The 72,089-nt window shown below is 36.9% G+C and overlaps 3 protein-coding genes across 10 annotated transcripts in view; 2 read left to right on the forward strand and 1 right to left on the reverse strand.

Moving 5' to 3' along the window:
- Nucleotides 1-18,613, forward strand: part of LOC125653320 (ER degradation-enhancing alpha-mannosidase-like protein 1) — a 40,501-nt gene extending 21,888 nt beyond the window's left edge. Inside the window, exons 5-12 of the mRNA XM_048882743.2 lie at nt 635-818; nt 920-1,011; nt 1,349-1,431; nt 1,710-1,830; nt 2,043-2,287; nt 2,826-2,922; nt 11,759-11,947; nt 14,199-18,613. Coding sequence (XP_048738700.1) covers nt 635-818; nt 920-1,011; nt 1,349-1,431; nt 1,710-1,830; nt 2,043-2,287; nt 2,826-2,922; nt 11,759-11,947; nt 14,199-14,291 — 1,104 coding nt within the window. The 3' untranslated portion in view covers nt 14,292-18,613. The remainder of the gene's footprint in view (nt 1-634; nt 819-919; nt 1,012-1,348; nt 1,432-1,709; nt 1,831-2,042; nt 2,288-2,825; nt 2,923-11,758; nt 11,948-14,198) is intronic.
- Nucleotides 18,614-25,816: 7,203 nt separating this feature from the next.
- Nucleotides 25,817-54,454, forward strand: LOC125655890 (uncharacterized). The gene is made up of 28 exons (XM_048886422.2): nt 25,817-25,951; nt 32,525-32,561; nt 35,643-35,725; nt 36,324-36,712; nt 39,047-39,325; nt 39,424-39,639; nt 39,726-40,026; nt 40,124-40,314; nt 40,407-40,898; nt 41,248-41,507; nt 42,295-42,535; nt 42,684-42,954; nt 43,049-43,257; nt 43,334-43,608; nt 43,685-43,775; nt 44,394-44,549; nt 44,633-44,963; nt 45,313-45,550; nt 46,033-46,201; nt 46,291-46,513; nt 46,619-46,735; nt 46,861-47,042; nt 50,172-50,346; nt 52,696-52,734; nt 52,904-52,973; nt 53,142-53,191; nt 53,295-53,546; nt 53,635-54,454. The coding sequence occupies exons 1-28, from the start codon at nt 25,882-25,884 to the stop codon at nt 53,706-53,708; spliced, it is 5,481 nt and encodes a 1,826-aa protein (XP_048742379.2). The 5' UTR covers nt 25,817-25,881; the 3' UTR covers nt 53,709-54,454.
- Nucleotides 54,455-64,175: 9,721 nt separating this feature from the next.
- Nucleotides 64,176-72,089, reverse strand: part of LOC125654125 (plexin A3-like) — a 34,079-nt gene continuing 26,165 nt past the window's right edge. For 7 of the 8 annotated variants that reach the window (XM_048883915.2, XM_048883916.2, XM_048883914.2 and 4 more), the window contains 8 exons: nt 72,042-72,089; nt 71,526-71,690; nt 71,344-71,427; nt 71,072-71,256; nt 70,785-70,894; nt 70,461-70,623; nt 68,031-68,167; nt 64,176-67,827 (listed from right to left, as the gene is read on the reverse strand). The exon at nt 72,042-72,089 is cut by the window's right edge and continues 235 nt beyond it. In XM_048883915.2, coding sequence (XP_048739872.2) covers nt 67,587-67,827; nt 68,031-68,167; nt 70,461-70,623; nt 70,785-70,894; nt 71,072-71,256; nt 71,344-71,427; nt 71,526-71,690; nt 72,042-72,089 — 1,133 coding nt within the window. In that variant the 3' untranslated portion in view covers nt 64,176-67,586. The remainder of the gene's footprint in view (nt 67,828-68,030; nt 68,168-70,460; nt 70,624-70,784; nt 70,895-71,071; nt 71,257-71,343; nt 71,428-71,525; nt 71,691-72,041) is intronic. The other variant, XM_056144806.1, reaches the window with a different exon arrangement.

Below are 72,089 nucleotides of genomic sequence, written 5' to 3' on the forward strand. Positions count from 1 at the left end.
GTGCTTTTATGAATTGGGATCTCGGTTTCTAAGATTTCATTGTAAAGTCAAAAGATCCACTACTTTCACTTCTACTGCCAAGTACTTGGCGTAGGATAGTCAATACCTTTTTTAACACCTTGGGTCTGGTAATGCCAGGATTTGAACACAGGACCTTTTAACACGAAGTGAGCACACTATACTTACTGAATTACTGTGAGTGGAGAAATCATATAGAAAAAGAATTTTTGGATCATCTTTTGAAATATTCCAATGACAAGAAAGTATGACAGAGGAAAGGTGGTATGTAAATATAAGACCTAGTACAGAACCATGAGACAACCCAATAGTAATAACATACTCATGAAGGTGAGTTTCTTTCCATCTTCCTGTTGTGCAAGAAAGACTCAACTGATTAAAAAGGAATTTGACATTATATGAATACTTCAACTTATGCAAGAAAACATATTTCAAGAGTAACACAACACACATAATCCATGATCACACACACACACCCAACAAAGTTTAGAGGCATATACATTTACTGCAATCACAATTTCCAGCTTCGATCTTGAATCACTATGCCTATTAAGTTCACAAACTGTAAGAAATTTTGATGGACAAAATGAAAATTTGCTATATGTACAATTTATAGGTAAAACTAGATGAAGGTGTGCCTGAGAACTGTTTAAATGAAACCTGTACTTCTGGGGCTGGATCACTGGTGCTAGAATTCGGTGTTCTATCTCGTCTGACTGGGGATCCAATTTATGAGTCCTATGCAAGAAGAGCTGTCAAGCGGCTGTGGGAGTATCGCTCCAACATTACAGGCTTATTAGGTCTGTGCACTACTGTCATAAATACAGTGTTATTTTAACATCAATAAAATACCTTTACTGATTTGGAAATGTGCACTATATAGCTTCTCTTTTTTCATTAGGAAATGTGATAAATATCCAGACTGGGCAGTGGATGGGGCAAATGAGTGGTCTAGGGGCAGGACTGGACTCTTTCTACGAATATTTACTGAAGGTCAGTTCTTAATGGACCATCACATGTATAAACATCACTATTCTTATTAATTATGGAAGGTTTGAAGTTTCTTGCATGTTATACACATTGATGTTAGCAGTATTGAAATGATGTACACTGCACCACATGACTGTTGTTCATGAGGAAATGGCCAATATTACAATTACAATATTACAAAGATATCAAAGGCAAAACCATTGGAAATACAAATATATTTACCTCCTAACAGTGAGGGTCAGGTGTCTTTTTACATTGTTACCAAACAAGGTAATAATGATACATGAAGTGCCACAGATCATATGTTATGTGATTTCAAGTATCAACTGTTTATTTACAGACATATATTCTCTTTGGTGAAAATGAAGATTACAAAATGTTTAAAGAAATATATGACTCCGTCAAATTTCATATGAGAAGAGGGTAAGTTTGATGTGGAATGGTGTATTTAACATTTACAATCCAAGACAAAAGTAACAATTAAGACTCAGTACTTGAAGTTGGTATAGTGATGCATGACAATTAATACGAGACATTTTCTGCATTAGTTCCAATTCCTATTGATAGAATCTCTGTCTTCTATGTGTAAAATCTCTGTCTTCTACGTGTAAAATCTCTGTCTTCTACAATGTAAAATCTCTGTCTTCTACAATGTAAAATCTCTGTCTTCTATGTGTATAATCTCTGTCTTTTACATGTAGGAGGCTAAAGTGTAACAAAGGTGATGGAAACCCTCCAATATTTGTCAATGTAAATATGAAAACTGGTGACACAATAAATCAGTGGATTGATTCACTGCAGGCAGCATGGACTGGAGTGCAGGTCTGTACACATAGTATACACCATGTACATATATTTCAAAGTAAAATCTCTAAGATTTTGTACATTGTTGTTTCAATTATTTGCAGTATTTCTTGAAGAAATAAATGACTATGTAAATAGCTAGTTGATCAGTATTAAGTACTAGTCATTTAAACTGATTTTCACAGTTTCACTGTTTTCACTGGTATGATTAAAGACTTTACATTGAACAGGTGTTAAATGGTGACATTGATGAGGCCATATGTTCTCATGCTCTCTACTATTCTATATGGAAGAAGTATGGTGTTCTGCCGGAGAGATATAATTGGTATCTTCGAGTTCCAGAAGTGACCTTTTACCCTCTCCGACCTGAGCTGATAGAGTCTACATACTTTTTGTATCAAGCGACGAAAAACCCATTCTACCTCCACGTAGGACGAGATATTCTGAACAACTTAAACAACTATACTCGAGCGGAGTATGTTTCATCGTGTCAGTTTTAATTGTAGAATTGATAGTACTGTATCATGATTCAGTGAATGCCCAAAGGCATGTGATATTTCTGATCAAATTGGCATTTATCATCAATACATTCTAGACTAAGTGTCTTGAATGAACACTGTTTGTGAGAGCCTTAGGCTTAAGTTAGTTTTTATTTACTTATCCATTATTGTCAAGTTTTCAAAGTATGGACTCCAGAACCATGAGTTATTTCTGACACAAGCCACATACTGATATTGTCTGCATGTAATGGTAGTATTCAGACATGGCATGTAATGCCTGCATATTAAAGGTATTGAAGTTCAGTCATTGAAGAGTCACATCCTTATGGGGATTTTAAGACAGAATAGAATGGGGACTCTAAAATTCTTTTTATAATTGCTTGGCCAGAACCTTCAAAACTTTTGAGTGTTTGATTATGTAGTGTAGAAGTAAACTAAGCTTTTTGAAGCAAATGCTTTACCAACAGAATTCAACTACTAAAATATGATTTATCTTTTAGCTTTCTTTTGTAGATGTGGTTATGGAACAGTGCACAATGTAAATGATAAAACACTGGAGGACAGAATGGAGAGTTTCTTCCTTAGCGAGACTTGTAAATACCTGTATTTGGTAAGTGTCAGAATTTATTGATAGCAAGTGCAGTAAGCTCTTATGGTAAAACAAGTATAAAGGGAGAATTCAAAATCCAAAGTTTGGGTTACATTATTTACCCTTAATTTCTTTCGTTTTTACTTGGGGCTGTTCCAGAAATGATCAAATGGGGGGGTCGGGCGGCAAACGATATTTTTTTGTATGGGTGGTCGTATTTTTTCATATTTTAATTGGTCCGTGGTTGGACTGTTAAAAAAATATTTATTATGGGTAGTGGGTAGTTTCTATTGTTTTATTTTGTGCCACGTGGGTGTTGAGTTTTCAGAATATTTTTATTGTCGCTCTTGTCGTGTTGGTTACAAAACGTCGGAGGGAAAATTGAAAACGTGCTTTCGAAATCGGAAATCGGAAGTAACATAGAACTATTTGAGTTGTCGCTCTTTGCAGCGCATAACTTTCCATTACTGCACTCTTCAAATTAGAGGTGCGTTTAGTAGGGTCCCTTTGGACGTGATGGCGGCGAACTCTGTTCTGTAGATTATTACAGTTTACAGTGCATCGATTTTGGGAATATTTTGAAACCAATAGGTATTCCGTTTTCTAATAAAAATAGGCAAACCTTAGTTGATTTATACGAGGGTACCGATGCGTTATATTTATCAGTCGGTGTGATGGTGATATAGAGGCCTCCGGGCGCAGGCTCCATTAGAAGACGAACGATTCGTGGAAAAACATATCCATACCCATTTCATGATAAAAGCATCGTTTGGACTCCCAATCTTTCCAACATTCCCGCCATAGATGCCTTTGATTGTTGATGTGACATCGTTTCTTCAGAACTACTGTGATACAATGTCGCACAGGCATTACCGCGTCATTGACTAGAATGTTTGTCCCGAAAACCTCGCGAGATTTGTACCGTTTTCATTTTTATATTTTTGTGGTGGGTCTGGTTAGTTTTTTTTTTTTTATTAGATGGGTCATTGTAAAATGAGTTTATTAATTTGATGGGTCATGGGGTAATTTTTTTTTTTTTTTTATGGGTGCTTGGTGTATACAAAAGGTGCCTCCCGACCCCCCCATGTATTTATTTCTGGAATATAGCCCTTACCGTATAACAGATTATTTTTGCGTATCACAGATTTTGCGAAAATACCCCAAAACACTGTTATTTTTTATTTGCGTAGTTCTTTGTTTGTGATTCTCCAGGTTACAAATTAATTGACACTTGACAGGTTTCAATTTTGTACAGAACAAACGTTACTGTTATGCGTGTTGTCATTCAACAAGTTAAAAGGACACCAACGCATGTTTCTAAACTTTTTCATTTTTTCAGCAAAATTGATTCTTTTCATGCCTTAAACTACTTTAAATGTGTTTTTAATGAAACATTTTGTGTAGTTTTCCAGTTTGAAAGTGATGAAATATAAATCTTGCAATATGCATATTTACTTTCGCTATTTTATGTGCCATTATGTGTGACGTCATATGCACCCTCAGGTTTGAAAACATCTATTAGACATTTCATGAACAGATTAGACTTAATGGACAAAAAACCAATTATCACATTAATGGCTTGTAAATAACATTGCATTAAGGTTTTTGTGCCATGTAAGGATGTACTAGTTGTCGGAAGAAAGGATTTAGACTGAGTATTTTTCAAAGGAAGGTATGAGAAAAAAGACGTGGATAAGTTTTGTTGGAGCAAAAACTTTACTTTTAAAAAATCCACCCAGTCAGCTTTTCAAAAACCGCTTGGACATAGGCCCAGATAAACTGCGAGAAAATGGATATATTGAAGCTTAAGCACTGCTAGGCCTACAGCATATACATAATTCTGCGGGGCTAAACTTGGTATATAGTGTTTATGTGTAAAACACTTAAATAACATCTTATTTAGTGCTGTTGATACTATATTGACACGAAATACATCTTTAGGAAGAGCAGGTAGTCCTTCACCAAAATTGTAAATTTGATGATCCCAGGAGTAGGGGTTTTGGTATCAGGGGGAGGGGGGGGGGGGGGGGGGGGGGGGGCAAAATGGTCAGTTATTAGATGTGTGAGCAATAGACATTTTTAGCTCTTCTGAGCCAAAGGCTCAAAGAGCTAATGCTATGGCCATTTGTGTGGTGTGCGTAAACTTTTTAGAAAAAGGGCTATAACTGAAGATTTGTTACAGGGTATCATTGGCCCAAGGACTTTCATACATACTAAATAGAGGGATGTGACCCTTTAACAAGGGGAGATAATCAGGAAAATACAAACAAAAGTAGTGGTTGCTAAAAAATCTTCTTCTCAAGAACCACTGGGCAGATTATCACCAAACTTACACATAAGGATGAGGATATGTTGTAGATTAAAAATTGTTCAAGGCACTACCCTGGGGCAAAGGGCGTGGTCTCAAGGTCACTTCAAAGTTGACCTAAATTTATATTTCCTTAAATCTTTGATATTTTAGTCATTATAAGGACTAGGATCATCAAATTTTGACAGTTGATGCATCTTAGGACCTTTTGTCAAGTTGTCTCAAAAGTAGGTCACGGTGACCTACTTTTTGAATTTTGCAGGTATTTATTTTAAAATTAATTTTGATGCATATCTTGGACACTTTGAAGCCTATGATCATCAAAACTTGTCAGTTGGTGGATCATGGGACCTTGAAATTCATCAACTGAAAAATAGGTCACCGTGACCTACTTTCTGAATTTTATGGCTTATCATTTATAGATATATTTTAAGTTGTTATTTCAAATACTGAGAGGTTTAGAATCATCAAATCTTGTAAGTTGATGCATCTTGAGGCCTTGAAACATATTTATAAAAAAAGTAGGTCACAGTGACCTACTTTTTGAATTTTGCAGATATTCAAATTTCACATTTTCAATTTTAGATGCATATTTTGGACACTGTAAAACCTAGGATCATCAAACTTTGTCAGTTGATGCGTCTTCAGTCTTCAGTTTGTGTCGACCAAAAAGTAGGTCACCCTGACCTACTTTTGGTATTTGACAGCTAAATTACTATATTTCAAACACTATTTGACCTGCAATCATCAAACTTTGTCAGTTGATGCATCTTGAGTCTTCGGAGTGTATCGACCAAAAAGTAGGTCACTGTGACCTACTTTTGGCATTTGACAGTTATATTTATATATTTCAGTCACTAATTGACCTACAATCATCAAACTTTGACAGTTGATGCATCTTGAGTCTACGGAGTGTGTCGACCAAAAAGTAGGTCACCTTGACCTACTTTTGGAATTTGACAGCTATATTTATATATTTCAGATACTATTTGACCTACAGTCATCAAACTTTGTCAGTTGTTGGGTCTTGCATGTTTGAAGGGTGTTGACGAAAAAGTAGGTCACCTTTACCTACTTTTGGAATTTGACGGCTATATTTATATATTTCAGATACTATTTGACCTACAGTTATCAAACTTTGTCAGTTGATGGGTCTTGCATGTTCAGAGTTCGCTGACCAAAAAGTAGGTCACCATGACCTACGATTGGAATTTGACAGCTAAATTTCAATATTCAGATACTAATTGGCTTAAAATCATCAAACTTTGTCAGTTGATATTTCTTGGGTTCTCAAAATGTGTAAACCAAAAAGTAGGTCACATTGACCTACTTTTTTAGCTCACCTGAATCGAAGGTTCAAGTGAGCTATTCTGATCACATTTTGTCCGGCGTCCGTCCGTCTGTCCGTCTGTCTGTAAACTTTTCACATTTTCGACTTCTTCTCCAGAACCACTGGGCCAATTTCAACCTAACTTGGCCAAAAGCATCCTTGTGTGAAGGGCTTTCAAGTTTGTTCAAATGAAGGGCCATGTCCCTTTCAAAGGGGAGATAATCACAAAAATGCAAAAATAGGGTGGGGTCATTTAAAAATCTTCTTCTCAAGAACCACTGGGTCAGAAGAGCTGAAATTTACCTGAAAGCTTCCTGACATATTGCAGATTCAAGTTTGTTCAAATCATGGCCCCCGGTGGTAGGATGGGGCCCCAAGGGGGGATCAAAGTTTTACATACAAATATATAGGAAAAATCTTTAAAAATCTTCTTCTCAAGAACCACTGAGCCAGAAAAGCTGATTTTTACATGAAAACTTTCTGACATAGTGAAGATTCAAGTTTGTTCAAATCATGGCCCCCGGGGATAAGATGGGGCCCCAAGGGGTGGATCAAAGTTTTACACACAAATATATAGGGAAAAACTTTAAAAATCTTCTTCTCAAGAACCACTAAGCCAGAAAAGCTGAGATATACATGAAAGCTTCCTGACATAATGCAGATTCAAGTTTGTTCAAATCATGGGCTCTGGGGGTTGGATGGGGCCACAATAGGGGATCAAAGTTTTACATACAAATATATAGGAAAAATCTTTAAAAATCTTCTTCTCAAGAACCACTGAGTCAGAAAAGCTGATTTTTACATGAAAACTTTCTGACATAGTGCAGATTCAAGTTTGTTCAAATCATGGCCCCCGGGGATAGGATGGGGCCCCAAGGGGGGATCAAAGTTTTACACACAAATATATAGGGAAAAACTTTTTCTCAATATCCACTGAGTCAGAAAAGCTGATATTTACATGAAAACTTTCTGACATAGTGCAGATTCAAGTTTGTTCAAATCATGGCCCCCGGGGGTAAGATGGGGCCCCAAGGGGGGATCAAAGTTTTACACACAAATATATAGGGAAAAACTTTAAAAATCTTCTTCTCAAGAACCACTAAGCCAGAAAAGCTGAGATTTACATGAAAGCTTCCTGACATAATGCAGATTCAAGTTTGTTCAAATCATGGGCCCCGGGGGTTGGATGGGGCCACAATAGGAGATCAAAGTTTTACACACAAATATATAGGGAAAAACTTTAAAAATCTTCTTCTCAAGAACCACTGAGCCAGAAAAGCTGAGATTTACATGAAAGCTTCCTGACATAATGCAGATTCAAGTTTGTTCAAATCATGGGCTCCGGGGGTTGGATGGGGCCACAATAGGGGATCAAAGTTTTACATACAAATATATAGGAAAAATCTTTAAAAATCTTCTTCTCAAGAACCACTGAGTCAGAAAAGCTGATTTTTACATGAAAACTTTCTGACATAGTGAAGATTCAAGTTTGTTCAAATCATGGCCCCCGGGGATAGGATGGGGTCCCAAGGGGGGATCAAAGTTTTGCACACAAATATATAGGGGAAAACTTTAAAAATCTTCTTCTCAAGAACCACTAAGCCAGAAAAGCTGAGATTTACATGAAAGCTTCCTGACATAATGCAGATTTAAGTTTGTTCTAATCATGGCCCCCAGGGGTTGGATGGGGCCACAATAGGGGATCAAAGTTTTACATACAAATATATAGGAAAAATCTTTAAAAATCTTCTTCTCAAGAACCACTGAGCCAAAAAAGCTGATTTTTACATGAAAACTTTCTGACATAGTGCAGATTCAAGTTTGTTCAAATCATGGCCCCCGGGGATAGGATGGGACCCCAAGGGGGGATCAAAGTTATACACACAAATATGTAGGGAAAAACTTTAAAAATCTTCTTCTCAAGAACCACTAAGCCAGAAAAGCTGAGATTTACATGAAAGCTTCCTGACATAATGCAGATTCAAGTTTGTTCAAATCATGGGCCCCGGGGGTTGGATGGGGCCACAATAGGGGATCAAAGTTTTACATACAAATATATAGGAAACATCTTCTTCTCAAGAACCACTGAGTCAGAAAAGCTGATTTTTACATGAAAACTTTCTGACATAGTGAAGATTCAAGTTTGTTCAAATCATGGCCCCCGGGGATAGGATGGGGCCCCAAGGGGGGATCAAAGTTTTACACACAAATATATAGGGAAAAACTTTAAAAATCTTCTTCTCAAGAACCACTGAGTCAGAAAAGCTGATTTTTACATGAAAGCTTCCTGACATAGTGCAGATTCAAGTTTGTTCAAATCATGGCCCCCGGGGGTTGGATGGGGCCACAATAGGGGATCAAAGTTTTACATACAAATATATAGGAAAAATCTTTAAAAATCTTCTTCTCAAGAACCACTGAGCCAGAAAAGCTGATTTTTACATGAAAACTTTTTGACATAGTGCAGATTCAAGTTTGTTCAAATCATGGCCCCTGGGGGTAGGATGAGGCCACAAGGGGGATCAAAGTTTTACATACAAATATATAGTTAAAATCTTTTTCTCAATATCCACTGAGTCAGAAAAGCTGATATTTACATGAAAGCTTCCTGACATAATACAGATTCAAGTTTGTTCAAATCATGGGCCCCGGGGGTTGGATGGGGCCACAATAGGAGATCAAAGTTTTACATACAAATATATAGGAAAAATCTTTAAAATCTTCTTCTCAAGAACCACTGAGTCAGAAAAGCTGATTTTTACATGAAAACTTTCTGACATAGTGCAGATTCAAGTTTGTTCAAATCATGGCCCCCGGGGATAGGATGGGGCCCCAAGGGGGGATCAAAGTTTTGCACACAAATATATAGGGAAAAACTTTAAAAATCTTCTTCTCAAGAACCACTGAGTCAGAAAAGCTGATTTTTACATGAAAACTTTCTGACATAGTGAAGATTCAAGTTTGTTCAAATCATGGCCCCCGGGGATAGGATGGGGCCCCAAGGGGGGATCAAAGTTTTACACACAAATATATAGGGAAAAACTTTAAAAATCTTCTTCTCAAGAACCACTAAGCCAGAAAAGCTGAGATTTACCTGAAAGCTTCCTGACATAATGCAGATTCAAGTTTGTTCAAATCATGGCCCCCGGGGGTTGGATGGGGCCACAATAGGGGATCAAAGTTTTACATACAAATATATAGGAAAAATCTTTAAAAATCTTCTTCTCAAGAACCACTGAGCCAGAAAAGCTGATTTTTACATGAAAACTTTTTGACATAGTGCAGATTCAAGTTTGTTCAAATCATGGCCCCTGGGGGTAGGATGAGGCCACAAGGGGAATCAAAGTTTTACATACAAATATATAGTTAAAATCTTTTTCTCAATATCTACTGAGTCAGAAAAGCTGATATTTACAAGAAAACTTTCTGACATAGTGAAGATTCAAGTTTGTTCAAATCATGGCCCCCGGAGGGTAGGATGGGGCCACAAGTGGGGGGGGGTCAAAGTTTTACATACAAATATAGGAAAAAGCTTTAAAAATCTTCTTCTCAAGAACCATTGGGCCAAAGAAGTTGACATTTACATGAAAGCTTTCTGACATAGTGTAGATTCAAGTTTGCAAAGGGTAGTTTGGGCCATAATAGGGACTAAGGTTTTACATGCAAATATATATGGAAAGTCTTCAGATATGGGCCAAAGTGACTCAGGTGAGCGATGTGGCCCATGGGCCTCTTGTTTGAATTCTTAGGATTTAACTAAAGATTTAGAATACTAAGAGGCTAAGAATAGAAATGGTGGGGTTGTACAATTTATCAGAAGAGCGATTCTAGGCCCTTGGGCCTCTTGTTAACTTCTTCTTGATAACTATCATTCCATATCTTTTCAAATTTAGTATTATATAAAACATAATTGGAACAAGGGGAACATAAATTGTAAATTTCAGGATTCCTGCACCCCTGGGGCCTTGGGGGCAGGGCAAAATCTGCCCAAAATTGACCAATTTTCAAAGATCTTCCCAAGAACCGCACATGTGTAAGAAAATCTAGATGCATGGTGATGGAGAGCAAGAAGGCCTCTACCAAAATTGTAAATTTCATGATCCCCAGGGTAGGGGTTCTGACCCCAGGGCGAGGCCAAACTTGGTAAATAATGTTTATGTGTAAAACACTTAAATAACATCTTCTTTAGTGTGGTTGATACTATATTGACAGTAAATATATATTTAGAAAGAGCAAGTAGTCCTTTACCAAAATTGTAAATTTGATGATCCCAGGGTTAGGGGTTTTGGTATCAGAGTAGGACCAAAATGGTCAATTATTAAATGTGTGAACATTAGGCATTTTTAACTTCTTCTGATAACTATCATTCCATTATTTTTTTTTCATATTTGGTATGAAGCATATTTGGAACAAGGGGGACATAGACTGTAAATTTCATGATCCCCGGGGTAGGGGTTCTGACCCCAGGGTGGGGCCAAACTTGGTATATAGTGCTAAATGGATAGAGGAGGTAGTCTTTTACCAAAATTATAAATTTGATTTTCTCCAGAGTGAGGGTTCTGACCCCAGGGTGGGGCCAAACTTAGTATATAGTATGTATGTGTTAGTTTGCTGATACTGTATAAAATCTAAATACATACTTAGAAATAGCAGAAAAGGATGTACAAACATAATGGTGAATTTCATAACCCAGGGTTATGACTTTAGGATGAGTCCAAATTAGTCATATCTTTTGATATTTTAATGTTAATACACCTATTATTTGAAGCCTTTCATCAGTGTATGCACTTTTGAGGGCAGTGAAGTTTTAAGAACACATCTTGTTTATACTGTTGCTGAACAACAGAATTTAGCTTAGATATTCAGAACAGGAAATTTTTTCTAGATTTCATAGCCCATGGAAGTAGTGATACTTTTTCATTAGTATTCAGGTGACCGATAAGGTCTGTGGGCCTCTTGTTCACTTTATTTCAAAATTTACTGTTTTAGATTTGTTTGAAAAATAACAATGTAACGGAAGAAATAGTATCAGCACTGAAGTGTGATATTTTCAACTTAAACACATTCCACTTTAACTTATCAGAGTTATAGTATATTGTATATGGTTGTATATTTGACAACCAATTTACATGAATCATTATGTTGATACACAGAGGACATGGAATTCATTATTACAATGACTTTGTTATGACAATGATTTTCTTATTTCTTTATTCCAGTTGTTTGACAAGGAGAACCACCTAAACAAAGCCCAGTCAAGATATCTCTTTAGTACAGAGGGCCACGTTTTCCCGATTGATGGACGTTTCAGGAGGAAGCCATGGGAAACGGATGTAGTCAAGAAGCCCTCAGCCTCTAAAACTGTTTTGAGTGTTGTTAATGTCAAGAAAAATTCAACATTCTCCAATGTATGTTTTAAGTGGCTCAGACACTATCATCTATCATTCCACAGTCAGTTTATTCATGTAGTTTAGCATACACAAAGTAAAGAAGTGCTCATTCTGCTTTTTTCACTAAAAGATAGGAGATAAGTAGCTACATGTGATATTTATGTCTGCCCTCTTTCAGGGGGAGACATTGTTTTTGTACTTTTTGTCCATCTGTCTGTCACAAAATCTTGTGAATGCTTCTCCTCATGTATGGCTTAGCAGATAGACTTGAAACTTTGTACAATGCTTCATTCCCATTTGTAGATGTGCATATTATTGGGACAGGAGGATCCAATTATTTTCCTAAAAGTTATAGTGGATCTGAGGGGTGGAGGATGTTAAAATAGCTTATGAACACTTCTCCTCCTATATGACTTGTCCGATAGACTTGAAATTTTGTACAGTACTTCAATGCCATTTGCAGATGTGCATATTGTAGGTACAGGAGGATCTAATTGTTATCCTTAAAGTTATAGAGATCTGAGGGGTGGAGGGTGTAAAATAATTTGTGAACACTTCTCCTATGTGGCTTATCTGAGTTCATAATATCTATGTTTCTGCTTTCTCCTCCATACCATGCAGTACATTATGGAGAGGAGGTTTCATTTGGAGCACTTCCAATTTGAGGAACTGGGGAGACATTTGTTTTTCATAAAAACAATCTCTAGTTCAAATTATAACCGTTCAGGCCAGGTCCATATGGATCTTATTGAGAAAATGCAATAAATTTTTAAAACATTCTTTTTTACTCCTGAAAATGTAGCTATTAAACTGGGTACAAAGTTACAATGAGCATTGATACCTTTGCCAAAATAATGAAATTCAAGGTCCTTTGCTCAGTGGTTCAGACCTCGAACTAGGATAAGGTCATCGAGTAAATGTGCATTAAATTCAAAAACAGGTAAAATAGATAGCTATCTGGGTGCAGTTATAATTAGCACAGAGGTGTCTTTCGAAAGTGTTAAACTTATAATCTAAAGTTCAGGGGTTCACATGTGCTGAAAATTTATTACCCTTGAACATGCAGGAAACGAATCATGTGCATAGCCCCAGTAAAGAAAGAGTGAGCTATGCATTATATGGGAATTACCATGTCTGTTTCATCTCCTGTGCTTTCATCCTGTCTCAGCCACTACTTTATGATAAAAGCCATTAAAAAACTCATAGTTTGGCACAGAATTTAGTTGTTAGCAAATTGCATATTATTACATTAAACAGTTTTTCGGTCAGGTCACTTGTAGCAAGTTTGGAACATTCCTTTGGGCATTAATGTTATACCATATAGCGGATTATTTCCGCGGGGAGATAAATTTGGCTTATTTTAGCGGTTAGATTGCTTACCGCCAAAATTTCACTTGCCAAATATGCACCCAATTGCGACTTCAGTATTTGCAAAAGAGATAACTTTTCCTTGTCCGCTAAAATGTATTCCACTAAAATTATTAGCATACCTTTAAGCTAGCAAATTGCCAAATTTTAGACCTGTGGAAAAAACCCGCTAACGGTATATGGTATAGGAGAGATATTATATGTTTGTATTCGGCAGAAAGTTTGCCCATGAACAAACAATGTGTTGTGACCCCAAATCAATTTGGTCAAGGCAAGGTCACTAATGAAAAAGTATAAATATTTTCTCAAGCCTTGATTATTTTGATGTTCAAACTTTAGAAGAAACAAACATCACTTTTTATCACAAAAAGACTGTTCTCAGTGTTAGAAAGATGCAGTTATTGTTTTAAAAACAATGTAATTGAAGCTGGACTAGCATGGCATGTGCCATCATTGATCACAATACTCAAATCTATATCACCATAAGCACTGAAACTCAAATGAAAACAAGTTGAATTCAACTATTTATTAAATCAAGCTTATTATTACACTGGTTGTGGATAAGAATGACCCCAAAAGTTTTGTAGGAATCTGGGAAGACAACTAGTATACCAATGAACGGTGGGCAAAACTAGTGGCCCCGCTTTGATGCGAGTGCCAGGAAGGCCCCAAGCTTAACATGGAGACACCCCATGTCTTATTTTTCAAACCATGCATGGCGGCCAGGTACACAAGACCCAGTTTTTTCACCTGTCTCTAGCTTGCTACCTGTATAAATCACTGTTCCACTTTAATTCCAACAGGCTTGTAGCTTCTCCTTTTTATAGAGGTAGAGGGGGTCCTAACTCTTGCAAATGTTTACTGTTTTCTGTTATACATTTAAGTGGTTTTCAAATTTCAGTGTGAAACAGTGTCCGATGAACAGAAATTCTTTATGCCAATGAAGAGTCCTTATTACCAACAGATGAAGAGTGCAGTGGGAATTGGTGATTGATGGACAGTCAACTTTCACATGAGGAGGAGTGGGCAGGGTGCTACTTTTCTTCCATTTTTATTTTTGTTTTTGTATTTATCTGTACATTTGCCAAACAAGGTTTATACCCATGCACTCACACTTCCTAAAGAGAAATCCTGGTAACAAGACCTGATGTTTCATATGGTGATAGTCCTCTGTAGGTCACCTGAGTAGTTGTCTTTAATCCGTGTGTGTGTTCATTATTATGTGGATGTGTATTGTCACAAAATTCAGAACTGCTGGATCAGTACGAAAATACACTTGGGTTCAGGGTTGTTTCTGACTTAAGATGAATGATAATGTGTCAGTGTGGTCTCATCAAAGAACTATGAAAGACCCATCTTTGCCTCAGATCGGTCTTTGAAGAAAACTATCAAATTTTACATGGAAATGTATAATAGCACAATTGTGCTCTAAATGCCAAGAATGGTAACAATTTATCAAACTGAGATGGTGACATCCACATGTAATGTAAGTTAGAGTTTTTCTACTTATAACCCTTGATCAAGACCAGAACAGGATGGATCAATTGAAGTTCAACTACCTGTATGTTTTACATGAATGCTGTATTATAGAAGAAAAGTGTAGAACCTCAAAACTAAAATTTGTCAAACATGCTATTATAATTTGCAGTATGAATTTAATTTTGCTATTTGTACCTGTTATCGTTGGTGATTCTTTTAATTCCCATAGAAAGTATTTACCAAGAATTATAAATCCTCTATTATAAAACAAAAATACAGATATTGATTTTGGAAGTAAAGCCCTTACTATACAAGTCTATTCTTTTAGCAAAGTTAAATAAAATCCTCAAACTATGGCCACTGTGGATCTAGGAATAATTTCAGTAATTAAGGTCAAAGCTAGGCCTACTCTACTCAGGTGACCATTACAGCCCATTAACATTTTGTTGATTCACTTCTGATATCTTCACAAATCATGTTGAATGTGCTGGTACATGTGTGAGAGATTATTTTTGTGTGATTGTATATTTATAATGAATGTATGTGCCATTCTCCCCATAGGTAACTTTTTAAAAGAATTGGTGTATTATGGTACATGTACCAAATATATTTGTATTCGCTCAACGTGTCATAGACTCAGGTGATTTTTTTGGATCAAAATTTGTCTGTATGTGTCTGTATATGCCTGTCTGTTTTTATATTTTTCACATTATTTACTTCTCCATTACCACTGAGCCATTGTCAATGAAACTGGCCTAAAAGTATCCTTGAATTAAAAGGGATTCAAGTTTGTTTCTTTTAAATGAAGGGCCATGTTCATTTCCAAGGAAGTATATTTCAGATGGGGTGTTTAAAATATCTTTTTATGAAAAACCAAAATTTGTGTGAAAGCTTTTTTATATACTGAATATTAAACTATATTCAAACCTGGACATGACCTCTAGGGACAGAACAACTTTATTCAAACCTTGACATGACCTCTAGGGACAGAACAACTTTATTCAAACCTGGACATGACCTCTAGGGATGGAACAACTTTATTCAAACCTGGACATGACCTTTAGGGACGGAACAACTTTATTCAAACCTGGACATGACCCCTAGGGACGGAACACAGAACAACTGTATTCAAACCTGGACATGACCTCTAGGGACGGAACAACTTTATTCAAACCTGGACATGACCCCTAGGGATGGAACACAGAACAACTGTATTCAAACCTGGACATGACCTCTAAGGATGGAACAACTTTATTCAAACCTGAACATGACCCCTAGGGACAGAACACAGAACAACTGTATTCAAACCTGGACATGACCCCTAGGGACGGAACAACTTTATTCAAACCTGGACATGACCCCTAGGGACGGAACACAGAACAACTGTATTCAAACCTGGACATGACCTCTAGGGATGGAACACAGAACAACTTTATTCAAACCTGGACATGACCTCTAGGGATGGAACACGGAACAACTGTATTCAAATCTTGACATGACCTCTAGGGACGGAACAACTTTATTCAAACCTGGACATGACCTCTAGGGACGGAGCAACTTTATTCAAACCTGGACATGACCTCTAGGGATGGAACAACTTTATTCAAACCTGGACATGACCTCTAGGGACGGAACAACTTTATTCAAACCTGGACATGACCCCTAGGGACAAAACAACTTTATTCAAACCTGGACATGACCTCTAGGGATGGAACACAGAACAAATTTATTCAAACCTGGACATGACCTCTAGGAACAACAAGGCTTTGTCAGGGACCTCAACATTGGAATATATAGGAAAATGATTGAATATTGTCTTCTTCTATAGAACTACATGTACAAGAGTAAAATCAGACAAATTGATATGCAAGCATCTTCAAGTAGTATGAATTCAGGTGGGTTTTTTTCACTCCATGACTGCCTGGGTCATGGGCTAAGTTTCACCAGGGGATTAAATTTTTATGTAAAATATTTGGAAAAACCCTTTTCTTAAATCTTTATTTTAAGAACCCCAAGAGTAGAGTTGTTAGTCAGTTTGTACAATCAAAATGCAAATATCCTTTAGATTTAATCACACTATGGCAAGGATGGGGCTACATTGAGGGTTATAATATATACATGAGAAATTGGATTGGCTCAGTGGAATGATGTGGCCCATGAGTTTCTTGTTAGTAAAACGGCATTTGTCTTTTGATCAGGGTTTTTCTATTTTGAAGAACTGTTTTTATCAGAACAGTTGCTCGCTCATAAGGTTGTCAAATCTTTTACCTTTTGCAGTGAAGCTACATGTTCCAACAAGATTACAAAAGTCATTGTAGTGGCCCAGAGGGAGGGTTGTTTAGATAAAATCAGAACTTTTAATTGCCTGTCGAAGGGATTACTAAATAGACAGTATTATCCTTTGTATGTGTGGCACACTAAAATAAATTTTAGAACTGAACCTGGCAGTGCCACTTAAATATGACATTGTATATTTAACCTCTTTGTTTCCTGAAGTTAGTTAACTTTTTAAAAATTACTACGGTACTAGGTAGTCATTGTAACATGTCACAGTAATATTGATAAGAATATTGCCACTTTGGTGTATATCAGATCCACAGCATAGAGGACAGTGACTCAGATGACCAATGTGGCCTGTAGATCTCTGAACATATTGTTTCACATTCCAATACATATAATTACATGCTTACATTACATACAGTACATACAACAGATGTTTTAACGGTCAGTGTGACACAAGTATTCACAGGGGCATATGTATAAAGTGACAAGAAGGAAATTTATCATTCTGTGATAGTTTTGAATTATTTATTAGTTACTGTTTTAAAATGTGATACTGTGTGATATGGTTAAACAGTGTACATATTATCTTTCTTTTAATGCTAATAACATGAAGTATACTGATACCTTGTAAATGCGAACCTTACATGTGATATGTCATGGTATTCTGTTCATTCATTATTGTGGAAGTTGGAATACTTGCATGTATGATTATGGGGTCTTCCACTGAGTATATGCAAAAAGATAATTTATCTATCAATCAAAAGTACATCTAATTACGAAGACTGTTCAACAAAATGGTAGACATTACATCCAGTACATAAAAAGAAATAAACATGATTGGTCTCAGGTTGTGTCTCCCCCCCCCCCCCCCCCCCCCCCAGAAAAAAAACTATATATAGAAGTAAATCATTACAGGTATAGAAGTAAAGCATTATAGGTATAGAAGTAAATCGCCATTGAAATGATTAATCCGTATTTTGATGAAATTGCATTAAATCTTAGGGTATTATAAAATGCTAACATTATTGTGATATATGTGATTCTAGTAAAAATTGAAAGCAGCTGCAAAATTAATGATGACACAACGTGCAAGACAGTAGGTCTGTATTCAGTCTGAATTGATGTCCCCCAGAGACCTCTGTCAAAGTGGAGTGCAACTTCACTAACATGTAATGCATTGTCAAAATTAGCAGCAGTATATACAATGCATGTATTTCTTGGAGCCTTTAAACTGAGATGAGCATAAGATTGATCTTATTGAGCTGTTCTTGATTTTTTGACACATAAAAAATTTATGAATAAATTAGAATCAAGCTCTTATTAAAATTCATTACTGTGGTCACCAGTGGTTTTTAGCTTCCAGAGGAAAGGAATTGCAACTGTTGATAATTGTTATTTTACTTGCAATTTCCTGTGTTCATTAAAAAATATATATTTCTACAGTTTACCAGGATAATCTTTGTAAAAGCAGAATTGAAAATCTATATTTTATGGGATTGCATTTTCCTTCTCATTTTTACAGTTTAATTGTTGCCAATAAATATTACAACAGACTGTATTCCTCTTTGATATACAAGAAAGTGACTGGTATAAACAAAGACTGCTCTTTTGATGTGACTCACTGCACATACTGGCAATTACCCAAAGTTTCAATACACCAGAAATGATTACAACTCAAGTCTATGATAAACCCTTTGTAAGTCAATTCAATGCATATCGTTTGAATTAAAACAATTGCTGCATCTAGGTAGGAAAATTGGGATATACCGTGCAATCTCAATATATGTAACATCTTCACAAGCTTGTCTTTAAAAAAAAAAAGATTGGAGTGCTAACACCGCGTCTATTATCTACTAAGCAAGTAGAGGTTATAAGAAATGTTAAATTATGACATTTCTCTTATAGTAATTAAAGTTACGTAGAATTTATATATTCTTAAGATCTTTATTTTCTGCAAATAATATTTGGAATTTTTTTTTTTAAATTGTTTCAAAAAAAGATCTTATCTGAAAATATCCTCTTTAGCTCTCGCTCAACCCTATTCAAATATACAACAAGGATTTCAGAAAGAGATGGGATGTCTTGTTGTCTCAGAAACGCTATCACAATCTAGAACTTGGCAGTAACGTATACATAGGCTTTTTGGACACAAAGCATTCAATACTGTGTGCAGAAGAGGGTTAATGGTTAAGTTGCACAATTTGGGTATTGGAGACAAAATTTGTCACTAATGCTGAAAGTGTTCTAATTGTCAATCTGACTAAAATTACGCTGGTTTCTCGTCCGGCAAGGTGATGTTTTATCACCTTGTAGCTTGTTTTCATTAACAATCTGTTGGACGAACTTCAACTCCAAAATACTAATTACCCTGTGATGTCAACAATTACCATTCTCCAACTCTTGCAGATAACATTACTTGTATCGCTCTCTCCCCTTCGGCTCTCCAATCGATGATAAACACTGCTCACAGATTGCGCTTCCAATACAACACTTCTACCGTAAATCCAGTATTTTATCGTTCAATGCAAAAGGTCAAAGACTACCAGTACTAGCAAACGGACATATTTTTGGGGGAACTCCAAATTACAATATGGACAAGTTTACAACCACCTTGGAATTCTTACTAACAGTAATAACAAATCAAGTTCTCGAATCTCTGACGCCTGCTCAAAGGAATGGAAATCGTTTTACGCACAATCCGACATGGATATATCCCGAGTAAAACCTCTAATACAGAACAGTCGTTGTACCGCCATTCTTTACGGCTGTGAATTACAATAAAGATACAAGACGTCTCAACACACTTCAACACGGAATCATTAAACAAAATTTCAACCTCCCAAGACTCGCCAGATCAAGTATTTGTGAACAATTCTTAAATATCCTACCAAATCACTGCAGAAATTGGCACAAGGAAACTTCTTTTCAGTGCATGACAGACTGTCGAATGGATTCCACTACCTTCCTTAAAATTGGCTTCATTCCGGATGTCTTGTCTCTCCTGCAGACTTACCAACTTTCAGATTATCTCCATACATGGATTTCAACCGGATCATTCCCTCCGAAATCATCCTGAAAGTCTATAGTTCGCTCTTTCGTGTATAAAAATCAAACTACTCAAAGCAACAACTGAACCTATCTTGATCCAGATTTCTTCCACTTAAACACCATCTTCTGCTTCTCTAAATCAATCTGCATGTGGCATTCTGCAAGCTCCCTCGGTGATAATCAGAACCTTAAATTTACGTGCAAGCTTATTGCGTCTAAATCCCTAGAAACTCCAGTCATTTGCGTGCTGTATGGTCATGCTATCACTGACATTTTCTCCCACGCAACAATCCTCTCTCCGTTACTTACAAACCTACATAGTGGAATGGTGCATGGTGGTATTTCAAACTTACTTGGCGTGCACCTGGAAGCTGAACTTTGCGCCTTGCCAGAATACGATCCATTCCTTACTCTCCTTGGACGCCTCACACTGACAGTCCTATCACATTAGGAAATCATCGATTTCAGGAAACTAAATTAAATTCTATGGTCGTTTTAACGATTTAGTTTGCAAAGACAACCTATCATTGGGTCAAATGCTGTCTGACGGGTTTCTTACCGTTCGTGGCACACTGATTTTGACTACTGATAACTCCGTTTACCTGATCAAGATTGGGCCTCACGGCGGGTGTGACCGGTCGACAGGTGATGCTTACTCCTCCTAGTTGCCGGATCCCACCTCTGGTGTGTCCGGGGGTCCGTGTTTGCCCAACTATCTATTTTGTATTGCTTATGAGATTGATCACTGTTCGTTATTATGGGCTGGCTTGAGCACCTTTAACTCATGTGAGCATCTACTGCTACAACTCATGGGCCGCCTTTAAGGCTTATAATCGATCCTAATGTAGCGTCAATTGCATGCAACACTCCGGTCCCAGTTCCTCTACACTGGCAGGACGATGTGAAAGCTGGATTAGATTAAGACGTTTGTTTAGATGTCATTGAGCCTGTTCCATTTGGTGACCTCGTCACATGGTGCCACCACATGGTCATTTGTGCGAAAAAGAATAGAAAACCAAGGAGAACGGTATATTTTCAAGCTCTTAATGTTCACGCCATAAGAGAAACGCATCGCACTCAATCTCCGTTTCACCAAAGTGACCAAACATGGTCGGTTCCTCAAGACAAGAAAAAGACAGCACTTGAAGCTTGGACTGGTTATCACAGTATACCCATCCGTCCGGAAAACAGGCACCTTACCACTTTTATAACACTGTGGGCCGATTCAGGTAAAAGACAACTCCACAAGTATACATCTCATCAGGAGATGGTTACACCAAGCGTTTCAATGAAAGTGTTGCTGGTGTGCTCAATAAAACACAATACATCGATGACATGCTACTGTGGGCAGACACCATTTAGGAGGGCTTCTTTCAGGCTTGCGAGTGGTTATATCTGTGTGGGAAACGCGGAATAACATTAAACCCAAGATAAATTCACATTTCCCCAGATACTGTCGAGTTTGCTGGATTTGCGATAACAAAAGATAATGTGCGTCCATGTGAACGATACATACAGGCAATCTTAGACTTTCCTTCTCCAAAGAACATTACAGGCATTAGATCATGGTTTGGCCTCATTTACCAGGTTCCGTATGCTTTCAGTATGGCAGGTCGATTACAACCCTTCCGTCAGCTAATCAAACCTGGTACTCCATTTTTTAGGACTCGTAGGAAGCCGTTTCACTCATAGTGCCGAATCTAGATATTCCCTTGTTGAAGGCGACGCATTAGCTGTTGTCGATGCTCTTGACAAAGATAGATACTTTGTTCTTGGTTGCTGTCGACCTCAAACCGTTACTTAAAATATTTGGTGACCGATCTCTAGATCAACCGTCAAATGCACGACTACGAAACCTCAAGGAAAAGACATTGTATTATAGGTTCATATTCCAGGTGCAAAACATCGTCCTGCAGATGCGATTTCGCGCAAAACAACTGGAGATCAAGAACAATTAATACTCAAAGACGACATCGCAAATATCGACGAAAAAGACAATTATACAAAGGCCCGTCTTTCCAGAATATACGCCACAATTTCCTCTTCTCGATAATAATACACCGAGTCCTCTGAACACACATCTGACATTGAGACTCAGCTTGTTGCCGCATCAATAAACACACTCAGTCTTAAATATATCACATGGGATATGGTGGGCGTTGCTACGGTGACGATAAGATGGTGCAACTTGTGGAAACAATTGAAAATGGGATGTTGGAATTTCGCCATGAAATGTCCTCGTCTCTGCGTGAATACTTTCAATTCAAAGACGACCTTCACTCAGTAGATGGTGTCATGTATAAGAATCGGATTGTCATTCCCCCGACTCTTCGCAAAATTTATTGAGTGTCCTTCATTCTGTACGGCAAGGCATATCGTTAATGATGGCAAGAGCAGAATCGTCAGGAATAACACCAAACATCACTAACTTGAGATATACATGTAGCCAGTGCAACAGAATGGCCCCGTCGCAGCCGAGTGTTCCGTGAACACCACGAATATATGCGACATATCCTTTTCAGTGCGTATGTGCAGACTTTTTTCATTGCAAAGGCTTTAATTATTTGGTGATTGTAGATAGATATTCTAATTAGCCCATTATAGAGAGAGCCCACAATGGCGCACATAGTCTAATCGAATATCTTCGGAGAACTTTTATCACTTACGGAATACCGGAGGGGTTATCTTCTGACGGCGGCCCAGAATTCACTTCATCTGCAACAAGACAATTTCTCAAAGATTGAGGAATTTGTCGTCAGACTGTCGAACGATTGATCACAGACAACACGGGTCCGAACAGTGAACTCGAAACTTGTGCCCTTCAGAGAGCAATCTTACGATATCGCAATACACCAGACAGAACCACAAAATTGTCACCAGCAATGTGAGTGTTCGGACGCCCGATTCGTGACTTTATATCCATTATTCCTAGCTGCTGCAAACCACATGATATATGGCGCGATACTCTATCGAAAAGGAAGGAGTCTTTACGAAACGGACACATGAAAGTAAATTAAAAAATTATCCGAACATACGAAACGATTACCTCCACTCGTAATTGGTGATCGCTTACGCATTCAAAACCAGATTGGTCCAAATCCGCTAAAATGGGACAAAACAGTCCTTCAATTTGACTAATACCGGTATGTGATTTGCATAGATGGATCCGGCAGAGTTACACTTTGCAATAGGAAATACGAACCCTTGAATAGATATCCGGAGAGAATTTCTATTGAGAATGACCTGAAAGGAACATTACATCCCTTGTAATCCCTCGTGATGACAAGCTTTTTTACCAAATCAAACCTGATAAACGTTCACAATCGGAGATACTCCAATTCAGCCTAATGGGCATAGTAATCTTGAGGAATTCGGCACTTCAGGTGATGACGCGAATCGTGACACTTCAAAATTATCAAGTAAGTCTTTAGTCGAAGAGGGCACGGGAAATCTGTCAAGCAAGTTACTTTGACAGGTCAGTGTCAGACTGAATCACCTGAAGAAGTTCCGTCTACTCAAGATACCAAGATCAGGACCGAATACTAAGGAATCGCCAACACCTACCAGGACTTCCCTTCCCGATACCAAGGAATCGCCAACACCTACCAGGACTTCCCTTCCCGAATACCAAGGAATCGCCAACACCTACCAGGACTTCCCTTCCCGAATACCAAGGAATCGCCAACACCTACCAGGACTTCCCTTCCCGAATACCAAGGAATCGCCAACACGTACCAGGACTTCCCTTCCCGAATACCAAGGAATCGCCAACACCTACCAGGACTTCCCTTCGTCAAAGAAAAGAAGCAGTACGAACACTGAAATGTCAATTGTGTCTTACCTCCAAAAAAAATTTGAATGCAAACATATACTGAATATTTTATTTGTTTATGAAAAATATTTCAAAAGTTAGCTGGATTTGAAATTTAGATTTAAGTCTATTCTCAGTTTATGGTCTTGAGGCCAGCTTAGATGGGCTAAAATGATCTGATATCAAAGTCTATTTTTGGTTTAATGTAAAACTTCTACGGTACCAATTTTGATGCACCAGATGCGCATTTCGACAAATAATGTCTCTTCAGTGATGCTCAACCGAAATGTTTGAAATCCGAAATAACTATGAAGTTTTAGATCTAAATATAGCCAAAAAACAGCGTGCCAAACAAGTGGAGCCAAATTCGTCCAAGGATAAGAGCTATGCATGAGGGAGATAATCCTTAATTTTGAAATGAATTTCTAAATTTTATAACAGCAATTAAATATACATCCGTATTTTCAAGCTAGTAACGAAGTACTTAGCTACTGGGCTGTAGAGACCCTCGGGGATTTAAGAAAAGATATGTTGATTTCAGATTTTTGATCACAGAAAATACAACTCGCTTTAATTTTTGGTCCCCTCTTCTTGTGATTTATCGCCAATGGTTTTGCGTTTTATGTTATTTACATCAACAACAAAATTGAATGAATAAAAAACTAATAACAAATTTATTGAATATAAATAACAAGATATTGAATATAGATAACAAGATTATTGCATACATGTAATTGAATAAAAATCACAAGATATATGTATATGGGCCTATATAATATAAATCAAAAGATTATCAAATGTAAGAATATAAATCACAAGATAAAGAATATGAATCGGAACATGGGATATTACTACAAAATATAGTTCACAAGATAGAGAAAATAAATAACAATATTGGATGTCGTAAATCAGGATTATTGAATATTGCAACAAAATACACGACTGTAAACCTGAGTCGTTTTCTATCTTTTATGTAAATCGGTAAGAATCAGTCAAGGTCTTCACTTTTGAATTATATTTCAGCGGAATGTATATCGTTCAATTAAAAATTCCCCTTCGCCAATCCACTGAAAGATGGGGAATAGGTTATTTCATAAACGTTGTCCCCCTTTTTCTGAGTATACTTCAGCAACACCAACAGACGTTAATTTTCCGAATGTTTTGTGCCGTATTTATGTATGGAGTAGCATAAAAAACCACACGATGAAAATAATCTTATTGTTTTCATTCAGCAAACATAAAACATCGCCTGACCCTGCACAGGAGATAACTTTTTCAAACGTGCAATATTTTTTCTTTTTCCATTTTTATACATTGTAGCCTACATGTCATGAATTCGAAATGATTTTTTTTAAATCAATAATTTGATTTATTGATATAACAAAATCATCATAATAGAATTCTTGATATTAGAAAATGAAATGATTGAGATCAATGAATATGTGGAATATTTGATATCACGAATTCGAATTAAATCAAATATTTGATAAAATGGTGAGACAGCATCCCCAGGATTCGGAATACGCATGCGACAGTTTAATGCCTGGGACCCTGCTGTGATTGATAATTTTTTGGTTACAAAGGGTAAAGAAAGAAAACCATAAATATCAAGTCAAAATACTATCTAGGTATTTTATGTAAAGTATCAAATTTGAATGGATAAATGAATAACTTGGAGAAAGAATTGCCGTTTGTGGCAGTGATGCAGGGTTATCGACATTCAGAGCGATCAAACAACATACACAATTGGGCTTTCATTAGATTTATTGAATTTCAGATTTCTTTTTATTTCCGAACACTTGTGATTCCAAAGCTATTGTTTAGTCCTGGCAATCGATTCCTCATAATAGTATCCAGATATTGACATATTTTTATGTTTTCCAGGCACGTAAAATCTCCAATCGATTCCTAGAACGGGACAATCGATAGCGCCCTGTCATACCTGGAGTTTGTAGAATCAGCAATGGCGAGAAATTTACCTCCAATTTCACTATGCCTCTGTCTTATTTCATTCTGCATTCTTCTGTCAAGAGGTAGGTCTTTTAAACACCATTTAACGACGTGTTAAGCCAGTTTATCATTATTGTATGCATGTTGTTTTTAACCATTTACCTTGATTTTAAACAGGTATACCGCAGAGGTAAATTCTGTAACGAACTGCAATTTAGATTTCAAAATCAGATTTGATGATTTTTTTCCCAATATCTCTCTTCTGACTAGTGTTATGAAGATGTTCGTCATAAAATTACGATTTTCTGCCATTGTCAATGAGTGCATCATTTTATAACTGAAAAGGTAAATCAGAGGATGACAAACGACGTTCAGCACTTTCATATAAATTCCCTTTTAAGGAAACTGAATGAGAATTTTATGGTAGAGAGGTAAAAGTAGGTAACGGGAGTTGAAAATTAATCAGCTATGCGTGAACAAATCCTATTATCCCCTCACTAATAATCAACTCTTTTCATTGAAATAGATTTATATGTACGAATGTATGTATGTCTCTTTACATAAAATAGTGGGGGTAGGGTGGAACGTTCGATAAATTGGAACAAAATTTAAAACTCATAACTGGCCCATTTTACTGCTTTTCTTCTTCATAATTTCTTCAAGTTGATTCAAGGCTTAGGTTCAGAATAGTAACTCATGTTATACTACTACAACTAATTTTAATCATTGATACTAAGCTTGTTCATTCTTTGGATTTGATAAATTCGAAACAGGCAGATTTTTTTGTATGAATACCCTAGGATCCACTGTATCTGCTGTTTAGCTTTCTTTAATGTATGCATGTAGTACATGTAATGTATTCATGTAGTGCATTTTAAGAGCAGACCGAGGTTAAGGACATAAGCAAAAAGACAGTATTGCAGCGACATGAAGATAGGATTACTCGTCAATGATTCTAGGGGTACGCGTCTATACCTGAGAAGAAGCAGACGACAGAGACCTGTAATGGTGACTAACAGACGACAAAGATCAGTAATGGTGACTGACCTGTAATGGTGATTAAATGAGGGATTAATGCATTGCGTATAGAGAGACATACACTGTACTATATTTCTGTTTTTCATAGTTTGTAAGGAACATGGTACAATATGTGACATTAATTACACAAGAGTGGATTGAAGACCACTGACTGACAGACTACCGGTATGACACAAGATAGAGTTAACAAAGTATATTTCCGGTTAGTTTAAAAGCATCATATTTTTCAAAACCTTATCCGTCAGTGGATATCTTGGAAAAAATTTAATTTCAAGGTCTAGGAGCCAGAATGGGCTCACAATAGGGTATGACGATCGACATTCTCAGTGCCCCAGACTTGTGATTGTGACATTTTAGTGTCCCAGACTTGTGATTGTGACTTTAGTGTCCCAGACTTGTGATTGTGACTTTAGTACCCCAGACTTGTGATTGTGACTTTAGTGCCCCAGACTTGTGATTGTGACTTTAGTGTCCAGACTTGTGATTGTGACTTTAGTGTCCCAGACTTGTGATTGTGACTTTAGTGTCCAGACTTGTGATTGTGACTTTAGTACCCCAGACTTGTGATTGTGACTTTAGTGTCCCAGACTTGTGATTGTGACTTTAGTGTCCAGACTTGTGATTGTGACTTTAGTGTCCCAGACTTGTGATTGTGACTTTAGTGTCCCAGACTTATGATTGTGACTTTAGTGTCCCAGACTTGTGATTGTGACTTTAGTGTCCCAGACTTGTGATTGTGACTTTAGTGTCCCAGACTTGTGATTGTGACTTTAGTGTCCCAGACTTGTGATTGTTACACTTTAGTGCCACAAACTTATGATTTAGATACTCGTGTTGTTCCAGACTTATGATTTTGACAATCTTGGTGCCCAAGACCTTTATAGTGTTGAATGAATTAAATGTATACTATAGTTTTATTCATTTTGCACACTATGGCGCTGTCTGTGTGTTCATGTTATTGGTCTGGCACATAATTGATTATGTTTTGTTGATTTTACGTTCACTCAAAGAAACGTCACCAGCTGTAGGTGAAGTTCCCAAATATTGACCAATGCGTGGCGGTCAAGGCCGTTCTTCATGATTATATAAAGTCATTTTAAATGGAATATGATTTCATCATCATGCTCTCAAATGTTTTATGATCTTTTCCTTTCGGAAACAATAAAAAGGGGTTAAAAGATAAGAGGTTTTAGAGTCTGAATTTGGCTGTTTGTGAATTGATGCATGCTATCTCATAAAACATGCGTAGAAGTCTCAGGTTTTGTAAAAGTACATACGTTAGTCATACTAAGTTTTCTTTGTCTCGAAACTAACATTTTTAATGTATTTATAATACCTTGTGCAATGGAAACTTTTTGATTCCACCCCAGATGAAGGGAATAGGTGAAAATGTTTAGGCTTACTCTGGACTAATTTGACTCTCAGACATACTTGTATAATATATTGCGTGGGCTTTCTTCATACGTGGTTGGAAAGACAATGGCATTGGTAAGGTTGGAAAGACAATGGCGTCGATAAATTCATCGACTGTAGTAACAGAAGTAAATCACCTATTCCGGATTTCTGATGTCCATCGTCCATTTTTGTTTGCATAATGTCTGGCGACTTTTAACTTTTCACATTTTCGACTTCTTTTAGTCCATAATCACTGGGGCCACTTCCAAACAAACTTACCACAAGGTAGATTTGGGTAAACAGAATTCAAGTTAACTCCTTTCATAAGGGAGATAATTTAGGAATTAAAGCGGAGTATGGATTGGTCATTTAGAAATTTTCTCCTCGACAGTCTTATATAATGGCTTTCCTATATAAATAGAATTACAGTGTGCAAGGAAAGAAATGCTAATTTATGAATCCAAGAATCACGGTGATTTCACAATTTACTTTGGAACAACCTCATGACCAGAATCACGATGGGTTCACAATTTACCCTGGAACAACCTGAAAATCAGGATGAATTACAATTTATTTAGTAACTATAAACATTCTCTGAAGAACAATTTTCACACAACAATAATATGCAAGCACCTGTGAGTAATGCGTTAATCTATTTTCTTTTTCCTAATCATGGCCCCTGAATCGGAATGAGGTCACATTTGAGGATAAATGTCATTCTACTTATAGTAAAGGAATATGCATGCAACTCTTTGAAAATGAAGAACACAAAGCTGCAATTTGTATTTTGAAACATCCTCTTGTAGTGTGGATTCAAGTTTGTCAAATTATGGCCCAAGAGATCGCGATGGGACCACAAACGAGTTTAGAAATGTATATAAAAATTTATAAACCCTCAAAGATCAATAAGTATCTTCATATATTGTAAAACCTTGGCCCCTGGGGCTTGGATACAACAGGAACAAAAGTCTTGCATTACACAATATTTTCGTTTTAAGCTAAAATTGGACATATACATGTAGTATGTGTGCATCTTCGAGAAGGGTAGTTTGCAGATTCAATTTCTTTCAACCATGCCACCTTTCCCCAAGGCAAAGAGAGGGGTCCCTTTATAAATGTTTAAATTGGGGTTCTCTAGGAATCTTTTTTTAAGGATGTTTTCTACATCGTCATAATGGCTAATTTCCTTTTAAAACATGGATGAAAATATAAATATCAGCACTATTTGTCTATATTTTTCCGAGTAGCTAGGTAGGTTAGCACGTCGACTGATGAACTGTAGTAGCTCAGTAGGTTAGCACGTCGACTGATGAACTGTAGTAGCTGAGTAGGTTAGCACGTCGACTGATGAACTGTAGTAGCTCGGTAGGTTAGCACGTCGACTGATGAACTGTAGTAGCTGAGTAGGTTAGCACGTCGACTGATGAACTGTAGTAGCTGAGTAGGTGAGTACGTCGACTGATGAACTGTAGTAGCTGAGTAGGTTAGCACGTCGACTGATGAACTGTAGTAGCTCAGTAGGTTAGCACGTCGACTGATGAACTGTTGTAGCTGAGTAGGTTAGCACGTCGACTGATGAACTGTAGTAGCTCAGTAGGTGAGCACGTCGACTGATGAACTGTAGTAGCTCAGTAGGTGAGTACGTCGACTGATGAACTGTAGTAGCTGAGTAGGTTAGCACGTCGACTGATGAACTGTAGTAGCTAGGTAGGTTAGCACGTCGACTGATGAACTGTAGTAGCTGAGTAGGTTAGCACGTCGACTGATGAACTGTAGTAGCTGAGTAGGTTAGCACGTCGACTGATGAACTGTAGTAGCTAGGTAGGTTAGCACGTCGACTGATGAACTGTAGTAGCTCAGTAGGTTAGCACGTCGACGCATTCGAAACCATCAGGTTTACTATATAAAGTAAATTTGAAAGTTTTCAATTTCAAAATATTGCTGCACAGATCCTCCACTTTTCACCCATATCAGATTTCTCTGGTGTAGAGTACAAGCATTTTGGGTCTTTAACAACAGCCTGTATTTCGGACCATGGTGTGCATACAGTAAAAAGCTGGATATTTCCTTTTGAAATTTTAAGTATTCTTATCAATAGCAACGAAATAATTTAAAATTGTAAAAGTATTGTTGGGTCTTAACACTGTATTAGCAAGGAGAGGCGGATCTCACCTTCCAAATCAGCAAGGAGAGGCGGATCTCACCTTCCAAATCACCCTACTCTGAGGCGGATCTCACCTTCCAAATCAGCAAGGAGAGGCGGGTCTCACCTTCCAAATCACCCTACTCTGATTAGCAAGGAGAGGCGGGTCTCACCTTCCAAATCACCCTACTCTGATATGCAAATGTTTAGAATAAATGAATAATAAATATACGTCAGTAACAATAAATCGAAAGAATGAAATTGAGAAGAGCTTGCTCTGTGTAAATGTTAATGACAGCTTAGGGACGATTAGTGATGGTGGTAACGGTATACACGTATATTACCACGGGCACAAAGCATCGTATAGGGGGGGGGGGGGGGGGGGGAAGTTGACTTCACATCTGTCTAGAATTGTTGACAAGCAATTGACAATGTAAAAACCCAACTCTTTTTCCCAAATTTTAAAATCCTCCAGGTTGATTAAGAGGTTTACTAATTGCGTATGTGCTGACTTGTATTGTGTATCTTATATGTTCTCTACTCTGATGTAAATTAGTTTATGAGAATAAAGTGATTGTCATTGCCATAAAGCGAGACCCCCTTTCGGGTGCGTTCGTTTACATTCTTACCATTCAATACCACTATTAAAAAAGTTAGGGGCCGATCACACATTTGCATGTGAACTGACTTTAAATGTAAAATAACAGAACATGAACGTTGTCAAAAGGGGGTGGGGTGGGGCAGCCCTGACCCCCTGGTTTTACGTGCCTGTAAAACTAAGTTTTCGTCCTGAATGACATACATGTATATACATGTGCTTACTTTTAAGTTTCATTGCACACAAAACCCTCAAACCCTAACTCGTAATTTCGTTGCTGTATAGAATAATCCAAATACTGAAAGAAATGCAAGAATGCGTTATGCCTCTCTCTCTCCGTCCATCCATACACCCATCTATCTATCGATCGATCTCCAGTATCTATATCTATCTATCTATCTATCTATCTATATATTATCTATCTATCTATTTTATCTATCTATCTATCTATCTATCTATTTTATCTATCTATTTTATCTATCTATCTATCTATCTATTTTATCTATCTATCTATCTATCTATCTATCTATCTATTTTATCTATTTTATCTATCTATCTATCTATCTATCTATCTATCTATTTTATCTATCTACATGTATCTATCTATTCTTACACCGGAATAGTTTGCGAAATCGATTATTTTCATTTGTGACGGTATACCACGCACTGGATTTAAGGCCGCCTTTGAATTTATAAGCAGAAAGCAATGGGATATTGAAATCAATTCAGTGTTGAACACTTCGCATGCTTAGTATTCAATCAATTGATATGACGTCAGAGACATACCGGTATTTGAAACTGACATTTTTAACAAATTGCAATAGAATTATAATGTGAAGAACGCAAATACTTTGTTTTTCAACTCGATTATTTTATTCGCCCTGGTTGCCTGCTGAGTGCTATCAGAATATTGCTATTTATAAGCAGATCGATTTCCCAGTTTGTATCTCAACATATGAAACTTTTGGAAATTGCCGGAGAGACCAAAGGCAACTTGGGAATATTCCACCACGACATCAATTAATCAACAACAGTTTCGATATAGATAAGAATTAGATAACATTTTGTTATCTTAGATTGAAATTATTGATTAGTTTAAGAGTAAGAATATATATATAATCCAGGAATAGGTATAAAAACATATACACAAGTAGTAATAAAAATGTCACAAAGCCGACTAGTTTCTTCAATTCTCCAGGAGTATATACGGTATAAATATTGTTGTTTTTCAAATTCCACTGAAGAGCCGTGGAGCGAAAGTGATTTGGGATAAATGTGAAAACTTCGAGTTATTTTTTTTTCTACAGTATATATATATAGGTCATATTTCATAGAAATACAGAAAATGATTGAACTTTAGCTTGTCTAGTACGTGTAGATTCCTTTATTTTCCGTTGGTAACCCAACAGAATTCCCCAGTTATAGCTGTTTATTCAATTATATGTATTCTCAAAACTAAGTGTAAACTCTTCTTTGTTTTAGGTGCCAATGAGTATAAATTAGGTTCAACCAATGAGAGGTAAGAGATGTGTTTGTATGTATAAATAGAATATATAGAACTTATGTACATCATGTATAAATATCATATATAGACCCAATCGGAACTCCTCGAATGTCTCGCGCACTCGGATTGCGCGAGACATTCGAGGAGTTCCGATTGTATATAGATCTTATATGTACATCATGTATAAATATACATGTATATCTAGACCTTATGTACATCATATATAAATATCATATACAGACCTAATTATGTACATCATGTATAAATATCATATACAGACCTAATTATATATAATTCCAATGTTATTCAAATTACAGTTGTTTTGATTGGACAAAGATAAATCTAAACGAGAATTTACACATCAATAAATCCAAAAACGTTATGTATACATACGCGCTTGAAAACAAAAAACATAGTCCGGGGAAACTATTCAAATTATTGAAATTGATTATACAGGGAACGAATTGGAATTATAAGAATCAAACATTCGTTTTGAAGAATTTATCGATGTGTAAACTCTGGACATTTTACTCACAAACTTAGCATAAAAGTGCTTCGCACATTTATTCAGTTTGTGAGTAAAATGTCCAGAGTTTACACATCGATAAATTCTTCAAAAAGAATGTTTAATCCTATAACATCATTTATAAATATCATATACTGACCTAATTATGTGCATCATGTATACATATCATATACAGACCTAATTATGTGCATAATGTATAAATATCATATATAGACCTAATTATGTGTAGCATGTATAAATATCATATTTAGACCTAATTATGTGCATCATGTATACATATCATATATAGACCTAATTATGTGCATCATGTATAAATATCATATATAGACCTTATGTGCATCATGTATAAATATCATTTAATTAAAGACCCATGTACATCATGTATAAATATCATATTGATAATTATGTGCATCATGTATAAATATCATATATAGACCTAATTATGTGCATCATGTACATACATGCTTGTAGTTTTAGTATATAGACGTAGTAAATTGGCTATTGTTAAGACTTTCAGTCTGATTTAAAATTGACAAAGGGCTGAGCGTACAGAGTATTTAAAACTCTAGCAGCAGCTATATAGAAACCTTAAAAGCCAAAGTTTTACCATGAGAGTGGCCATGATCGATAAGTTTCTTATCGATCACAACTTGAAACGTTACTGAGAAATATCTAATCGTTCATAGCTATTTTTATTTTGTATCCTCATCTTCAAGAAATGGAAAGAATAGAAATTTTTAATCGTAAATAGTCTTCCACAAGTCAAAAAATCTCCAATCGTATACAATATCCACCGAGTCAAGAAATCTCTATTCGTATATAGTATCCACCGAGTCAAGAAATGTCCGATTTGCTGTAGTAGCTATAACGAAACAAGAAATCTCATATTGTACCTACAATGATATTCTACAAGGCACTACATATTCAGTCATCTCAAAAGACAATATTCGAAATACCTAACCGTCCATAATCTCCCACAAAACCAGGAATCAAGAAATATCCACCTATGCATATTCGCCGACAATTAAAAAAAATATAGTCTCCTAAAAGTCAAGAAATCTACATTTGTACAAGAAACAATCATCAAGTCAAGCAGTCTACGGTATTACAAGGGTCGCGGTAGCTCAGTGGTAGAGCGTTCGCTTCATAACCGGGAGGTCCCCGCTCGTGCCATGGCGGCCATAAACTTAAAACATAGGTATAGATAGTGATTGCTTTAGCTGCAATAATGTAGCTCCCTCTGATTTTTTATTCTGATGTTTAGGGGATAGGACTACAATTCCATAGGATCTTCGTAATGGTGCAAGATATTTTTATGAACAACCTGTAATAAGCTCCATGTATTTGTCTCCACTGTTGTTTACACCAAAAAGAATGCCAGCTTTCTGCTTGGGTATGTCTAATAAAGGTGTTTTTCATTAAATACCATGTACAACATGCAAAATTCTTCCTCTGCTCCGTCATGCTTGTTATCGCGAGATCTCATTGGTGGATCTACTGAAAAACCTACACATTCACAATCAGCGCAAAAATGTAGTTACTCGAATCATTCTAACAAAGAAAGGAAAATTATATATAGTGGCAGAAAAAAAATTACACTGTTAATTTCTTTTTTACCTTGATATCAAATTTAAACCTTTTCAATACCGACGAAATCGCTTCCTCCTCCGTACCCGTCCATTGATGTAAACACTACCTTACATAGGCATATGCAAATAACTTGACAATCAAACATGGCGCCCAAATATTGGAATACATCGAAATTGTTAAAAACGGTAGAATAGAGCCTCACAAATTGTAAGTTGCAGGTTGTAAATTTAGATATTGACTAAGAAACATAAAATATCATCTTATTTACGTAAAGAAACCCAGCAAATGTTTAGAATGATCGAAAATGTTGCGGGAGTGAATCACTCCCACCCGCATTTGCACCATTACGGAGATCCTAAGGAGTTGTAGCTCTCCCCTATAAAAGTCGAAGAGGACTACATTATTGCAGCTATGAGACAAGAAATCTACAATCGACACCAGAAATCTACAATATTACAAGAGGCAATCAAAACAAGAAAAACCGTAGACGAGAGAATCAAGACATGGAATCTCTAACCGACTCTTGGTGTTAAATTTTCAGCATAAACAATTTTATACATTGAAATTGGCCAATGCCAAACGAATAAACAGCGACCCCGAAGGACATATAGCTATTACAGCAGAATTATTTTTCTTTAAGATATACAATCAAACATTCCAATCCTGATTCGCTATGAAATGTTTAAGAGATCTCTCTCTTATTTGAGATTCGCTTTAATATAAGTGATAACTCTTTGAATAAAAGATATATCATATTTTCCGAATAAATAGAAAACCGGCTTTCCATTAATTGTGTAATTAGTATACGATATTCCGCTGCCCGTGAAAGTTGCCATATTTTCACATAAGTTATACAGTGAAAGGTCTGTGGAATTGGTCTAAATCTTCGTAATTAATTAATGAGTCGTCACATCGTTTAACTTTCTATGAACGACAGCTCTCGACATTACATTCCGTTACTGAGAAGCGATCTATTGCAGGTCCTGCGACCACGGAGAAACGACGGTAAAAGGCAGCTGTGTCTGCTCACCGTGCTGGACCGGCCAAAATTGCGATGTTCCACGTAAGTAACATAAGAAATGAATGGATTATTATTAATTTTGTTTCATCAAAAATATAATTTATGTGTCACCAAAACATAAAATATACATAAATCAAACTCCTTAGATATACACCTCCAAAACTAATGGAGCTCAGCCTTTGAGAATGGGAAAAAGACCTGTATGACATTGAATTATCGGGATGAGGGACCTGTGTGACATTGAATTATAGGGATGAGGGACCTGTGTGACATTGAATTATCGGGATGAGAGACCTGTGTGATATTGAATTATCGGGATGAGAGACCTGTGTGATATTGAATTATCGGGATGAGGGACCTGTGTGATATTGAATTATCGGGATGAGGGACCTGTGTGACATTGAATTATCGGGATGAGGGACCTGTGTGACATTGAATTATCGGGATGAGGGACCTGTGTGACATTGAATTATCGGGATGAGGGACCTGTGTGACATTGAATTATGGGGATGAGGGACCTGTGTGATATTGAATTATCGGGATGAGGGACCTGTGTGACATTGAATTATGGGGATGAGGGACCTGTATGACATTGAATTATCGGGATGGTCTTCATCTGATATGTTTTCTTTCTCTTTAGGAAATCGATATCCGCCTAAATTCAGTCAGGACGTGTATCGTGTCTCAGTCACGGGCCTCGCCAGTTTCCTCGCTTTCTTTGTCCCAGAAGTTACCGATGAAGACCAGGAAAAAATATGCAAAGACGCGGAAGAATGTCCTTGTGGAGAGGTTAAATTTTCAATACTCACTGGGAATGAAGATGGCCTGTTTACTATAGATCCTCAAACCGGTGCCCTATCGATTAGTCAAGGAGCTGTTCCACAGAAAAATCAATATGAAATCACAGTCAAAGCTGCAAATCAATTGAACAGCAACAGCATCAATCAACAAGGATCCACAGCTTTCGTCATTGTGAATTTTCCTGAATTCCAAAATCAAGTCGAAAGCCATCATCACATAGAGAAAAGGGTAAAAATTAAAACATTAAATGAATTCTTCCATCAGATGTCCTAAAGACAATTGTATGTTCCTTCAGCATCAGATGTCCTAAAGACAATTGTATGTTCCTTCAGCAATATAACCTTATCCGTGTTGTCATTATCTTTTGAATTGTTGTGTAGCAAAATTGTTTGTTATATCTATTAAGTTATTAAGGGATCATTAGAACAAAAAAGATTGTATTTGTGCTTCGGTTCTCAATCTTTGACATTTCTAACTAATCTGAGCTGCAAACTATATCATGATGATTGATAGATAGATTCCAAACCTTTCTGTTTCATTAAAATATCAAAGGTGAAGGTTCGTTTAAAACAAAACACAATGATTTATTAATCATTTTTCATCCCAAAAAATGTACATAAAACATTTTTTGAACATGTCGAATGTCATTGCATTTGTAGCATAAAAGAAAACAGTGGAACAATGGTATAATCACAGATAAAATTCATTTTGATTGCTCGTATGAGAATAGAAGCTGAATAATTAAGCCCATTTCTATGTAATCTCACAACACACAAAGAGTATCGGGGGAAAAGATTAAGTTACTGCATCTCCATTACCGTATTCATCGTACATATTTACTAATACCGGTATATGTAATGATCATAATGGACATGACAGTAGAAGCTGGGCAAACATGCAGTCTAAATAAACGTCTTTTGTAAACATCTACACCTACTGCTTCTATCGTCTATCTTTCATATTAACTTGTTAGTACATTTTTATCAAACTTACTATTTCTTGTGTGCCCTCGGTTCGGCACATGTAATTATTTGTTTAGTATCATCCTCCATGCCACAGATTTTGACAGAAAATGATTGCTGTATTCTCTTAGTTTATGCGAACTTTGTAAAGAGGATTAAGTTTTAGCTTTCACTAAATAGAAGAACATATTCTGACTGATTGCCTTTCATTTCCATGATTCTTCAAATACCACCACTCTAACCCAATATTTAAGCGTGAATGGATGATTTATGTAGAGTACTGTTGCAATTTTACATAGACTTGCTTTAGCAAAGCCCAAAATAGGTACACTTTCTAAAGTCATTTGGCCCAAAATATCGATGATTTCACATGGAGCTCAAACCCTGGCATTCAAATAAGGAATAGATTAGCAAACCCAAAATCCGCTCAGTTTGATCAGCAAAATGATTTGTGTCATATGACGAGAGCTAGAAGATGGCATAAAATTGCAAAAATGCCATTTTCAATGAAAATATCCACAAATTCAGGTGGTTTTCCTTTCAGAAAACATACATCGCATGCGTCGAGCAAATTCATATTCAAGTATGTTTTTCATCTTAAAATGATATACAATATATATATCATTTTCATTTGCTCGACAAATGCGCACATCTTTTCCTGCGCAATAATCTGTATGACATTTGACAGTTTTCAGGTTTATTTTGAAAAAGAGGCGATGATGTCATAATGTTATCCAATTAGGAATATCATTCTGATTTTGTTGACATAGTATACCTGGCATATATTTTACTTTCTTAAAACGCTGATTAAAGGTTAATTCCAGACACTTTTTATAGAGAGAAAGTTTTTGGGCCTTTTTATGTATACAATCGTACCTTGTTGCAGTTTGCCTAATATGTAAAAATACGAATTACACATATTATACAGATACAGATAGTTTATTGCCAAATAATGGGCCCCTAGGGGCATAGACATTTTAAATATTGCAATTAAGTACAATATGATTGAACAACAACTAAAGGTACCAAGGGACGATGCATAGGGAACATACTGTTATATAGATAAAAATATTATATATGCACGTACTAGTACTATAACTCATACATGATGCATACTGCATTTAACATATTTTTTTTATATAAATCACAGATATTGCAATTGACTCTAACTAAACGCAACTGTCCTGAGTAGAGAAATAGTATGAAATATTGTAGAATCATTTAAATTCGTGGGGGCCAATTTTCGTGGATTGCTGAATTTTTTCAGGTTTTGTGGGGACGTAATTTCGTGGATTTATATATTTGTAAGAAAGATAACTCTGGAATGTAATTATGATTCTTTATTCGTTGAGGATGTAAATTCGTGGGCAAGGGGTACCCACGAATTCCACGAAAATTGAGCCACCACGAATTCTAATGATTCCACAGTACTGGGTACATACTAGCATACATGAATACCCATTCCAGCTCGGGGTTGAACTTCAGCAGAAACAAACCTAGCAGTGCAACATATGTATCCTTCTTGAAAGTTTTGTTTGTTGGATGTGTCATGAAATTCAGATTCTTTCAACAATTCAAACTGTACTTTTATTATTTGAAGGCTGCTTCGAGTGTAGTTGGCAATGTGACATTTGATCTAACCAAGAAATATCCGTATAACGAGACAACTGAAATGAAGGTGGGGAGTCGCGTGAGGTTCCAACTGACTATCACGTTCCCTGTAGATGACACAGACATGTTAGTGGAACTCTTCACGCCAGACAACGAGACCACTGTTATGATCCTATGCGACGTTAATGTCACATACATCGGAAGCAGTCTTAGTTTCAATGGAAGCAAGGTTCCAACTATGGACGCACGGGAACCAGGATCTATAATGGTATAGCGCTGAACTCTGTTAATACACTGTATTTCACCTGAATTTTAAAGCTTTTTGCAATATTAATCAAATTTACTGAGAGACGATTTTATCCACAGTACGACAGAGCTATTATCAATTTTGGAGTGGTTCAAAATTCGGGTTGCAATACTGCAGACGAATGTAGCATTCACATTGAATATGAGGCCATTCTTCTGGAAAATCCCTCCACTAATGCAGGGGAGGTTTACTGGGTTAGCGCAGGTGCAGAATACAATAATGAGAACGAGGTTTGGGTTGGACAAGCATCCTTTACGGCCTTTCCCAATGACACAGTAAGTCAATTTGATTCAATAACACGAATATGTTATAGTTATCTTTACAAACAACGATAATACTTAACAATGCCTTGACTTTTCAGCTGGTTTCAGAGAATCCCACCGTCAATTTCACTGGTCCAGACACTCTATCGGTGGGATCAGCTGGCGTTTTTCAGGTTGACCTGTATCTTCCTAATCCATCCACTGCTCTCACATTTGACATGTTCGCGCCTATCAACACATCTTCGGTCATGTCCATATGCAGCGCTAAACTGAAATACATCTCGGACAACTTCAAATGTGGCTTTGATGAAACAGCTGTTTCAGTACAGTACTATCCTGATAACACAGGCATTGGGAATTATATGGGTCATCTATCTTTGGGAACTTTGACAAACAAAGGCAAGATCATCTGTGGAATTGTTTAGACTTTTTTCTTTTAGAATTGCTTTCTTAAATTTTGATACATGTATGTCACAAAGTGTTTCTCTGCTTATAGGATCCCGAGATCCGACGAATCTCATGGAAAACAACCTCATATCAATAGAATTTGTGGCTCACATGTACAACGACCCCACTTTTGTTGGCACAAATTACATGGTTGGAGCAGCTTTTGAAATCGGAAGTGCTCAAATATGGGCCGGACAAATGCAAGTAACAGCAATTACGGAGGTGGATCCAACAGGCATGGTGGGTACTTAATTCTGTTTTCTTTCTTTCATAATAAAAATGTTTTAATAGACATTTAGTTCACATTAATTTCAATAATCGTTATACAATAGGCAATTCCACTTCTGGAGTTTAATCCCCCCAGTGGACAGACAGTTGCTATGGGGGATGCCGTTACACTAGTGCTCGAGGCGCAAATTCCAGTATCAACAACAACATCATACAGTCTAGAAGTCAAAGCACCATTTTCTGCGACTGCCATCTTTAAGGTTTGCTCAGTAGAAATCCAATCTATCGGTGAAAACATGCCTTGTATTCATAAAGAAGATAAGAAGACTGTGTACTCTTCACGTGAGAGTGGTGCGTCTGAACCTGATACAGGCACCATGAATTTGGGAGGTGTTACAAATCTCAATATCAACACTACTGCTGAGGCCAGCATAATCACGTTTGAGATTGTTGTAGCACCATTAAACCACACAAATGCTGTTGACCTGTCGTCTCACACAGTAGAGGTTACATTGACGTACGCAGGGTCGCTAACCGTTGTCCAAACAACATCCATACAGATCTCTGGCACATCAGTCCTCACTACGAGCGTGTCCGTGAGTTCTTTCCTTGCCATTTTCTATCAATTTCTGTAAGCTCTTGCTAGAGAAGTCAGAACGAATCTTGCGTTAGCGTTAATGTGAAAAAATTTAGCATTGTACTCCGAAATGTTACTTCACTTTCATCTGTCAGGTAGAGGGGGCAATCCTATATCTCATATTTCAATGATAATTGTTGCACTGTGTTAAACTAGAGATATTTTTGCAAAGCATTTTGTAAGATTAAACCTTTTGTATTTAGAATTATCCTCAATCTTAATATTTACTTCCAAATAACTCACGATAACGGTAGAAACACCGCCACATGTTTATAAGAAAAGAAGTTGTTACTTAACGTATTTTGCAGAACATTACTTCTCCATCCTTTGACATGAAATACCTGTTTGGAACTGAATATGTCGAAGTCGGTACAGCGACTCGCGCTCAGTTAGAAATAACCACCAACAGGAGTGTGTCGTACCCCATGATGAACATGGAATTTATCATGCCACTTGGAAACACGTCAACCAAACTGTCCATTTGCAGAGCGCGTATGTTATCTGCTGGTAGAAACCTTCCCTGCGTTGCACCAGATTGGATCAACTCTCAAGTTACCTACCGATCACAGTGAGAGTCCATTTATATGCTATACAATTATTGACTTTTGATGACTTATGACTACCAGGTCCGTATAGTCATGATTAGACCGAATCAAAAGTCAACAAGTGCCCCATGAATTTAGATCAGAAATTTTACAAAAATTTTCATATATCTTTTACTCCTTCAACAAATAAAAACATGCGTATTATACGAGATTCAACAGTCAAAAACAGTAATGAGATTCTCTCTCTGCTTGGTCAAGAGGGAAATCCCGAATAAACCTCCCAAGGTTGATATTGAAGTGAATTCGCTCTAACTTACAGCCCAGAGAATATGGTTTGGACCAATCAGAGAGCATCAAACTTCCTGATCAATCAAAAATAATGAATATTGGACTTTTAGATGACCTGCACTCTGGCGACTTAAGCTTATTACGATCTGTTGTGAACATATTGACTTAAAAATGTCAAAACAACAAGAGAACAATCTCATGTGGTGTAGCTTCTATCTTATTCAACCCTGAAAGGAGATGATACAATCCTAGATCTCTTTTAAGGTGCAACAAGGCTACATTTTATCACAACAAGCATCCGAAAGTAGAGTAGATTCAAATAGTATGCAAACACTGTTGTGTGCATTCAATTTTATTTTAATGAAAGGCGAAGATAACGGACAGTGATCAATCTCATAACTCCTATAAGGAATACAAAATAAAGAGTTGGGTAAACACAGACCCCTTGACATACCAGAGGTGCATTGTGTAAAACTCAGGTTAAGTTCTAAATGCTTCTTATTAATAGATCACTAATTTCAGATACAATGAAACAATCAACGACCAAGCTCTCATGTATCTGAGTACAGTCTGTAATTACGAGCGGGTAGATAACGTCACAGATGACATCATCACCATTGTTCTCGACGTCAAAGTCGAAGACAACCCAGAATGGGTTACTGGAGTCAAGGAGTGGATCAGTGCAGGAAATCAATACTCGGACGCCAAGATATGGGTCGGACAGTTGGCGCTGTATGCCACGAGAACTGGTACAATTATTCCGGTAATAAGAATTTAGGAGTGTGTATACAGGAAACACCCATCATGTTAAATTCAATGTGATCTCGATTGGATTACCTATGATACTTATCATTATATTTGTAAGTGCTGTCATTTTCAGAGAAATACTGTTCGGGCTTTTTTTTTTACAGGCAAATACTCCTTACATTAGCCTAATCAGAAATACAACGTTAAGTAGCGTACCGATAGGATATCCATCTGTGTACACAGCCTTAATAAAAATAGCTCCACAAGAAAGCGCTAAAGTTGCAGTGTATGTATCATTGGGGAGCTCTGAATTAAGTATATGTGGCATCCGAATAAAAGACGTCGGAGACAATCTCCCCTGTGTGGATAAAAACGTCACTACGTCATTCAGTGGTACTTCAGGCTTGATCGACATCGGCATCGTTACAAACACAGGTAAAAAAGATTGAATGAGAACAACAGTCATCAACCGACAGAAATTACAAGCAGTTGACATTTTATATTTTCTGTCCATTTTTTAAAACTTTAGGTTCTGATGCCTTGGTATCTAATGCTTTCTACGACAGCAACAGTATTATGGTTGAGTTATTAATCCAGCTGGCAGATGATACAGCATTAGTTACAAATGGTGGGAGTTACACATTCGACGTTAATGTAGAATACGGAAGTGACGGAAGGAAAAAAAGTTTTCCCATGCAGACTATTGAGGCTACCCATGACAAAACAGTGGTCAATTTTGTAAGTCTCATGTCTATTCCCATGTACATTCGGAAATCTAGTACAAATCAAGTAACTTTTCCTTTGTGTTTTCCAGACTTCGGTTAACAACAGGACGACGAACACATTTTACACAACAGACATTGGCAGCAATATTACTAACCTAACTATTGCGAAAGGAGAATCAAAGCGATTTTTCCTGGAAATGGTCTTCCCAGAGGGAGAGATTCAAGACGTGACGGTTAGGTTTATGACTTCAATTACTGGGGCACATCTGAACATGATGGAGTTGTGTAGTTCAGGACTGACCTATGTTGGTGAAAACTTCCCATGTCTTGATAAAAAGACTGTGAATCCTGTTTATTCGAAAAGGTATTTTCCTTTCCGACGATATGCTTTAGTAATTTTGAAATCACTTCGATTTTACATGATATTTGTATATTTATAGGGCTGCGTCGAAGGTTAAAGATACGACGACTATGAAGCTAGGCTTTGTCTGTTCCTCTGGGGTTAAAAACGGAGAGTCTGAGGCTAACAAGGTGTGTATTATAAATACCTGGTATATTTCTATTAAAGACACTTCTCTTGTGTTTATACTAGTCAGCATTTTTATTTTGAATAGTAACAACATTTTACAATTCGGTCGCGGTAGCTCATTCGCATCTCGAGCGTCCGCTTCCTGACTGGGAGGTCGTGAGTTCGAGCCCATTTTACATTACCGGTGGCGGTTAGCTGAGTGGTAAAGCGTTCGCTTCGTAACCAGGAAGTCGTGAGTTTGAAACCCGCTAGTGCCATAGCTGCGTCAAACCTAAGACGTAAACATTGGTACTGATTGTTCCTTCGACAAACGCTCGGCATTTAGAAGCAAGAATCACGGGTCTTTCGGATATGACTGTGGAGCACGTGGCAGGCATTAGCACGTTAAATAACCTTCACTGCTACCAGCAACCCTGAGCACTAAGCATATATCTAAATTTGTTGTACTTCGCCTACAGCTGGTGACGTCTCAATATGAGTGAACATTCTCGAAAGGACTTAAAACAAAGAAATAAACAAAGAAAATAGACATTTTACATTGCATGTAATTCATGATAGGGTCATCCTTAAAGATCACCTGACAATACTTGTTTTTTCAATAGCAATTTGTTGTCTTGTAGCTGCGTTTGGAGGCCGTGGCTCGATTACTGCCTTCTTCAACACTGCCTGTTGGAAGTACCATACCATTCCACGTGGCTGTCAATACTAACAACGTGGAGATATATGTGGGACAGATAGAGCTGACAGTGTCCAATCCATCGCCCATTACAAACACGGTGGGACAAATCTTCACGTAGTTCAATTTCAGTTATATGTATTCTGACTACATTTCAGTTTTATAGATATCCTACATTTGTAGGCAACGAATATTGTGAACACATCTCTGTTGTACATCAACTCCAGCAGTGACCCCGTGCCCCTCAATGTTGGTATTGTCACTACACTCCCCGTGGTCCTGTACGTGCCACCAGACACGATGTCCAATGTCCTTTTTGACATAGAACTTCCGGTCTACACATTCCCGATAGGATCCATAGAGGATATCAGAATTTCTTCCAGTGGAAACAATGTCGGTTGTGTTTATGAAGATGACGTCTTATCATTAAAATATGAACGGAAATACAATAGTACAACGAATACGTGTTTGCTAAATAGTGGACAATTGGATATGGGGATCGTTACAAACACAGGTATATGCATTCATTTTCTGATATTAAGTCTCGTGATGATGATCAATTTGTGAATTCAAAATGAATGGTCAACGAAAATTGCATGAAACGTTACGTAAAACGACAGAGTTACATGTACAGGATTTAGTTTGGTTGACGATGTCTACAGCTGTTTTTCTTTAAATTAAGATCTGTCACATAGAGTAGGGACGAATTGACGATGTCTAAAGCTGTTCTTCTTTATATTCAGATCTGACACATAGAGTAGGGACGAATTGACGATGTCTAAAGCTGTTCTTCTTTATATTCAGATCTGAAACAGAGTAGGGACGAATTGATGATGTCTAAAGCTGTTCTTCTTTATATTCAGATCTGACACATAGAGTAGGGACGAATACAGATATTGATGACGTCATTCAAATAGAAGTAGATATCCGAATTAACGATAATATTCCGGACTCACTTGGTTCTGAGTTTCCACTAAGTCTGGGTGCGAAGGTAGCAGACTACATCATTATATATGAGAAAAATATATCTTTAACAAGAAAAGGAAATGAAAATCCTATTCTGGAAATAACAGCATCCTACAATTCAACTCTATCTACGCCGTAAGTATCATTAGATATATTATAGGATTAAACATTCTTTTTGAAGAATTTATCGATGTGTAAACTCCGGCCATTTTACTCACAAACTGAATAAAAGTCCGAAGCACTTTTATGTTAAGTTTGTGAGTAAAATGGCCGGAGTTTACACATCGATAAATTCTTCAAAAAGAATGTTTGATTCTTATAATTCCATTTCATTCACTTCATTAACAATTGCAAAAATTTGAATAGTTTCCCCGCACTATGTTATTTGTTTTCAGTCGTGTATGAATACATCGCGTTTTCGGATTTATTGATGTATAAACTCTTGTTCAGCTTTATTTTTGTCCAATCAAAACACTTATAATAAATAACATTGGAATTATTAATTGATATTGTGTGACGTCACAAATGACTCCTGCGTGTTGTACAAATGTTGGTGTAGTAAACCATTAAGTCGATGTAAGTTATTATAGTAATGGAATATTGATTACCTCTTCTAGGTCAATAATAGTAATGGACGTCATTTTGAAACATACTAATTTGACGTCTGCGACTGCGATAAATGCAACTGCATTTTTCTACATGCCACCATATCTGGAGTATAAGAACTTCCAAAGCAATGTCACGCACAGCGGCCTGTTGGTTACAGAGGGAGCTGTGGAAATAAAGGTAATGTTAGATACCTTAATAAAGATAGCATAGTCATGTAATATTGTAGGAAAGTGAGTTTCAGGATGATTTTGTTTATCACCATACAGTTTGACGTACTGATAATGTGTGAGGTTATCAACATGCAGCTGACTTTGGAACCGAACCAAACGATGACCGTACCTCTTGATATATCGACAGAGAACACATTGATCGCATACGAAGCAAACACTCACATGATCCATACACCGTCAAGCGTCTACACCAGTGACAAGTATTTCGATACGCCCCTTCAGTATTTAAACTTTAGTGCTACTGTCACCAAAGCCGGGGGTAATTACTAAAAATAATTCAATTTACGTGAGACAATAAGAAACTTTTGTTATAAAACAAAAAATTAGACAACATGCAAAAAGTCCACATATTTATCCACTACAGTTTGTGATGAACCTCTTGGTATGGCGAGTGGACACATTGATGACTGCCAGTTGGATGGCTCCATTGAGAATGACCCCGCCCGGCCCCCCTCACACGGCAGATACAATGGCAACTCGGGTTTGTGCCTTTGGGCTATGATTAGTTCATTGTATAACAATCGCACAGTCAGTTTACTATTCATGCAGTCTCTTTGATACAATTTCTTTTTTGCTGAAATATGAAGTGATATAAATATTTTTAAGCATGGAGACCATTCTCCAGAGGTCCAACTTTTTCCAAATATCGTTACTTCCAAGTATTCTTTGGAAACAAAACTTTGGTGAACAAAGTCGTCATTCAGAAGGGCACAGGGTACACGCACCACCCCACTCAGATGTCTTTCAAGTACAGCAATGATGGTTATTCCTGGCAATCTGCAGAAACGGTACGTTACACAATAAGTACATTATTATTCGTGTTCATAACATTTAATTACGGTGACATTTAATGTGATAATCTAACTCGTTTGCTTACCATTAAACAACAGCCCAGTTTCTTTCTTGTCCGTCTGACTCTAGACTCCTGCAACTCTAGCCACAAAAATTATGTGAAACGTCCCTGACATAATGGCCCAAGGGATAGGATGGGGTCACAATAAGGAATCAGAGTTTATATATGAATGTGTAGGAAATAAAATCCTCTGAAGAACAGCAAGGCCATGATAAGTTATATTAATATACAAGTATCCTCAGGTAGTATAGATTCAAGTTTGTTCAAATCATGGCCCTAGGTGTTGGATTGACCCTCAATAGGGGATCAAAGTTTTACATGGTATTATATGGGAGTAAATCTTCTCATGAATAGCAAGACTATAAGTATTAGTTACGGTAGCTCAGTGGTAGAGCGCTCGCGTTGTAACTGGGAGGTCGTGAGTTCGAGCCCCGCCCATGTCATGGCCGCATCAAACCTAAGGCGTTAAAATGGGTAGTGATTGCTCCTTCGCCAAACGCTCGGCATATAGAAGTGAGAACCACGGGTCTTTCGATTATGACCTTAAAATCGGAGGTTGCGGGAGGCGTTGGCACGATAAAGAACCCTCACTGCTAGGGCTGTAAGTGCTAAGTATAGGTCTAAATTTGTGGTACTTCACCTAAAACTGGTGACGTCTCAATGTGAGTTAAAATTCTCGACGGGACGTAAAACAAACAACCAACCAACCTCATAACAGCAAGGTCATGTTGATAATATTGATACTAAAGCATTCCTATGTTGCATGTTCGATTGAGTCATAACCCACCGGTGCTAGGGTGGGTCATAATATTGCGTTAATAATTTTGTATGAATAAAGAGGGTAAAAATCTTTTTTTTTAAATGCTCTGATGAAGAATAGCAGAGCCAAGGTGAAGCAGGTGAGCATTGTGGTCCACTGGCCTGTTGTTCCGTCACCTTTTTCAAAGACTTAGCGTTTTATCATATTTTTGTTCTTTGTCATCTTGGTATAGTTATGGACTGGTTATAGAGGAAACGTCTCCTTACAAACGTCCACATATTGTTGCCGACATTTCTATATTTTCCCATTATGTTAGGCTTCATGTGAGTTGATTGGTTGAGTATTTAAACGGTTATATCCAGAGATCATTCAAATAAGTTTTTTTTAAAAAGAGGTATAGCGCATTTGCTGACGAAATGGCCGACTCAGAGGTTTCCAATAATAGACTGGCGTGTTATATTTAAATATAAGGCCAACGTTTTTTATGTTTCGTAAACCAAGATATACTAGTATGCCGCAGTTTAGCATTACTGACATTTATATGAGTCGTTCTTTAATTAATAAACCATTTTCCTATTTGGAATGATGAACAGTACAATATTTTCATAGGTGCATTCATATTACACAACAACCCTTTTACATATGGCACTACTTAATTAACTCATTGTCTTTTTCTGACATGACTGCAGCGCCTTTAATTAATGTCATCAGTTCATTTGCCTTTGGTTGATAATTCGAGTGTTTAGATTTGCCTAAATATCATATGACAGCTGCTACATGAGTTTTTATATTTACTTTTGAGAAGTCAAACCGTATAACAGTTCTTTTCCTCCCTTGACCTATTTTTACTTATTACAGATTTGTGTCCTTTTCCTTGTAATATTTGTTTAGATTTTCGTCAGCCACATTACGGTTTGAAAATCCTGTGCACACAGGAACATGTTAGTGTAAACAAACGGAACTACAGTGATCTCGGAATAAATTCCCTTTCTTTAAGTCGTAACTTGCAAATAATAGAAGGTATGATGAAAATTACTAATATTTGTTATAATATATGTATCACATTTAAAACACCCCCGCCCCCTCAAGGAAACAACCCCCCAAAAATGAAAAGAAAAATATTGGACTTGAAATCGGAATGATGTATAGTTTAATTGTAAGATTACCGAGCACCTAAACCACTAGGCCACCCAGGCATGTAAGTTTAAAGGTTTAATGTTTGACAGGCTGTTAAATCTCAAGGTAAATTTTGAGAACGATTTTTTTATTTTTTATTTTATCCATTTTCAACAAGAGGGCCGCCTTAAACCAAATTTCCTCAAACGAACTTATGTACAGTCATACTCAAGTAAAACAATTTCAGTATTTTATTTATGGTTTAGGGTGGACTTTTGCAACAGTTTGCAATTTTTTATGCCCATTATGTTACATCTACTATATACTCTATATAATCACGGTGATGTTTATGCTTATCAAATAAATATACTATCAACATGTCGATATCTTTATTAAGTAATTTGGGTAAACACAAGTATAAACTGACATTATATAACAGAATATTTGTAAAAAATGATATTTAAGAAAAAGGTATTTATGTAGGCGAAATTGCATACCAAGTGCGCTATACCCCTTTACCATGAAAGCGGTTTTCAAAATTTGTGTTAAAACAGTGTATCAAATAATAAAAGTCAAGAAACACAAAACTCGAATAACATTTCACTGATTTTATTATTGGATATATTTTACTTTATTAAATACTGGATTCTTTTTACAATATATATATATGTAATTTGACGCCTCTATAAGATATATCATATTCCCCATATTCTTTGATACACATTCATAGTACCAGCGTTTTCGCATTTAGAAATGCCTGTGTATCGTGTATTTTGCTCCATTACCAATCTGATATTAATTGCATCACTGTCACAAGGTCACATGTCATGGTTACATATCATAAATAGTTGTGGATACAGTACATCATCGTACTTAGAATTTTAGAAATGTTATTACGGATCACGTGGATATGTCAGCCAATCAATGTACAACAGTTGATGTTTTATGCAACCTTTTCATTCAGTCGCATATTCACACACAAAAATGTGAGGCGCATAATTGTGTTTATGTCAGTCAATGAAAGTCATTCTCAGCAAACAGGCAATTCTTAGAATTTATCTTCTTGCTTCGCTGATATGCCTCTTTCAGTTTTAGGTCAACATATCTTTGTAATGAATTACATCAAAATGCTATTATCTTGTAATATTGCGTGCCCGGTTTATGTGACATCTTACTTTGATGCTTAAGGTGACAGTGGTGACACCGTTCACGGAAACAACAATATACCCACAGAAGCAGACGCAGGCTCGCTACATCCGGGTTTACATAGATAAGGACGACACAGTGAATGGAGTACCCCCTGATCTAGGACTGAAGTTCGAGTTCTATGGATGTTACCTCAGTGGCGACTACACCACCACTAGTAAGGAAAGAAATCCAGTTGAACTGTAAAATGTATTACATATATCTGTTATCATGTTTAGCTCACTTTCAAGAGCTACTATGATCGAGATCTGTCTGTGGTCTGCCTGAGTTCGATTCTACTATGATCGAGATCTGTCTGTGGTCTGCCTGAGTTCGATTCTACTATGATCGAGATCTGTCTGTGGTCTGCCTGAGTTCGATTCTACTATGATCGAGATCTGTCTGTGGTCTGCCTGAGTTCGATTCTACTATGATCGAGATCTGTCTGTGGTCTGCCTGAGTTCGATTCTTTCTCCAGAAACATTCATTTTCTCTTCTCGGAGTATGCTTAGTTGCGAGAAATTCAAGTTTGTTTAAATGAATGTCCACACAAACTCAAAAGAGACAATCCGAAAATGATGTATATTAGAGAAAACTCAACTCCACGATTAACATTCACAGCGAATTTCCCATACATCTTACAGTGATACTTTTTACAGAATGGCAATACATACCTAAAAGATTGTAGAGGGAGTGTGATTATGTAGTGATTCTTCTACCAAAGTAAAGCTACATGCATGCATATAAATCATAAAATTATAACATAGTTTGAATGTAATATGCAGTTTATATGAAAATTACACTGATTTCGTCAAGATTTCGCATATGATTAAGTGTATAAATGACAAAAACCCCTAAAATTTATTTATAAAAAAATAAATTAAAGAACGCCACAAGACAAATGCGTTCGAATTTATCAGGCTGTTCACTTGCGATCGAGTGCGTTCAACTCGCGGTCAATTTTGATCTCTCGGACTTTTTCCTTCTTTCCTCACGATCGGTTGGCGATTTTACTTTCAGATAATTGCAAACAACCTATAACTAAAGTTTACACACTATGCAACGTACGGGGAATAAAAAAGTGAAGGTGATCACTTCGATCAGTTTACCCTATGTGTCTTAGGCGAACAATCATAGGAGTTTTGACCAAACTGTAAGGTACCTCATTACACTAAATTTTTATTTAATGGTTCGTTAAAACACCTCTTATGAAGTAGGATTTCACCATCGAAAAAGTTATACAAGCCCTCAAGTATTTTATATGAATTTTTCTTATTTATCCAGGAATGATAAAAACAAAGGTACTTTGTTTGCAAATAGAATACCCTAAAGTCCATATTTCGCTGTGATTTGATGCATAATATGAATATCTAAGAAAACATGCCTAAATGACCCAGATAGACTTTCTAATTTTTTAAATAAATAAATATTTATGAAAATCGAAAACGTTATTTGCTTATATTTTTTAAATATACGGATAAAATCTTCTAAAAACATGTCAATTTGAAAAAAGATATATCGGAGAAATATATTTTAAAAAGAAATTGAAATGAAAAGGTCAAAATTCAGAAATATTACGATTTTTCTTATTTGAACCAAGCCCGATCGGAATTATAAAAAAAGTAGTCATAGAGAGCATTGTAATCAGAAAACTACATTCCATTTGGTGTAAATTGGTTTACAAATTAAACTACTTTATAAAGGAAACTAATTTCTTGATGAACAGTGCATACAATTAGCAACAATATGATTATTTTAGTGATTTCTACCAATTTTGATCGGGATCGGTACATTTTTCTCCAGTTTGAATATACATGTAGTGATTATATCTAAAATTTGGTAATTTCGTTTCAATTTCTTTTTATAATATATTTCTTCGATATATATCTTTTCTAACTGACATGTTTTTTGAGATTTTATCCGTAGATTTAAAAAATATTAGCAAATAACGTTTTCAATTTCCATAAATATCTTTTTCTAAAAAATTAGAACGTTTATATCTGAATCTTTTAGGCATGTTTTATTAGATATTCATATCATGCACCAAATCACAGCGAAATATGGACTCAAGAATCTCTTATTTGCAAACAAAACATATTCTTTATCATTCCGGGAAAAATCACAAAAAATTAATATAAAATAATTGAGAGCTTGTATCACTTTTTCGAGGGTGAAATCATGCTGCATAAGAGGTGTATTAACGAGTCATTGAATAAAATTTTAATGTAATGAGCTACCTTAAATGGTAATGAGAAAGAGAGTGAGAGAGATTGCTTTATAATTTGAAGAACTAGTATGGCGATATAGTGAATCTTCCTCGAGGGAAATAGTTTGACCTCTGACTCGCTATACAGCTGTCATCTTCGGAGGAATCACTTTAGACATTCATCAAGGAGAGGGCTTGCTATAGTACATCAGTTCAGGAGATTTATTTTCAATTTTGACAATATCGATGATAAAGGCTTGTCTTTTGATTTTATTTGTTATTTTATCGATATGGCTATTGAAATTCTCTCTTCATTTTCAGACATATGTAATGCTGCACCCAGTAATATATATCCAAACGGTTTGTATACAGACAACTTTATTGAATATTTTCAATATTGATTTTTGAGAAGAAATATCTATATCTTGTTAAAACTCTCCTAAGTTAATCGATGCATTTCCCCATCTATGTTCAGTATTCCTATTGCGGACATCTTTATGAGTGTTATATACTTGTGTTCTTTTGTCAGATTTTTACTTCCGGAGTTTTCATGCACTGAGTGGGAAGGTCTTTATGTGTGATATAAACCCAAATGACAGGTGAGTATCGGGACATTTTTTTGTTATTTGCGGAATACTCCATTATACTTTAATTTCTTTTGCTGTAAATACATATCACATTATGCTGCAGTGTCTCATTTCTGAACAAATGTAGCACATAGTATGAATTACAAAATTAATACAACTGATGATTTTTTTTTTTACAAGGGATTTAAAACAACACTGTCATTACTCAGTAGACGGGAATATGTGGACAGGTAAAGATACTAAAACAATAGTGTTTTTATTATCATTATCTTCATATTATTCATATCCTACATCATAGATGTTTTACATTATGCATTAAAATATCAACTACAGCCATGGACAAGCGGGTGGCCAGCCTCCTAGGACATGAAACCACTGGTAATCTCTTATTTGCGTATGGTAACGACCAAAGATCCACGTTGATGAGTCAGGACGAAGGTGTCACGTGGGATAATGTACCACGTGATTACTACATAGACACAAGGTCAAAATTGACCTTCACTTCGTCTAAGAATGTCCCTATGCAGGTGACCAACCTTGCTGTGGCGGAGCCCCACGCCAGCTATCAGTTTGGGAGCTGGGGAGGTGTGTATATAAGATCACACGATTGATAATTTAGTTTCTATTTCGTTTCCAGTATTAATCGACATATGTTAACTAAATGATTTTGCAGTCACTTTTGATGGCTTGTGGAAAAGTACAACTGGTATATGGAATAAAGTGGTGGAATGGGATGTTTGCTGCTAACAGTGATGGGAATACGATATAAGAATGTACATATACAATGAAGATGTAAACTTTTGAGACTACATAAAGTAATTCTTTCAGTTACGTTGTACATGTATATATTTGCATCACAAACAAGGAAATCATATCTATTTTTCCAAAACCAAAATCATATTCTACACGTTTTCTGGAAATCGCTGCATGTAGAGGAAACTCGTCATTTCTCAGAGGCCAAATGTTGGATCTGGGTTATTTTGCATGTCAAAAATGACCACCCATCTGCACGCTGATCAAAGAACGCAAAAATAATGAAAACTAAATGTTACAGCAGTGCAAGGGCCCGTTTTACAAACTTACGACAAAGTATTACACAGTTGTTACTTTAAATGAATGAAGAAAAACTTTTCTGAGGCTTAATTTTCCACATTTTAAAAAAAATATTTTGCATTTAGAGCGAATTATCTTACAAGAAACTGGAAAATTCCAGTATGTAAAGTTGGTCGCAAGTCGTAAGTTCTTTTGTAAAACGCATCCCTGATTATAAGTGATATTGATTGTATTGACTCAACGAAAGATGATTTCATCGTCAAGCATTATGCTGCAGTGGGAACCAATAATTCTGTGGTATTGATATCAAGACGACCATGTAACCATATTCAACAAGGACTTCAAATTGTCCGCTTTTGTAATTAAAGATAACTGTTTATATTTTACTATGATATATATCATGTTAATGCCTATAGAAAATATTAAATGTTTAAAGTTCATGATTTGTAATTTATAGTTTGAAGACTGTTTACAGCTGTGGTTCTTGGGGGTACGGGAACTTGATCTGTATCAAATAAAGTTATGCTATTTGAAAGGATCAGTTCGAATATAAAACAGATCCCGTCAGATAATTGTCTTGTCAGAGGAACCACTGTATAATTATCTTGTCAGAGGAACCACTGTATAATTATCTTGTCAGAGGAACCACCGTGTAACTGTCTTGTCAGAGGAACCACCGTGTAACTGTCTCGTCAGAGGAACCACCGTGTAACTGTCTTGTCAGAGGAACCACCGTGTAACTGTCTCGTCAGAGGAACCACCGTGTAACTGTCTTGTCAGAGGAACCACCGTGTAACTGTCTTGTCAGAGGAACCACCGTGTAACTGTCTCGTCAGAGGAACCACCGTGTAACTGTCTCGTCAGGAACCACCGTGTAACTGTCTCGTCAGAGGAACCACCGTGTAACTGTCTCGTCAGAGGAACCACCGTGTAACTGTCTTGTCAGAGGAACCACCGTGTACCTGTCTCATCAGAGGAACCACTGTATTTTTGTTAAACGTTCTACTGAATATTTGTCTTTCTTTCGAGTATGTTTTATAGGGGACAATGAACTATAGTTGAGTCAATCTTTATCGAGAGAGTTTATGTGAGGAAAAAAGATGACCACACCTTTTAGGAACTGGTTGTGTGTAAGTGTAAAATGAACAAATCATCTCGCTCCTTTTTATCACACCTGAGCCGAAGGGTCAAGTGAGCTTTTCTGATAAAAACTCTCCCCCTGTCCGTTGTCGTCGTCATAAACTTTTCACATTTTCATCTTTTTCTCCAGAACCACTAGCCAATTTCAATCAAACTTGATACAAATCTTAGGTAAAGACAATTCAAGTTTGTTCAAATGAAGGGCCAAGCCCCCTTCAAAGGGGAGATAATCACAAATATGCAAAAATAGCTTGGTGTTATTTTAAAATCTTCTCAAGAACCACTTTGCCAGAGAAGATGACATTTTTATGTAAGCTTTTTGACATAATGGAGATTTAGATTTGTTAAAATCATGACCCGGGGGTATTTTAGGGCCACAATAGGGGATCAAAGTTTACATGTGAATATATAGGGAAAATATCAACTGGCTATAAGAGTGGAGATTTAAGTGAAAGCTTCCTTATAGAGTAGATTCAAATTTGTTCAGATCACCCCCCCCCCTCAAGGGTAAGGTGGGGCCACATTAGGGGATCAACGTTTTACATGCTGATGTAATAGATCTTCTCCAGAACCACGGGGCCAATTTCAATCAAACTTAATACAAATCAACCTTAGGGGAAGGGAATTCAAGTTTGTACAAATGAAGGGCCATACCCCCACCAAAATAGGGTGGGGTCATTTAAAAATCTTCTCAAGGACCACTGTGCCAGAAAAGCTGAAATTTACATGATTGATTGAATATTGTTTAACGTCCCTCTCGAGAATATTACACTCATATGGAGGAGTCACCACTGCTGGTGAAATTTACATGAAGTGAAGATTGAAGTTTGTAAAAATCATTACACCTGGTTTTTTCTGAACCAAGCTACTTGTACAATCATAGTTTTGCTCAAGCTTGTTTATTGATAGGACCTGCTGCTCAGGTGCGCGATGTGGCCTATGGGCCTCTTGTTTGTTTCCTCTTATCTATTAAGGCGTTCTCTCGTTTGTTCTCTTCTAAACCCACCACTGATTTGCACAAATGCTGGATGAAACTGTAAAGAAGTATGTATGCTAATTATGTCTCCCCTCTTATAGGGGGAGACATATTATATTGTTTTTGTACTTTCCGTCCGTCCGTCTGTCTGTCACAAAATCGTGTGAACGCTTCCTCTCCTATATGGCTTATCGGATACACTTGAAACTTTGTACAATGCTTCATTGCCATTTGTAGATGTGTATATTGTCGGGACAGAAGGATCCAACTATTTCCCTAAAAGTTATAGGTCCCAGGACGAATCTTTGTGATACGCCAAAGTAAGATGGTACTTAACGGATTAAATTGTAACTCGCTAATATCTGCTCTCCAGCTTCCATCTGATCCACTTCAAAACACAACAGATATTCGAGAGGTTACATTTAATCTTTCAAAAGAGATTGATGGTCACTTATATAAAATGCTGTGGAAAGATCTAGAAGCACAAGAACTGTTGACGATCCTGTCCACAATTCAAAAGTAAAGGCCAGCACCCTCGCGCATGCAGACATAATAAACACACATGAAATAAGCAAGACTTCAAAAGGCATAAAATAAAATGTTTGAATAGATGTGTTCAAATTTGTATATCAATATTGCTTACTAACATTTTTCAACACGTCTGTACTATTTTGTTACGATAGTGATTGCTTGTATATTGTTTGACTTGACGTCCCTCTCTAGAATATTTCACTGATATGGAGACGTCACCATTGCCGGTGAAGGGCTGTAAAATTTAAGCCTATGCTCGGCTCTTACGGCCTTTGAGCAGGGAAGAATCTTTATCGTGTCGCAACTGCTGTGACACAGGGCCATGTCTTCATTGACAGCACGAGTAATCATCTGATGATCACACTTTTTATCAAGGCTACCCGATTTTGATCACTTCCTTCGTGTTTGCTACCTGTTGTTGACTTCCGCCAACTAGATTAACTGTTGTTGACTTCCTCCAACTAGACTAACTGTTGTTGACTTCCTCCAACCAGACTAACTGTTGTTGACTTCCCCAAACTAGACTAACTGTTGTTGACTTCCTCCAACTAGACTAACTGTTGTTGACTTCCTCCAACTAGACTAACTGTTGTTGACTTCCTCCAACTAGACTAACTGTTGTTGACTTCCTCCAACTAGACTAACTGTTGTTGACTTCCTCCAATTAGACTAACTGTTGTTGACTTCCTCCAACTGGACTAACTGTTGTTGACTTCCTCCAACTGGACTAACTGTTGTTGACTTCCCCCAACTAGATTAACTGTTGTTGACTTCCCCAACTAGATTAACTGTTGTTGACTTCCTCCAACTAGACTAACTGTTGTTGACTTCCTCCAACTAGACTAACTGTTGTTGACTTCCTCCAACTAGACTAACTGTTGTTGACTTCCTCCAACTAGACTAACTGTTGTTGACTTCCTCCAACTAGACTAACTGTTGTTGACTTCCTCCAACTAGACTAACTGTTGTTGACTTCCTCCAACTGGACTAACTGTTGTTGACTTCCCCCAACTAGATTAACTGTTGTTGACTTCCCCGAACTAGACTAACTGTTGTTGACTTCCTCCAACTAGACTAACTGTTGTTGACTTCCTCCAACTAGACTAACTGTTGTTGACTTCCTCCAACTAGACTAACTGTTGTTGACTTCCTCCAACTAGACTAACTGTTGTTGACTTCCCCAAACTAGACTAACTGTTGTTGACTTCCTCCAACTAGACTAACTGTTGTCGATCACCTTGAATTAACCTACCTGTTGTTGATCACTTCTTTCATTTGGACACATGAAATGGGAGACACCACAGAGTCGTCCACTTCTGCTTCATACTTGGATATTTTATTGAGGGTGGACATTGGAGGCAGACTGACAACTCAACTGTATGACAAACGGGATGGTTTCAGCGTCGGCTTCCCATGTTTGTGTACCAATGTTCCATTATCACCTGCATATGGTGTTTATATCTCTCAACTGATTCGATACGCAAGAGCTTGCTCTGCATATGGTCAGTTTTCAAATCGAGCCAAGCTACTGACAAACAAGCTGATGGTACAGAGGTTTCAGGAGTTTCGATTAAAGTCAGCATTTTGCAAATTCTATGGTCGTTATGACGATCTAGTTTGCCAATACAACCTATCATTGGGTCAAATGCTGTCTGATGTGTTTCATATCGATTGTTCGACCGTTCTTGGCACTCTGATTTTGGCTACGAATAACTCCGTTTACCTGATCAAGATATAGGGGTCACGGCGCCGAGGAGGGGTAAGCATCCCATGTCGACATGGGGTGCTTACCCCTCCTAGGCACCTGATCCCACCTCTGGTATATCCAGGGGTCCGTGTTTGCCCAACTATCTATATTGTATTGCTTATAGGAGTTATGAAAATGATCACTGTTCGTTATCTTCACCTTTCATGCAACATGTTGTTGATTACGTTCTTCATGAAGGCTACCTATCGTTGATCACTTTTTCATCGAGAATACTTGTTGTTGATCATTTGCATCACTTAAGCGACCGCTTCTTGATTGATTCCCTCATCTAGATGTAGTCATTGGTCACGTTGCTTACTATAGGCTTACTGTCATTGTTCAATTTCTTGAACTAGACTAATTGTCGGTGATAGTTTTCTTGAACTAGGCTAACGGTTGATGATTACATTTCTCATGTAGATTTTTTATTTCTTTCTATTACCTATACGATGTTAAAAATTTTCATTACCTACGCTAACTGTTGTAGATCTCCCCCACGTCGTATTGATTAGCTAGGGTATCCATCTAGTACTACTGTTGTTATTTACATCTAGTATTACTGTTGTTGTTTACATCTAGGATTACTGTTGTTGTTTATAGGTCTACTGTTGTTGTTTACATCTAGGACTACTGTTGTTTACATCTAGGATTACTGTTGTTGTTTACATCTAGGATTACTGTTGTTGTTTATAGGTCTACTGTTGTTGTTTACATCTAGGACTACTGTTGTTTACATCTAGGATTACTGTTGTTTACATCTAGGATTACTGTTGTTTACATCTAGGATTACTGTTGTTCATTACATCTAGGATTACTGTTGTTTACATCTAGGATTACTGTTGTTCATTACATCTAGGACTACTGTTGTTGTTTACATCTAGGATTACTGTTGTTTACATCTAGGATTACTGTTGTTTACATCTAGGATTACTGTTGTTTACATCTAGGATTACTGTTGTTCATTACATCTAGGATTACTGTTGTTGATTACATCTAGGATTACTGTTGTTTACATCTAGGATTACTGTTGTTGTTTACATCTAGGACTACTGTTGTTGTTTACATCTAGGACTACTGTTGTTGTTTACATCTAGGACTACTGTTATTGTTTACATCTAGGACTCCTGTTGTTGTTTATATCTAGGACTATTGTTGTTGTTTACATCTAGGACTACTATTGTTGTTTACATCTATGACTACTGTTGTTGATTACATCTAGGACTATTGTTGTTGTTTACATCTAGGACTACTGTTGTTGTTTACATCTATGACTACTGTTGTTAATTACATCTAGGACTATTGTTGTTGTTTACATCTAGGACTACTATTGTTGTTTACATCTAGGTCTACTGTTGTTGTTTACATCTAGGATTACTGTTGTTGTTTACATCTAGGACTACTATTGTTGTTTACATCTAGGACTACTATTGTTGTTTACATCTAGGACTACTATTGTTGTTTACATCTAGGAATACTGTTGTTGTTTACATCTAGGACTACTGTTGTTGTTTACATCTAGGACTATTGTTGTTGTTTACATCTAGGACTACTGTTGTTGTTTACATCTAGGACTACTGTTGTCCACATCTAGGACTACTGTTGATTACTTCTAGAACTATTGATTATCAAATGTTGTATTGTTGATAGCAATGACTGACTAAGGGTTATTTGTTAACTGTTATCTTACTGATAGCAATGATTGAGTAAGGGTTATTTGTTAACTGTTATCTTAATGATAGCAATGATTGACTAAGGGTTATTTATTTAACTGTTATCTTACTGATAGCAATGATTGAGTAAGGGTTATTTGTTAACTGTTATCTTACTGATAGCAATGATTGACTAAGGGTTATTTATTAACTGTTATCTTACTGATAGCTATGACTGACTAAGGGTTATTTATTTAACTGTTATCTTACTGATAGCAATGACTGACTAAGTACTAGGTAATGGTATTCACCTACTGTTGTAGATCATTTCATTGTCTTACTGAGAGTAATCTAGTACTGTGTAATGGTATTCATCTGTTGTAGATCATTTCATTGTCTTACTGAGAGTAATCTAGTACTGTGTAATGGTATTCACCTACTGTTGTAGATCATTTCATTGTCTTACTGAGAGTAATCTAGTACTGTGTAATGGTATTCACCTACTGTTGTAGATCATTTCATTGTCATACTGAGAGTAAGCTAGTACTGTGTAATGGTATTCATCTGTTGTAGATCATTTCATCGTCGTACTGAGAGTAATCTAGTACTGTGTAATGGTATTCACCTACTGTTGTAGATCATTTCATCGTCGTACTGAGAGTAAGCTAGTACTGTGTAATGGTATTCACCTACTGTTGTAGATCATTTCATCGTCGTACTGAGAGTAAGCTAGTACTGTGTAATGGTATTCACCTACTGTTGTAGATCATTTCATCGTCGTACTGAGAGTAATCTAGTACTGTGTAATGGTATTCACCTACTGTTGTAGATCATTTCATCATCGTACTGAGAGTAAGCTAGTACTGTGTAATGGTATTCACCTACTGTTGTAGATCATTTCATCATCGTACTGAGAGTAAGCTAGTACTGTGTAATGGTATTCACCTACTGTCGTAGATCATTTCATTGTCTTACTGAGAGTAAGCTAGTACTGTGTAATGGTATTCATCTGTTGTAGATCATTTCATTGTCGTACTGAGAGTAATCTAGTACTGTGTAATGGTATTCACCTACTGTTGTAGATCATTTCATCATCGTACTGAGAGTAATCTAGTACTGTGTAATGGTATTCACCTACTGTTGTAGATCATTTCATCATCGTACTGAGAGTAAGCTAGTACTGTGTAATGGTATTCACCTACTGTTGTAGATCATTTCATCATCGTACTGAGAGTAAGCTAGTACTGTGTAATGGTATTCACCTACTGTTGTAGATCATTTCATCATCGTACTGAGAGTAAGCTAGTACTGTGTAATGGTATTCACCTACTGTCGTAGATCATTTCATTGTCTTACTGAGAGTAAGCTAGTACTGTGTAATGGTATTCACCTACTGTTGTAGATCATTTCATCGTCGTACTGAGAGTAAGCTAGTACTGTGTAATGGTATTCACCTACTGTTGTAGATCATTTCATCGTCGTACTGAGAGTAAGCTAGTACTGTGTAATGGTATTCACCTACTGTTGTAGATCATTTCATCGTCGTACTGAGAGTAATCTAGTACTGTGTAATGGTATTCACCTACTGTTGTAGATCATTTCATCATCGTACTGAGAGTAAGCTAGTACTGTGTAATGGTATTCACCTACTGTTGTAGATCATTTCATCATCGTACTGAGAGTAAGCTAGTACTGTGTAATGGTATTCACCTACTGTCGTAGATCATTTCATTGTCTTACTGAGAGTAAGCTAGTACTGTGTAATGGTATTCATCTGTTGTAGATCATTTCATTGTCGTACTGAGAGTAATCTAGTACTGTGTAATGGTATTCACCTACTGTTGTAGATCATTTCATCATCGTACTGAGAGTAATCTAGTACTGTGTAATGGTATTCACCTACTGTTGTAGATCATTTCATCATCGTACTGAGAGTAAGCTAGTACTGTGTAATGGTATTCACCTACTGTTGTAGATCATTTCATCATCGTACTGAGAGTAAGCTAGTACTGTGTAATGGTATTCACCTACTGTTGTAGATCATTTCATCATCGTACTGAGAGTAAGCTAGTACTGTGTAATGGTATTCACCTACTGTCGTAGATCATTTCATTGTCTTACTGAGAGTAAGCTAGTACTGTGTAATGGTATTCACCTACTGTTGTAGATCATTTCATCATCGTACTGAGAGTAATCTAGTACTGTGTAATGGTATTCATCTGTTGTAGATCATTTCATTGTCGTACTGAGAGTAATCTAGTACTGTGTAATGGTATTCATCTGTTGTAGATCATTTCATTGTCGTACTGAGAGTAAGCTAGTACTGTGTAATGGTATTCATCTGTTGTAGATCATTTCATTGTCTTACTGAGAGTAATCTAGTACTGTGTAATGGTATTCACCTACTGTTGTAGATCATTTCATCGTCGTACTGAGAGTAATCTAGTACTGTGTAATGGTATTCATCTGTTGTAGATCATTTCATTGTCGTACTGAGAGTAATCTAGTACTGTGTAATGGTATTCATCTGTTGTAGATCATTTCATTGTCGTACTGAGAGTAATCTAGTACTGTGTAATGGTATTCATCTGTTGTAGATCATTTCATTGTCGTACTGAGAGTAAGCTAGTACTGTGTAATGGTATTCATCTGTTGTAGATCATTTCATTGTCGTACTGAGAGTAAGCTAGTACTGTGTAATGGTATTCATCTGTTGTAGATCATTTCATTGTCGTACTGAGAGTAATCTAGTACTGTGTAATGGTATTCATCTGTTGTAGATCATTTCATTGTCGTACTGAGAGTAAGCTAGTACTGTGTAATGGTATTCATCTGTTGTAGATCATTTCATTGTCGTACTGAGAGTAAGCTAGTACTGTGTAATGGTATTCATCTGTTGTAGATCATTTCATTGTCGTACTGAGAGTAAGCTAGTACTGTGTAATGGTATTCATCTGTTGTAGATCATTTCATTGTCGTACTGAGAGTAAGCTAGTACTGTGTAATGGTATTCATCTGTTGTAGATCATTTCATTGTCGTACTGAGAGTAATCTAGTACTGTGTAATGGTATTCATCTGTTGTAGATCATTTCATTGTCGTACTGAGAGTAAGCTAGTACTGTGTAATGGTATTCATCTGTTGTAGATCATTTCATTGTCTTACTGAGAGTAATCTAGTACTGTGTAATGGTATTCACCTACTGTTGTAGATCATTTCATCATCGTACTGAGAGTAAGCTAGTACTGTGTAATGGTATTCACCTACTGTCGTAGATCATTTCATTGTCGTACTGAGAGTAAGCTAGTACTGTGTAATGGTATTCATCTGTTGTAGATCATTTCATCGTCGTACTGAGAGTAATCTAGTACTGTGTAATGGTATTCACCTGTTGTAGATCATTTCATTGTCGTACTGAGAGTAAGCTAGTACTGTGTAATGGTATTCATCTGTTGTAGATCATTTCATTGTCGTACTGAGAGTAAGCTAGTACTGTGTAATGGTATTCATCTGTTGTAGATCATTTCATTGTCTTACTGAGAGTAATCTAGTACTGTGTAATGGTATTCACCTACTGTTGTAGATCATTTCATCATCGTACTGAGAGTAAGCTAGTACTGTGTAATGGTATTCACCTACTGTCGTAGATCATTTCATTGTCGTACTGAGAGTAAGCTAGTACTGTGTAATGGTATTCATCTGTTGTAGATCATTTCATCGTCGTACTGAGAGTAATCTAGTACTGTGTAATGGTATTCACCTACTGTTGTAGATCATTTCATCGTCGTACTGAGAGTAATCTAGTACTGTGTAATGGTATTCACCTACTGTTGTAGATCATTTCATCATCGTACTGAGAGTAAGCTAGTACTGTGTAATGGTATTCACCTACTGTCGTAGATCATTTCATTGTCGTACTGAGAGTAAGCTAGTACTGTGTAATGGTATTCATCTGTTGTAGATCATTTCATCGTCGTACTGAGAGTAATCTAGTACTGTGTAATGGTATTCACCTACTGCTGTAGATCATTTCCTTCATCCAAGTGTCATAATGATAATCAAGGTCTCTATCTAATGTTACAGTATCTATTTGTAGAAAATTCGTATCAAACACATTACGTATGTAAAATCTGTTTATTCTGTACAAGAGTATTGGCAATTTGCATTTTAATAAAATGGAATGTTTCCTGTCTCCTGCCTACACATTGAATAAACAAAACTTTGTTTTGGAAATGAATAACATGAAGTCTATACATATTCTTTCATGAATACAACAAACAAAACAAAAAATACGCCATTATGTATCACAACATTTCTATATTAAATGTTTCCATAGAAAAGTACAGCTTTTATTCTTTGGTGCATACGGTTAACTATCTTTGGTGCATAATGTTCTTTAAAGGGGGGGGGGGGGGGGGGGGCATGGGAAGTCAACCTCATTTAACACTGAGAAGAAAGAGAGGCTCTAGCAATGTCATAAGTATTCAAAATCAAGCAACATCTGAACAGGGAATCATTTCTCACTGCCTTACTTTTATCTCTTCCCTCTCCCTCCACTTTACCCTCTGTCCAACCCGACACTGAACAAGAAATTATATGTAAACTGCATTCATTGAAAGTGTATTCATGGTAAAATGAACAGTTATATAAAAAGAACCACATATAATTAGAACTAATTTAGTCTCTCAAAAACATAAATCTGAACTTTCAATTGTTGTGAAAAATGTATGATAACCGATACAACCAACTTTGATATATATTGTAATATAAACATTTATTTAAGAAAGAAATTTCAGTTTTGAAAATATATGAGGGTATAAGCTGCAACACTTCATACTTCATGAAGTGTGTTAGCGCTTTAGGTATACTTATATTTACATTTTACTTATATTTCTATTAGAATTTCCAGCTGTTAAAATAGACAATCTATTTTTATCAAGATTCATTGCTGCATTGTTATAACTGCAGAGCATTCATGAGGAAATGCTTATCATTACAATTTGTGAAAATATCAAAAACAACAACAACATTGAAAATGTAAATATATAGAAAATAATAAAATAAACTATTCAAGATTCAATTCATTTAAGGGGACCAAATGTATGTGCATGCAGAGTGTAAAATGTAACAGACTATGTTCTCTGCTCATGATCAAACCCGAGACATTTGGCACGGTGGCCCAGTGCTCTGCCAATTGAGCGAAAGGGTTAATCCACTTGCAAGAGCTAGCAAGAAGGCTATATATCTAACACTACCACAATAAATAAAATGATAATTCTTCATAGGACTTGCATGTACATAGCTGATGGGTTTTTTCATGTGTGGTCATGGTAGGTTTTGTTTCTCTTTTAAACCCTATCTTTCATTGAAAGAGTAACCCTCCAAAAAAGCAAAGTAACAAACACACCTTAAAATACCGTTACACATTCAATACACTGCAAGAATATGTCAGTTAAATCAATACAGTGCAAGAACATGTCAGTTAAATCAATACACTGCAAGAACATGTCAGTTAAATCAATACACTGCAAGAACATGTCAGTTAAATCAATACACTGCAAGAACATGTCAGTTAAATCAATACACTGCAAGAACATGTCAGTTAAAAAGAAAACCTTGAGTTAACAGTGTTCCCCCAATGATAACGGTGATCTGTTCATACCGATACGTTACAGAATAAAAGGTAAAAAAGAGGAAGGATTTCAAGAAATTTTTGGAATAGACATGTGTTTCTTTTAGAGAAGTTTTGTATGAAGATACCTGCCTGCAGATATAAAACAGAAAAATTGTGAATTTCTAAAATCACAATAAAGTCAACTTATTAGAAAAATTTTCATTACAGACAATGTCATGCTTCTATCCCAGAAAGTCATCTTGCTCTGCATTCTTTAGGGACAAATATGACTAAAAACAACTTCCTCTACAAGACGAGAGTTATGTAAAAGCGATGCTTTATATCTAGTGCAATGTTTGTAATGTCATGGTGAATGTCAGTATGAATAGAAAATACTCGGTCATCAATGACAAAACACAAGTTCATTTTTCAATCAGATAAAAAGATAATCAAGGACAATGAACCCAACTCCTTTCTTCAACACAGAGTACACTCAAATTGATAGATCTATAAAATCAATTAAAATCAACACAGAGTACACCCAAACTGATAAATCTATAAACTCAATTAAAATCAAAGGCCTCAAGGGCCTCAGAGTCGACTTGCCTGCAACTTCCAACAAGAGGTGGGGGTATACAGCACCGTCTTATAAGCTTTAATTCTGAATCTTTAAAGCATGGTAAAACATGCAAATTATCCTTATCTATGGAAATGCAATGTTGCAAACTAGGAACACAACACATTGGCTAGAGGAATTTACCCATAAAAGTTTCAAAAATTGTGTGCACATAAAAGTTCAAGATAAAGGTCACTATCCATGGTACCCAGCACATCTACATGAGATGATCATTTATCGGTACTTGTATGTCAAATATCAAAAGCCTACTGCAAAAGACAAAACAGTGACAGCCCGGACACAATCTGTAGCAAGTATCGATACAAATTATCCTCTTGAAATCTTCAAATATCTTGATCGCCTCTTCCTTCATTCTGTTTACATGTACCACGTGCATATGTAAATGATGTTAACTCGTTCATTGTTTATTTATTTAAACAAAGCAAATATAGAGTTTGTTAATTCATTTCAGATTATTATATTTTCATCAGAATTCTGTTAGAATAATGGATTTACATGTGGAATAACACTGCTAATGCGAGTGTAAGGAACGATAACTCTGGGTAGAGATTGAACAATGTACATAACGTATTCATGCACGGTCACAGTGTCTCCAAACCAAATGATAAAGAAATATTATTGCAATTAGATAACACTGCTTTTAAATTCAAGAACACAATAACCAATACTTTGTTTAAACCAACCACTTTGATATGCACAATATTTCCCATATTTTGCCAAAATTTCAATGACCAGAGATTAAGAACTATTTGCATTATCTCGTGTAAGTATCAACAACGGTTTGTACTCAAAATCTGAAGTGCAGTGCCGGTTAAAACAAGGGTCTTCTTGCTATCGAGAGCCGACTCAAAAATTAATAACAGGAATTGGGACAGATATTTTGTAGGGATAATGTAAAAAGTATGTTACAGTCTACTATAGAATGTAATGGAAAATGTCAGTTTCAGTTGTTTAAACTCTTTCATAGAGATTTAAATCATTTCAGTTTGATATCACCAATACTCCTTGAATTTGAAGGAAAACTGAGACATAATTCTTTAAATTCTTATATGATTAAAAACATTAATCAGCATTTTCTGATCAGAGGTAAAAAAATTATTTCAGTTCCATTGTCCTTAAAATGCAGAATTTACAACATAACTGGACGGTTATAAGTTGTTGTATCTAGACTACTAAATGTACTTGCGTGTACAGTATATAGATTAAAGCTCTGCCCAATCATAGACTGGAACCATTCTTTTCTGATTGCAAAGGGCACACTAAATCAGACTATGAACAATCAGACATCCGTTTGTATAGGACTGGCAAGCGGAGATTTCTCCTCCTCATCTTGGTTACCATAGTGATATTCCGTACAATTCTCTACATTAACGTAGGTACTTTGTATGTTAGACCTCTGCTGCCCTTGTTTCATCTTATGTTCTAACACAGATAACATTTCTGCTATAGATGTCACTAACACACTAAACTGAGGCCTATCTTTGGGGTCAAATTCCCAGCAGTTTCTCATCACAGTATACCTGTAAAGGAAGCATATCATAACCTATTACAACAGATCTAGTAATATAGGGTCAATATAGCAATCCATTCATGTTCAAATATATTCATTATATGTATCCTCGGGTCTTGCGTGTACACAGCTAAACAGTTATGTAGCAATTGATAACCCATCAGCATAGGGTGACAGGTCCACCGACAAACACTTATAAACTCTAGCACTTACAGAGGGTCAGGACAAAATGGAGGCTGTGGCATTCTTCGATTCTTTTTTATGTACCTCAGTACATCCCAATTATCTACCTCTGGATATGGATTAACTCCCCTGGTCATCAACTCCCATAGCACCACACCAAAGGACCACTGCAAAGGAATTCAAGTGAAGATAACGGATCATCAAATCTAAAGGTTTGTGGGTTTAAATCTTTCATGGTTGATGACATGTACCAATCAAGAAATTCTTTTATAAAAACTTTTTCTGTAAATACTTTTTTGCTTGCACATAATGGAACTATTTATAGATTCTGTGTCACTGTACTCTAGTAGTTGTATCAGTCCTGTATTTTTAATATACATGTCTAGAGTAAAAAAAAAATCAACATGGTTTTGAAATTGTCCTCTGATATAATATGTTCATTTAGGTAAATATCAAACTTAAAAATGACATTTCCTTGGTGAAAGAAATTCACAGTACTGAAGAAAAGGAGCATTTCATTTGAATCATCCCTATTTTCCATATTTTAAAAGATGTGATTGACTTAAAATGCAGACTGAATGGGAATTTACGTTAGTAACCCCTTCAGCAGTGTTCTACTCTCAGAAATCTGCCAACCAGTTCATTACTCTGAGAATTCCTTACTGGTTCACTACTTTGAGAATCCCCAACTGATTCACTACTCTGAGAATCCCTGACTGGTTCACTATTCTGAGAATCCCTTACTGGATCACTACTTTGAGAATCCCTGACTGGTTCACTACTTTGAGAATGCCTAACTGGTTCACTACTCTGAGGATGCCTAACTGGTTCACTACTCTGAGAATCCCTGACTGGTTCACTACTCTGAGAATCTCTGACTGGTTCACTACTCTGAGAATCCCCAACTGGTTCACTGCCCTGAGAACCCCAGACTGATTCACTACTCTGGGAATCCCTGACTGGTTCACTATTCTGAGAATCCCTTACTGGTTCACTACTTTGAGAATCCCTGACTGGTTCACTACTTTGAGAATGCCTAACTGGTTCACTACTCTGAGGATGCCTAACTGGTTCACTACTCTGAGAATCCCTGACTGGTTCACTACTTTGAGAATCTCTGACTGGTTCACTACTCTGAGAATCCCCAACTGGTTCACTGCTCTGAGAACCCCTGACTGGTTCACTACTCTGAGAATCCTTGACTGGTTTGCTACTACTCTAAGAACATCTGACTGGTTCACTACTCTGAGAATCTCTGACTGGTTCACTGGTCTGAGAACCTCTGACTGATTCACTACTCTGAGAACCCCTGACTGGTTCATTACTCTGAGAACCCCTGTCTGGTTTACTACTCTGGAATCCCTGACTGGTTCACTACTCTGGGAACCCCTGACTGGTTCACTACTCTGGGAACCCCTGACTAGTTCACTACTGTAGGAACCTGACTGATGCTGTATCTGAGAACCCCTGACTGGTTCATTACTCTGGGAAACCCTGACTGGTTCACTACTCTTGGAACCCCTGACTGATTCATTACACTGAGAACCCCTGACTGGTTCACTACTGTAGGAACCTGACTGATGTTGTATCTGAGAACCCCTGACTGGTTCACTACTCTGGAAACCCCTGACTGGTTCACTACTCTGGGAACCCCTGACTGGTTCACTACTCTGAGAACCCCTGACTGATTCACTACTGTAGGAACCTGACTGATGCTGTATCTGAGAACCCCTGACTGGTTCATTACTCTGGGAAACCCTGACTGGTTCACTACTCTTAGAACCCCTGATTGGTTCATTACTCTGAGAACCCCGAACTGGTTCACTACTGTAGGAACCTGACTGATGCTGTATCTGAGAACCCCTGACTGGTTCACTACTCTGGGAAACCCTGACTGGTTCACTACTCTCGGAACCTCTGACTGGTTCATTACTCTGAGAACCCCTAACTGGTTCACTACTGTAGGAACCTGACTGATGCTGTATCTGAGAACCCCTGACTGGTTCACTAATCTCGAGAACCCCTGACTGGTTCACTACTGTAGAAACCTGGCTGATGCTGTATCTGGGAACCCCTCACTGGTTCACTGCTCTGGGAACCTCTGACTGGTTCATTATTCTGAGAACCCCTGACTGGTTCACTACTCTTGAGAACCCCTGACTGGTTCACTACTCTGAGAACCCCTGACTGGTTCACTACTATAGAATCCTGACTGATGCTATATCTGAGAACCCCTAACTGGGACTCTAATTAACAGCTACAATATTTTTCCATGACTGAGTTTTGTATCAAATCTGTGGGTTTTAATATCATGAAATAATTATGCATTGCATGTAAAATACTATTTCATTTGATTGTATCTCATACTGGCCCAATGCATAAAATGGTTTTGTGTGTCATTATCATTATCATTTTGAAATTGAACACCACATCATCTGCCATGACTGACAGAAGTCTTACCACGTCTGACTTGGAGCTGTAGGTGCCCTTTTCTAAGCTCTCGGGAGCCATCCACTTCACCGGCAGCTTACTCTTCTTGTTATCACTGCTGTAGTAGTCTCTTTCATAAATATCTCTGGACAGACCAAAGTCTGCAACAATGGCACGGTACTCCTCATTCAGCCTGGAATTAGACAACAGTTATTCTATATTGTAGTAGTATGATATTGAATTCATACAAAGTTACAGTTTGTTATAAAACAGAAAAGGTATGTCATGGTGAGAGAGAGAGCGAGAGAGAGAGAGAGAGAGAGAGAGGGAGAGAGCGCTTTATTGATGGCTTACATGCAATTCCTACAGGCCAAATCTCTGTGTACAACCTTAAGAAGTGACAAGTATTCCATTCCTTTTGCAATATCAACAGCAAAAAGGATGAGATCTTTAATAGTTGGGTTCTGAAATAAAAATAGGGCAGTGAACATTAGTCCGCCTGCACTATGTTCTCAATGATTGATATTTTTGAGGTTATTAAGCAATCTAATGATATTTTTGAGGGTTATTAAGCAATCTAATGATATTTTTGAGGTGCGTTTGGACTGACATAAAATGACCGAGGTTACTCTGCGACTCACATTGTCTTCATTTCTTATGTAGCTCAGTAAATCCCCATGCGACATGTATGGTAGTATGACAAGAGGCATGGCATCATAGTTAAAGCAGATCCCAGTGAGGGTCAAAACATTAGGGTGGTGGAAATCCTTCATACGAAGCGCCTCATCAATAAACTGATTAATATCAATCTCTCTGGGATTGTTCTCTGTTAAAAAAATAAGTGCAAGTATAGAGACACTGACATCTCAATATTCATACTAATCAGCCTGAAAATGTTGGTAGCAAAACTTACGGTGCAGGGTTTTAACTGCTACCATGGTCTCAGTTTTTGACCCTGGATAAGTTATGTAGCCTTTATATACACACCCAAAGTGACCTGTCATTAGAAACAATATAAATATTAATCACTATTTCATTTTATGTGTAAAATATGCTTTGCATCAAACTGATGATAAAGTATCCTCCAATATAAACCTCTGCCTAGGATTTCACCCATGGACAACCAGTCATGTTCAATCAAGAGGTTTTTGTCCCGCAGTACCAGCAGCGTAGACTCATCAAGTACAATAGTAGGCCCACCACCTCTAGCAGAGTCCATGGTATCATCTCGACTCGCAGACAGATGGCGCTCTTGGTAATCTGAAATAATGAGCTGTGCTCATGAACACATTCAGATAAAAGTGTTCAGTAAACCTTCTTCAAACCTGCCCCCAATCTCAGCTGATTTTAAAGGTTTTAGTAAAAATCTTTATAACAAATCTTAAACAGAAATTTTTTAATACTGGACATCCATTAAAACTGGACATCGGCCATTAACAAATATAAGACATACATGTACTCCCTAGTCACAAAACCAGTCATTTTTGGTGATCCTGCAAGAAGCCTTGCATATTAATCCCTGTGGCCATTAGTTACAGACACACCGTCAATAAATGTAGCATAAGACTGCCGTCTTCACTGAACATTGTAACAATTAATGACAATTCTTACCATTGGCTCTGTTGTCTCTTTCAAAGTCAAATGTTGTTCCATCAGGAT

This window comes from Ostrea edulis, chromosome 7 (assembly GCF_947568905.1).
Source record: "Ostrea edulis chromosome 7, xbOstEdul1.1, whole genome shotgun sequence".
Taxonomy (NCBI): Eukaryota; Metazoa; Mollusca; class Bivalvia; order Ostreida; family Ostreidae; genus Ostrea; species Ostrea edulis.

Coding starts and splice junctions, on each gene's coding strand:
- LOC125655890 (XM_048886422.2), top strand. CDS start 25,882: ATGGCGAGAAATTTACCTCCAATTTCACTATGCCTCTGTCTTATTTCA. Junction 44,964..45,312: donor GGGGATCGTTACAAACACAG/GTATATGCATTC, acceptor CTTTATATTCAG/ATCTGACACATAGAGTAGGG. Junction 46,736..46,860: donor CAGATACAATGGCAACTCGG/GTTTGTGCCTTT, acceptor AATATTTTTAAG/CATGGAGACCATTCTCCAGA.